This window comes from Bufo bufo, chromosome 6 (genome assembly GCF_905171765.1).
Source record: "Bufo bufo chromosome 6, aBufBuf1.1, whole genome shotgun sequence".
Taxonomy (NCBI): Eukaryota; Metazoa; Chordata; class Amphibia; order Anura; family Bufonidae; genus Bufo; species Bufo bufo.
Genome location: NC_053394.1, coordinates 121,439,497 through 121,511,585, shown reverse-complemented (window position 1 = coordinate 121,511,585; position 72,089 = coordinate 121,439,497). Strand labels below are relative to the sequence as shown.

Here is a 72,089-nt window from a genome sequence, read left to right as displayed (position 1 = left end):
TAAAAAAGCCTTCACAGTTCTGGAACAACATCCTATGGACAGATGAGACCAAGATCAACTTGTACCAGAGTGATGGGAAGAGAAGAGTATGGAGAAGGAAAGGAACTGCTCATGATCCTAAGCATACCACCTCATCAGTGAAGCATGGTGGTGGTAGTGTATGGCTGCCAATGGAACTGGTTCTCTTGTATTTATTGATGATGTGACTGCTGACAAAAGCAGCAGGATTAATTCTGAAGTGTTTCGGGCAATATTATCTGCTCATATTCAGCCAAATGCTTCAGAACTCATTGGACGGCGCTTCACAGTGCAGATGGACAATGACCCAAAGCATATTGCAAAAGCAACCAAAGAGTTTTTTAAGAGAAAGAAGTGGAATGTTATGCAATAGCCAAGTCAATCACCTGACCTGAATCGATTGAGCATGCATTTCACTTGCTGAAGACAGAACTGAAGGGAAAATGCCCCAAGAACAAGCAGAAACTGAAGACAGTTGCAGTAGAGGCCTGGCAGAGCATCACCAGGGATAAAACCCAGCGTCTGGTGATGTCTATGTGTTCCAGACTTCAGGCTGTAATTGACTGCAAAGGATTTGCAACCAAGTATTAAAAAGTGAAAGTTTGATTTATGATTATTATTATGTCCTATTACTTTTGGTCAAGTAACAAGTGGGAGGCACATATGCAAACTGTTGTAATTCCTGCACCGTTCACCTGATTTGGACGTAAATACCCTCAAATTACAGCTGACAGTCTGCAGGTAAAGCACATCTTGTTCGTTTCGTTTTATATCCATTGTGGTGGTGTATTGAGCCAAAAATTTTAAAATTGTGTCAATGTCCAAATATTTATGGACCTGACTGTATATTCTACTGTCTACCTGTTATAGATTCACGGAGGCCCTGTGGCTAGATTATACACCTCTGTACATATTGTGGGGGGTTAGCTCTTCTCCAGGGGTCATTCACACAAGTATCTTCACCAGACACCAAGTTTAAGGTCCAAACATAGCGATCCGGCCGTTACGCAAAAAGATAGGTCATGTTCTATCTTTTTGCGGAACGGAGGTACGGGACTCTGTAGTTCTTCCGTAGGGTTCCGTTCCGTGCTTTCGTTCCGGACCATTCCACATCTCCAGATTTGCAGACCCATTGAAGTGAATGGGTCCGCATTTGTATGGCGGAATGCACACGGAACAGTGCATTGCGGATCCGTGTATTGCGGATCCGCAAATACGGCCACGGAGTGCACACGTTCGTGTGCAATAAGCCTAAGACTGAGCTAAACCACGTATCATCGGGTGTTTTTTAGCACCGGCTAGCCAATCACTGTAATGCCAGTAACCAACATGGCTACGGCATTACAGTGAGTGGCAGTACTTATCTGCACGTTTATTGGCTACGTAGCAGTAGAACTGGTGTTCGGCCGAGCATGCTCGCTCAACACTAGTGTTGGGGGTTTTGGGGTACAAAGCAGGTTCCCTTGGTGCAGCTGTGGATGTTGGCGCAGTGTAGCAGTGCAGGAAACAATGATGAGCAGTTGTGCAGATTTGAACAAACTGCATTATGCTTTCACAGTGTCCTCTGTGGGATGTGGATATATTCTGTGCAGGTGATCAAGCTGCCAAATATGTCCAGGGCGAGATGCCTTTACATAACAGGACACTATGGCTGTAGAGTCTGCACTTCTCTATGTCTTTCTTTTGTAGATAGTGCAGGCCGGACCTGGGGCTGAAAGCCTGGGGGAAGGCCGGCAATAACTAGGTTTGGAGAGAGTGAAAGGGAAGGATAGCTAGTAAAGGGTTAACATGTGGGCAGGAGGGGGCAGCAATTTAGGGGAGGGGTTTAGATGTTATATAGGGGGAGTTGGAGCGGGAAAGGTGCCATCTTGAGGAGACAGCAAAAGGGTAGCAGCCATGAACCCGAGTACCTGTTGTTGTGGATATTTGTCCCGGGAGCGATGTCCGATGTAGAAGCACTGTTGGCACAGCTCCGGGCTGCGGTGGTGAGCAGAGGTACGGAGTGGTTGCAGGAGTCCATCCAAGGATTCCTGCAGGGGTCGGGGGATGCAGTTGCCACAGCTTCCCCCCGTTGCCGGGCCGTGGAGGACTAGGCCTCCGACGCGCCTTAGTCCTGACGAGACCCCGCAGGTCCGGCGCCAGATCAGTAGCCCCTCCAGGGACCCTCTGGCATGCGCTGTGGGTAGGAGCACAGTTGCCCGGCGGTCGCATGCCAGGAGGAATCCTACCGTCAGGCGGGACCCGGGGAGGGGGAGGCCGGACGTCTCCTCCTCAGCAGCAGACGGCAGTGCCCGGCGTGGAAGGGCGATTCGGTCAAGTCTGGGTGAACGGCAGGGTCAAGATGGTGGCCCTGTGCTGGAGGATAGAGTCGGGCAGCACATGGCTGGCCTGGAGGCGACATCAGCCCCTGCGATGGCGGCTCCTGGTGGCAAAGCTGCAGTACTGCAGGCTTGGAGAACTCCAATGGCAGGGGAGGGCACAGGCGGTGCTAAAGAACTATCCAGAGGAGATGTCTGCTCTGGTCAAGCTCCACTGCATCACGTTGCGGCTGGTGGAATCACAGAGTCCACGCAACTAGGTGAGACACATGGGGATTTCCCTTTAACGGTTTATTGCCTTGGGGGGAGGCTCCGGTAGTCGGGGGGGGGGCCCTGGGGCGGCTGTCGCGGGCGTGCTGGAAGAGTTGTTATTGGGTTTGCAGGATTTGGTTAGGGGGCTGGTAGGGACTGGGCCGGCGTCCGGGGCACAGTTGCCTGTGTGGGGTTTACCAGGGCTTGGACCAGCGGGTAATAGTGGGACAGTGGTGATGGGGGGGAGGCGGCCAGAAGCGCGGCTAGTGGATCGTCGGGGGCGGTGCTGCAAAGTTCGGCTGATAAGGAAGGGGAGAAGGAGTGGTCTAAGGATAAAGGGGAGCCTCCTCTGGATGACACAGCAAAGGACGAAGTTTATGTGTCCTTTGAGGGGCCTCTGGGGGCCCATTTGAAGCCAGAGTTAAAAGAAAAGATTTGGAAAGGGAAGTACGTTGATATATTCTCGTTACTCCCACTGGAAAGATTTAATTTGGATAGGGACCGGAGGGAGGATAAAAAGGAAGATGAGGATAATCGGCGGTACCGGCTGATTCCGCGGACGTTTTCTAATTGGTTGCAGACGTTTGTAATCCTGGCTAGCGTTATTGGCGGGAAGGCGCCTGAGAACTGTTCTGCGCTTTTTTGTTACCTGGATGCGGTTGGGGAGGCGTACCGGGTATACGGAAGGCCAAGGTTGGCTGCGATATGATGAGCACTTTCGGCAACGGAAGTCGGTCCGTACGAGCATCCATTGGGACCACAAAGACATTGGTTTGTGGATGTGGGTGATGGCTCCGGTTAGGGCAGGGCAGTCCTTTCAGGGAGAAGCCGGGGGTTCCGGGCAATCGGAGCGCTCGGCCGCCTCTCAAAAGGGGTTATGTTTCCAGTTCAATGAAGGGTGGCTGCAAATATGAGGACAGGTGCAAGTTTAAGCACGAATGTTCCTCATGTGGGGGGAATCAGGAAGCACAGAGGTGTTTCAAGGGAAGCAAGGGGAAGAGTTGGGTGGATGCACCTGGAAAAGGTCCGGACGCCAATTCGGGTGGCCGAGATGGTGCAGTTTCTAAATAGGTACCAGAATGCGGCGGCAGCAGAGTTCATTTTGGCGGGTTTTAGGGAAGGTTTTTGTATTCCGTATGTGGAGGGCAAGTTTTGGCAAGGGGGGGAGAATCTGAGGTCGGCGGTGAAGTTTCCGGGGGTAGTGTCTAAGAAGTTGCGGAAGGAAGTGGAGTTGGGTCACATGGCAGGTCCCTTTGGGGAGTTGCCGATGCCGGAGTTATGGGTATTACCGCTTGGTGTGGTACCAAAGAGGGAGCCTAACAAATTTCATCTAATCCATCACCTTTATTTTCCAAAGGGGGGTTCGCTTAATGACAGGATTGCGCCGGAGTTGTGTTTGGTGGTTTTCACATCGTTCAACGAAGCGGTTCGTTGGGTTAGGGAATATGGACGGGGGGGCTCTTTTAGCCAAGGTGGACATTGAGGCGGCATTTCGTCTTTTGCCTGTGCACCCTGAGTGTCAGCATTTGCTGGGTTGTTTTTGGGATAGTGGGTTTTTTGTTGATAGGCGCTTACCCAGGGGTTGTTCGGTTTCATGTGCTTACTTAGAGTTTTGCATGTTTTTGGAATGGGTGGCTCAGGAGTGGTCGGGCTGGGGTTCCATCATCCATTATTTGGATGATTTTTTGTTCATCGGGCCGCCAAACTCGAAGGGTTGTTCGGTTATGTTACACTCATTTGAGGCTATGGCACATCGTTTTGGGGTTCCCTTGGCGTTTTAAAAAATGGAGGGCCCTACTACCGCGTTAAGTTTTTTAGGGATAGTTATTGACACAGTGGCGATGGAGTGTAGGCTGCCTGAGGATAAGGTGGAGGATTTACGGCAGGTGGTGGCAGCGGCATGCGGGTGCAAAAAGATGCGGCTGCAGGAGGTTCGGTCGTTGTTAGGGAAGCTCAATTTCACGTGCCATATCAGGCCCATGGGGCGGATTTTTTGTAGAAGGTTGACTAGGGCAACAGCGGGAGTCCAGTCCCCTCATAATTTCGTGATGATTTAGAGGTGTGGGCGGCCTTTTTGGAGACGTATAATGGGCGTTAATTTGGGATGGCGGACGAGATGGTGGCAGCGGATCTCGACTTGTTTACAGACGCGGCGGGGGTATGGTTTCAGGGCTTATTTGCAAGGTCGGTGGTGCGTGGGGGAGTGGCCAGTGCAATAGAGAGATGAGGGTTGGGTGATGAATCTGGTGTTGTTAGAGCTCTTCCCCATTGTGTTGGCGGTGGCTATTTGGGGGGATTTTTTCCGGAATAAAAAAGTGTGCTTCCATTGCGACAATTTGGGGTGGTAGAGTCCATTAATCACCTTTTGGCCTCGTCACCGCCGGTTGTACGCTTGCTGCAGCGCCTGGTTTTGGTTTGTTTGTCTTGGATAGTCACGGCCCATGTTCCTGGGGTGGATAACTCAATTGCAGATGCTTTGTCTCATTTCCAGTGTGACCGGTTTCGGGGGCTGGCACCGGAGGCGGACATGGAAGGAACAGGCTTCCCTCAGGAACTGTGGAATCTGCCATTCGGTCGGTAGACGAGTTGGTGAGGGGGTCATTGGCGTCAGGTACCTGGGCGGTTTACTAGAAGGCATGGGATCTGTGAGATACATGGAAGCAGCGTTTTCAGGGGTGTGGGCTAGAGGAAGGGGTTTTGTTGTTAATGTTTGTGGGGCATTGCAGGGAGGAGGGATGGTCAATATCCAGGATGAACAAGTTTATGGCAGGGGTGGCGTTTGGTTGCAGGAGCCGGGACGTGCAAGATGTTACAAAATCATTTTGGGTTGTTTAGGCGCTAAAGGGTTGGAGGAGGTTGTTGTCCGGGGGGGATCAGCGCCGGCCGGTCTCCTTTGAGTTGTTAGTGGATCTGATTGTACAGTTGGGGCAAGTTTGTGGGTCGGTAGGGGAAGAGAGATTGTTTAGGTTGGCTTTTTCTCTATCATTTTTTGGGGCATTGCGTATTGGGGAATTGGTTAGCCCAAGCAGGTGCCGCGCTTGGGGTTTGCAAAGGGAGGACGTGGTCTTGTTTCACGATAGGATTGAGTTTTGTATCAGGAGGTCAAAAACTGACCAGTTTGTTAGGGGATGTAGAGTGGTTTTGTTTCTAGTGGAGGGATCGGTTGCGTGCCCTGTACGGTGTCTTGGGGAGTTTGGGGTGCGGGGTGTTGGGGTAGAGGGGCTGTTGTTGGTTCATGAGGACAGATTATTCTTGTCGCATTTTTAGTTCATAGACATTTTAAGCGGGTGTTTAATAAAGTTGGGTAGGGACCCATCGCTATTTGGGAGTCATTCATTCTGTATTGGGGCAGCTACTGAGGTGTCTCATAGGAATGTGGGGGATTATGTTATTCGTCGTATTGGGCAATGGGAGTCCATTCGGTTTTGGTCGTACGTCAGGCCGGCGTTGTTATGAGAGTAGTTGGCTTGGGGGGATGAGTCAGGTGGGGGGTATTCGGGGGCCTTCTATTGTTGACTTTGGGTTTTGTATTTACAGGTGGTGCGGCTTGTCTGGTTTGGTTATGGGCCACTCCTATGTATTTTGGGGGGCGTTGCGGGCGGATGTCAGGCCGGTTGGAAGGCAACTGAGTTTTTCAAGAGATGTAGCGGTGATTAGGTGGTTGGGGTTGAGGGGCATGCTGTGGAGTCGGGTGCTACCAGAATTCCACAGGTTTGCAAGATTGGATGCTTCCCCAGAGATCTTAGTGTTGCATGTGGGGGGTAACGATTTGTGTTTGCGCCCCCTGCCGGGAGCTCACAAAAGATATATTGTTTGATCTGCTTTGGCTGTGGGTGCAGTTTCCAGACGTAGTGACGGTTTGGCTGACATTGTGCCGAGGAAGCATTGGAGGGAGGCCAGGTCGGTGGAAAGACTAAACAAGGCACGGATAAAGGTTAATAGGGCGGTGGGCCGTTTTGTGGCGAGGAATGGCGGTGTTGTTGTGAGGCGCAGGGGAAGGGGCGTTTTGGAGATGTGATGGGGTGCACCTCAATGCAGTGGGCATTGATTTGAGGTACGCAGGGTTGCAGGATGGGATTGAGGTGGCTTTGCGGGTGTGGCGGGACACAAGGGTGTGAGGTGTTCCCCCCCTTGGGTCGTGGGCGGTGTGTTGTCCTTGGAATTTGTGGTTATGGTGGCTCTGGTGTGGTGGGGAGGGAGCCAAAGGAGGCTCTGGACTCCCCAGGGATTGGTTTAAGGAGTGGCGTATGGCGGGTATCTGCCCTCGTTGTTGCCCATGGTTACCGGTTCTGCCTCTGAGATGGCGTTTAACGGCTAGAGGTAATTTGAAGGAGGGGGCGGGGCAGTTAACTGTCAGGTTTGCGGGGCTCCAAGGACCCCCCCCCGTGATTTCAAGTCAGGTTTTAGGTTGGTAAGGTTCTGGAGCAGTCCTTCAGGTGGGAAGGCCTTGGGTAAGTTGTTATTTAATATTTATGTTATTTATGTTTAATAATAAAATGGCTGCTCTGGCCAATAAAATCCACCTATGTTGTTGTGTCTTATTGGGGAAATGGGGTATGGGCAGGGAGAACGAATTGACAATACACTAGTCATGCCTTTCTTTTTCAGCTTTTTTAGATGTTCTTTTTTAGCCTTGCTTGGTTGGTACCTGTTCCAGGACAGACTAAACTGTCAGCTCCCACATTTTGCACGTGCTTCCTTTGATGTCCAAGACTAGACTACCTTGTCTCTAAAATCTTCCCCTTTTCTATATAGATAGGGTGACACCAGCCCTATCTAGTGAAGGCTGTGAATATGGCCTATTAATACCACGTGCATGCAAAATACAGCCAATATATGTTATACAGGAAAATAAATGTGCTCTGCAGTTGTTTGTAAACATTCAGTTTTTTATCACTCGCGTGCAAAACTGATTAAATAGCACTGCATCCACGCAAAAAAAATAATTAACAACTGAACGCGATCGCAAACAAAACTGAATGAACTTGTTTGCGAAATTGCGCAGTTTTCACTGAACGCATCCGTAACACATCCGTAACTAATCCGGACACAATCGTTTGCAGAGGGCCTAATGGTCCCACTGCAGATGTGATTTTCACGCAGCTCCATTCACTTCTATGGGGCCAGCATTGCATGAAAATCGCTGAGTATGGCCTCATGCACATAAACGTTATTTCTTTCCGTGTCCGTTCCGTTTTTTTTTGCGAATAGGATGCAGACCCATTCATTTCAATGGGTCCGCAAAAAATGCATCCGTATGTCCGTTCCGTAGCCCCGCAAAAAAAATATAACATGTCCTATTCTTGCCCGTTTTGCGGACAAGGATAGGCATTGTTACAATGAATCCACAAAAAAAACGGAGGCCATACGAACATTATCCGTTTTTTTTTGCAGATCTGAAATTTGCGGACTGCAAAACACAAGTCATGCGTGAAAACAAATGCACATGTACACAGCCCCATTGAAATGAATGGGTCCGGAATACTCGCTCGTGTGAAAGGGGCCTTAACCTCATTGACTGTCCTCAAAAATAAGAGTAGAGACATGGGATATTTTAAAAAATATCCTAAATTTCCATTGTGAGAGGTATATAGCATATAGAAATAAAATAATTCGGAACAGGGAAAAAGCAATGTGCATTAATAATAAATGTAAAGGAGACAATAAACAAAAAAGAAAGCATTTAAACTTCTAAATAGCTACAAAGAAAAAAAAAAATGTAAAAACAGATAAAGAAAGCAAAGCTGTAGACAGAGAGACCCGTAGCTGAAGAGAGTAAAATTAGCTCTAAATGGTCACTAAAGCTTTGGCTGGTATAATCAAGCATAGTGTTGAGCGTGAATATTCGAATAGCGAATTTTAATCTCGAATATCGGCACTTCGCGAATATTTTGAATATAGTGCTATATATTCGTTATATCGAATATTCGTAATTTTTTTCCATCTGAACACATGATTCCTCTCTGCTTCTTGCTTGTGGGCCAATGACGTCATTGGCTCACAAGCAAGAAGCAGGGAGGAATCATGTGTTTACTTCAGATGGAAAAAAATGACGAATATTCGTCATTAGGAATATATAGCACTATATTGAATATAGTGCTATATATTAGTTTTTTAGAATATTTGTCATTTTTTTCCAACTGAAGTCATGATTCCTCCCTGCTTAAGTTGCTTCTGGGCCAATGACTCATTGGCCCACAAGCAAGAAGCAGGGAGGAATGATGTGTTCAGGTGTAAAAAATGACAAATATTATAAAAACTGATATATAGCACTATATTCTATTGACTGTCCTCAAAAATAAGAGTAGAGACATGGGATATTTTTAAAAATCTGTTTTTTACGTAAAAAAAAAAGAATGTAGAATATAATAAAAATAGAAATTTGCGAATATATGACGAATATTCTACAAAATATTTGCGAAATATCACAAATTCGAATATGACCCCTTCCGCTCTTCACTTCAAGCAGCCAATCACATGGCGGACGAGCTAACGCTCATTCATTGATCGTGCTGCCAATAATGAATAGAACTGAAAGAAGGAGGAACAAATCATTCCATCCTCATTCAGTTTGCATTAGCCTGGGTAATATAGCCTTAACTTTTCACACAACTTTGCATAAATCAATACTATACCGTAGGTGAGCAAAAGATACTTTGTAATATGTCTTATCAGTCATAAATATCTAGTTCTCATGTTATCAGCTATTTATCCCCCCTCCTTGTGAATTGCTATTCACTTTAAAATATGCTCTAAAACCATCCAAGGTGGGACAAGCTCTGCTGAAATATTAGATTACACGTCAATACAAGTCTATGTAAATCTGACATGTCACTTGTGTCAATTATGTGGTAATAACTTTGGAAAGCTTTTACTTATCTCAGAGATTCTGAGACTGTTTATTCCCCCCTCGCCTATGACAGCACCCTTGGATAGTGTCCGCCCCCTCCTCAGGACAGGAAACAGGAAACCACAACCACTTTAAAAGGAGGGATCAACCCCCTACACGCCAGTTCTGTTTTCTGTCCTAAGGGACAGGGTTGGATTTCCCAAGCCACGAGGATCTGAGGAGTTGCGGGCGCCCCGTGTATTGAATTATAAGGAGGGCTTACCCGGCAGTGTAAGACTTCTGAGGAACTTGCTGCAGAGCCTGAGCCTCTGACTCTTCCTCCCGCTCCTGTCCCTTCTCGGTTCGGGAGGTTCGCATGCCTCCCGGACGCGCGGACCTCTGCAGCCGTGTCTGCATGTTTGGCTGCCGGCATTTGCCGCACTTCCGGTTTTCGGCAGTAGGAAGAAGCGCAAAGCTGTAGACCGGAAGTGGGGGGAGCCGCCCGGCAGAGTTCAGCCAGCTCATACTGCTAGCCGGAGAAGAAGCTAGCAGTCCCCACTGAAACCACCAATGAATCTTTGGTACCATGGTGGGGTAAGAGGGTTGAATACCCCATAAACTCTAAGATTGCAGTTTCTTATGGGGCTATTTTTCTGTATTTAGGTCTCCAAGAAGAGTAGAAGGGTCTCCAGATCTAAGGATAGAGCGTGTGCTATTTGTAAGAAAAAGTTACCCTCGGGCTGGGGAAAGCCTGTCAGACCTGTGTAAGCAAGTTATTGGAGGATGAGGCCCCGTCTCTTATGACCAGTCTAAAACAGATGATCCGGGATGAAGTTAAGGAGTCAGTGAAGGAGTCGGTTAACAGCTGTAACGGTCGCGTACACACACACACAGGGGGGAGGGAAGTGACCACTGCGCTCCACCCTTACCCCTGGCCTTGCCTACTTGCCTCGCGAGTCCTAATGACAGGGGACAACTGGACGGCAATCCCTAACTTGGAGTAAGTGCAGGGATGACAGACAGACAAACAACAGGACGTGAACGGACCGAGTCAATACCAGGAAAGCTGCAAAGTACAAATGGAGCAAGCAGAGAATTGTCAGGAGAAGCCGGGGTCATAAATACCAGGAGAGCAGAGAAGTACAAGAGGAGTCCTAAGAGAGTAGTCAGGTGGGAGCCGAGGTCACAATACCAGGACGGAAGCGCAGTACAGGAGGAGCAGACAAAAGGATGGTCAGGGAACAGGATCAGGTAAGTATTCAGCAGTCCAACAAATAGCCAGGAACCTAGAAATTAACAGGCAACCTGTAGCCAGCAGGCTGCCTGTATTTATAGTGGGGAGTGAGGGTCATGTGACGTGGCCAGCGTCACATGACCGACAGACCAACCAGTCGAGCACCGAGTGATCAGCTCGGCGCTCAAGGCAGACTAGGAGCAGGGAGCCACCCAGCTAGTAAAGCCGCCCTGGGAATGAGGTCAAACACAGAACCTCATTCCAAAAGCTAAGCAACAGTTCTGCGGGCAATGGGGGACCGAGTGCACCTTCGGAACCCCGTGACAACAGCCTCTTAGAAGGTCCCCAGCACCTCTGCAGCTGCCTCTATCCCCCCCTCCAGCGATCACGAATTACTGTCAGGATTGGAGGAAGAGGGAGATAGACTGTCATCGGATGAATCCTTTGATGATCATGTAGCGGGAAGACCGCTTTTTCAGCCCAAGAATATTAACTCTCTGCTCAGGGTTGTCAGAGCCACCATGGGGTTAGACGATTATAAGGCGCCACAGTCTGTACGGGACTCCATGTTTGAGTGCCTGGGTCCAAGAAAAATGAAGGGCTTTGGTGTACATGAAAATATTGCTGCTGTTATCAATAGGGAATGGAGTAAACCAGATAGGAAATTTTATATTCCCTCTTCCCTAAAACGTAAATATCCATTTGATGAGGAAGTCTCTGCTTGTTGGGATAGGGCCCCAAAACTAGATGCCCCAGTCGCCAAGATTTCCAAAAAAGCGTCCCTTCCCTTTGAAGACACAGGCTCCCTAAAAAACCCCATGGATAGAAATTTATTTTAAAAAGAGCTGGGAAGCTACGGGGGGAGCTATTAGACCTGCCATTGCGGCCACTTCTGTGGCTAGATCCCTAAAAATTTGTATGAAAGATTTAGAGAATAATATAAAGGAAGGAACCCCTAGAGAGCAGCTGTTGTCTTAATTTCCCACTATTTTTAGTGCCATTGATTTTCTAGCCGATGCGTCGGCAGATTTGTTAACATTTTCTGCTAGAGCTTCCGCTCTATCTAATTCAGCACGTAGAGCCATTTGGTTGAAGGATTGGAAGGGAGATTCTACCTTCAAGCCAAAACTATGCACTATTCCATGTCTGGGAGAATTTTTGTTTGGCCCGGTCTTGGATGATTTGCTTGAGAAGTCCTCAGACAGAAAGAAGGGGTTCCCTTCCACTAGTCAGCAACCTCCTAAGAGACCCTTCCGTTCTCAGACAAATAGGGGTGGTTATAGGAGAAAGGAGGTGTCTAGGCAAACTTCAGGTACTACCAGAAGGTCCAAGGAATATCTTTTTTCCGGAGCAGAGGCATCAAAGAAGCAGCCACAATGATGCCAGGACCCCAGTAGGAGGTCGGCTTGCTCACCTCGCAGAACCGTGGCAAAAGATATCAAACAACACATGCATAATATCCATCCTAAGGGAGGGCTACAAGATAAAATTTCAGACGTTGCCGACAGAAAGGTTCATTATAACAGATTATCGTTCAAGTCCTCAGAAACAGGCAGCCATAGTTTCAGAGGTATCTTCCTTATTAGAAAAGAATGTTCTGTTGGAAGTCCCAGTGCAAGAAAGATCTAAAGGGTTTTATTCAACCCTCTTTTTTTGTAAAAAAAAAAGCCGAACGGCTCCTATTGTACAACAATAAATTTGAGACTTCTGAACCAGTTTCTAGTGTACGAGAGATTTCGTATGGAAACGATCAAGTCAGTGATTTTAAATCTGTTTCCAAATTGTTTTATGGGGTCCCTGGATCTCAGGGATGCCTACTACCATGTCCCTATACATCCCAGTCATCAAAAGTACCTAAGGGTAGCGGTTCAGTTGGAGGACAGGGTCCTGCACATGCAATTTTGGGTGCTCCCCTTCAGGTTGTCACAGGCCCCCAGGGTATTCTCAAAGATTATAGCAGAGATGATGGCCCATTTGAGGGGGAAGGATTTAGTCGTTATCCCATATCTGGACGACTTTCTCCTTCTCTCTCAGACATTCACACAGCTGGAGGAGCAGATTTCATGGTTCAGGGAGATATTGGACAGATTAGGATGGGATCTAAACATAGTGAAGTCCAGTTTAATTCCGAGTCAGGTGTGCATCTTTTTAGGGATGACCCTAGATTCCACATCACAGATGTGTTTGCTTCCCGTTCACAAAGCCTGTCTGATCAGATCCAGAGTGTTTTAGGGCTTATGACAGCTGTCATTCCGGGGGTGGAGTGGGCCCAGTTCCACTCGAGACCACTCCAACTGCAGATTCTGGAAGTCTGGGTGTAACGGTCACGTCCACACACACACAGGGGGAAGGATAGTGACCACTGCTCTCCACCCTCACCCCTGGCCCTGCCTACTTGCCTCACGAGTCCTGATGACAGGGGACAACTGGACGACAGTCCCTAACTTAGGATATGTGCAGGGAAGACAGACAAGACAAAATACGGAACATGAACGGACCGGGTCAGAACCAAGAGAGCTACGTAGTACAACGGATTAAGCAAAGAATGGTCAGGAGAAGCCGGGGTCAAATACCAGGAGAGTAGCGAAGTACAAGAGGAGTCCTAAGAGAGTAGTCAGGTGGGAGCCGAGGTCACAATACCAGGATGGATGCGCAGTACAGGAGGAGCAGGTAAAGGATCGTCAGGGAACAGGATCAGGTAAGTATTCAGTAGTCCAACAAATAGCCAGGAACCTAGAAATTAACAGGCAACCTGTGGCCAGCAGGCTGCCTGTATTTATAGTGGGGAGTGAGGGTCATGTGACGTGGCCAGCGTCACATGACCGACAGACCAACCAGTCGAGCACCGAGTGATCAGTTCGGCGCTCAAGGCAGACTAGGAGCAGGGAGCCACCCAGCTAGTAAAGCCGCCCTGGGAATGAGGTCAAACACAGATCCTCATTCCCAAAGCTAAGCAACAGGTCTGCGGGTAATGGGGGACCGAGTGCACCTAGAAACAGTATCTCCTGTACACCAAAGACACATTTCTCTTGCTTAGCGGATAGCTGGTTCTCCCTCAACACCTCTAATACTTGTTTGACATGAGACACATGAGATTCGAAATCAGGAGAGAATATCAAAATGTCGTCAAGATAGACAATAATAAATTTACCTAAGAACTCTCTAAGAATATCGTTCTTTAAGTTTTGGAACACAGCTGGGGCATTGCTGAGTCCAAAAGGCATCACCTGATATTCAAAGTGTCCTATTGGAGTATTGAACGCTGTCTTCCATTCGTCTCCCTCCTTGATTCGGATTAGATTGTATGCCCCTTTCAGGTCAATCTTGGAAAACCAGGTTGCCCCCAGAACCTGGTTAAATAAATCCGGAATCATTGGGAGAGTGTATCTATTTTGGACAGTGATCTTATTTAATCTCCGGTAATCAATACAAGGCCTAAGACCACCATCCTTCTTTTTAACAAAGAAAAACCCTGCTCCCATAGGAGAGACTGAAGGTCTAATATGCCCTTTAGCAAGGCTCTCCTTAATATAATCTTCCATAGCCTTGCGTTCGGGCCCTGAAAGATTATAAATTCGCCCTTTAGGAAATTCGGCACCCTCTATTAGCTCTATGGCGCAATCATAAGGTCTATGGGGGGGGGGGTAGAAACTCTGGAATAGGGGATGAGAATACATCAGAATATTCTTTAATAACTGAAGGTAATGTATTAGACCTTACTGAAACCCCAGCCTGGACCACGGACAAGCATGAGTCACACTTAGGTCCCCATTTCACCAACTCTCCTTTGAACCAATCAATTGTGGGGTTATGTAAACGGAGCCAAGGCAACCCTAGTACCACCTGAACCGGTAGGTTCTCCAAGACTAAAAGAGAACATCTCTCAGAGTGGCACACACCCAGGTCAGAGAAATTTCAGAGGTACATGACCTAACCGTACCACCAATCAGGGGAGTAGCATCAATAGCCATGACATGGATAGGTGTAGGTAAAGCAAACATTGGAATACCCAATTTACTAGCAAATTCTAAGTCAATAAAGCTGGCTGCTGAACCGGAATCAATAAAGGCCTTACCCGGCCACTTATTAACCCCCAGAGAAATTGTTATGGGTACCAAAAGCTTATATTTAGAAAAATCAGGGTGTACCTGGTCTTTAGGTTGTCTTGCCTTAGGAGACTTGTCAGAGAGGACCCTCTTAGGACACCTGTTGATCCAATGGCCAGGATCTCCACAGTAGAAGCACTCTCCGCGTCTGCGATGAAGATTACCCTGGGTCATGCCAACCTGCATGGGTTCCTCGGTGGAGACCTCAGTGTTGTCCCTGGAAAAGGCCTCTGGCTGGACCACCATCTGAGAACAGAACTGTCGTTCTTGTCGTCTCTCTCTAACTCGTCGGTCAAGTCGGACAACTAGGGTCATCATCTCCTCTAAGGTCTCTGGAACCTGATAACTGACTAATAGATCTTTTAAATTATCAGACAGACCAGACCTAAACTGACTCTTCAGGGCCGGTTCATTCCATCCTGAAGGGACACACCACCGTCTGAATTGGGTGCAATACTCATCCGCAGGGAGATGGCCCTGGCTGAACCAGTGTCCTAAGTGCCGTCTCGGCTACCAGGGCCCTGTCTGGTTCATCATAGAGGGTACCCAGGGCCTGAAAAAACCCCTCCACAGAAGTCAGACAACTGGCCCCAGGAGGTAACGAGAATGCCCAGTCCTGGGGATCACCCTGTAGTAGAAATGATAATCCCCACGCGTTGGCTCTCGGGACCGGAGGACACGGGCGCAAACGGAAGTAGAGTTTGCAACTCTCCTTAAAGGAGAGAAACCTCTTCCGGTCTCCAGAAAAGGGTTCTGGGAGCTTGATCTGGGGTTCAAAATGTGGACTGGAGGGCAGAGTGGAAGAACCTTGCCCTAACTCAAAAGAACGGAGTTTCTCTCCTAGCTCCTGCACCATCTGTGTCAAGTTAGAGACATGGTCAGTCAGGGTAATAAGAGGATTCATGATACAGTGGTTGTTGGGCCTGTTAATCTGTAACGGTCACGTCCACACACACACAGGGGGAAGGATAGTGACCACAGCGCTCCACCCTCACCCCTGGCCCTGCCTACTTGCCTCACAAGTCCTGATGACAGGGGACAACTGGACGACAGTCCCTAACTTAGGATATGTGCAGGGAAGACAGACAAGACAAAATACGGAACATGAACGGACCGGGTCAGAACCAAGAGAGCTACGCAGTACAACGGATTAAGCAAAGAATGGTCAGGAGAAGCCAGGGTCAAATACCAGGAGAGTAGCAAAGTACAAGAGGAGTCCTAAGAGAGTAGTCAGGTGGGAGCCGAGGTCACAATACCAGGATGGATGCGCAGTACAGGAGGAGCAGGCAAAGGATCGTCAGGGAACAGGATCAGGTAAGTATTTAGTAGTCCAACAAATAGCCAGGAACCGAGAAATTAACAGGCAACCTGTGGCCAGCAGGCTGCCTGTATTTATAGTGGGGAGTGAGGGTCATGTGACGTGGCCAGAGTCACATGACCGACAGACCAACCAGTCGAGCACCGAGTGATCAGCTCGGCGCTCAAGGCAGACTAGGAGCAGGGAGCCACCCAGCTAGTAAAGCCGCCCTGGGAATGAGGTCAAACACAGATCCTGATTCCCAAAGCTAAGCAACAGGTCTGCGGGTAATGGGGGACCGAGTGCACCTTCGGAATCCCGTGACACTGGGACAGGAGTCCTTTGTCTCTGGACTCAGAGATTCATTTATCACCCTAGACACTTTCCTCGCTGGAGTGGTGGATGAATCTATCGAACCTCCGGGGGTGAGTTCCGTGGCGGAGACAAGATGTCTTACTCCTGACCACGGATGCAAGTCCTTACGGTTGAGGGGCCCATATAGAATCCCTCTTCTTCAGGGGTCTTGTGATCCAGAGATTCAAACCCAATCTCACAATTTCAGGGAGCTATACGCCATCTGGATAGCTTTGAAGGAGAATCTCCAAGTAATAAGAGGCAGGAATGTAAAAATGCATTCAGACAACATGACTGCGGTGATATACATCAACAGACAGGGAGGTACCAGATCCCTGAGTCTAATGTCCCTCAGTCAAAAGATCTTTGTCTGGCAGAGGATTCTCTTTTGTCAATTTCTGCAGTACATCTGAGAGGAAGGGACAATGTGACAGCAGACCTTTTAAGCCGCCATCGTCTGCATCAATGAGAATGGTCTTTGGACCAGCAGATTTTCAACAATATAGTTGCCTTATGGGGTTTTCCAGTGACAGACCTCTTTGCTACCAAAATCAACAGGAAGGTAAAGAGGTTCTTCTCTCTTTTTCCAGAAGAGCATCCAACAGCGGTGGATGCTCTAGCTCAATCATGGAGAGAGAGACTTCTTTATGCTTTTTCCCCGTTAAAATTATTGCCAAGAGACCTGAAAAAGATAAGGGAGGAGAGTGCTCTAGTCATCATGATAGCTCCCTTCTCGCCCAGGAGGGTTTGGTTTTCCTGGCTCTGCAGAATGTCAGTTGCCTCCCCATGGGTTCTTCCAGTCTTCCTGGGACTTCTAGCTCAGGGTCCCATCCTTCACCCAGCGGTAGAGAATCTTCATTTGACTGCCTGGATTTTGAAAGGCAGATTTTAAGGAAGAAAGGGTTATCAGAGGAGGTAGTCAGCACTCTATTGGCAAGTCGTAAGAGAGTCACGTCCAAGATCTACTTACGTGTTTGGAGGGCCTTTTGTATTTTCGCAAATAAGCCAGTAAATGTACTGGAAGCGCCCGATTTACCTCTAGGTACTTTCTGCCCTAATGTCAGATCCCTTTGAACCCATTCAGGAGATCTCCATAAAGGTTTTAACATTAAAATTGGCCTTTTTACTAACTATTACATCAGCTAGGAGAGTGAGTAAGATTTCAGCCTATTCTATTGAAAAGCGGTATTTGAATATTTTGGAGGGTCGGGTGATAATTTCACCAGATCCTTCATTTTTACCAAAGGTGTCTTCTTCCTATCATTGTTCTCAGGACATCATCTTACCTTCATTCTGTGCCTCTCCAAAACATAGGAAGGAGTCAGAATTCCACTGTCTAGATGTTAGGAGGTGTCTATTGCAGTACCTGGAGATCACTCAACCTTTGAGATCGTCCTCTAAGCTTCTCATTTCCTTTCAGGGCAAAAGATAGGGTTTGGCCGCTTCCTCCCAGACTATAGCTAGATGGATAAGGCAGGCTATTCATTTAGCGAATTCCTCCAAGGGAGTTTCCCCGCCTGCGGGATTTGGAGCCCACTCTACCAAAGCGGTCTCCACGTCCTGGGCAGAAAGGGCCTCCACCTCCATAGAGCAAATTTGTAGAGCTACCACCTGGAGTTCTCCTCACACGTTTTTAGGCATTACAGGCTTCAGTTACCCTTTAATGAGTCTCGTATTTGGCCATAAGGTCCTTCAGGCAGTTGTCCCTCCCTAATCTGATCTCGCTTATAGATCCAAGGGTGCTGTCATAGGCGAAGGGGGAAATATGTGATTACACTTACCGGTAATCTTTTTTCCTTGAGCCTATGACAGCACCCGCTTAATTCCCTTCCCTATAAAAAAAAAAAATATATATATATATATATAAAAATATATATATATAAAAAAAATTAAGATTTATAAGTATAGAAAAGTTGTTATTGTTATGAGACGTTTGTGTTTCCTTAGTTCTTGGAATAGTACTGGCATGTAGGCGGTTGATCCCTCCTTTTAAAGTGGTTGCGGTTTCCTGTTTCCTGTCCTGAGGAGGGGGCGGACACTATTCAAGGGTGCTGTCATAGGCTCAAGGAAAAAGGATTACATTTATTTATAAAAAAATATATTGCAAATTTGGAAAAATGTGCTATTTTCTAAATTTGAATATCTCTGCTTTTAGGGCCTCTTGCACACAAACGTATTTATATTCCGTTTCCATTTTTTATGCAGACCGTATACCGAACCATTCATTTCAATGGGTCCACACAAAAAAAACTGAAGGTACTCCATGTGCATTCCGTTTCCGTATTTCCGTTCCGCAAAAAAAAAAGAACATGTCCTTTTATTGTCCGCATTACGGAGAAGGATAGTACTGTTCTATTAGGGGCCAGCTGTTCCGTTCCGCAAAATACGGAATGCACGCGGCTGTCATCCGTATCCTTTTTTTGCGGACCGCAAAATACATACGGTCTTGTGCAAGAGGCCTAAGACAGATAGTGACAAATTGTTACTAATTAGCATTCACCATATGTATTCTTTATGTGGGCATCATTTTGTAAGTGTAATTTTACTTTTTTAGGATGTTAAAAAGTTTCGAATTTTAGAAGCAATTTTTTAAATGTTCAACAAAATTTTTAAAACTGTCTTTTTGTAACGATCATTTCAGATACAAAGTCACTTTGAGAGGCTTACATGATAGAAACAACCCATAAATGACACCATTATATGCATATGTCATCATATGTCAGCAGGAGTCAACAACAGGTAGGTATTGTTAACATAATACTTTTTATTTTCAGTCAACGCGTTTCAGGGGAGGAGAGCCCCCTTCATCAGGACAATATACAGCATAAAACCGCATTCACATGTAGCATATATATATATATATATATATATATATATTTATTATTATTTTATCTATCTACTGAGACATATATATATATATATATATATATATTTTATATTTTTATAAAAAAAATCTTTTATACGTAACCAATATAACTACCAAACTCTATACCATTCCCTGGACCTTTTATTATCAATCATTTATTATCTACTATTTATTATTTTATTAATTTTTACATTTTCTATCTTTATTTATTATCCCACCAAAAATAACCACCATGCTCTACACTTCCTTCCCTTTTTTTGGGGGGGGAAAAGAAAAAGTCTTAACTTTAGACCAATCCATCTACAACCTTTCTAAAATATGGCCAAATTCAACCATTGTAGTTATATCCGTTTATAACCATTTTATTCTATTTATTTCCCTTTTTCTAAAATTAATTAGGTCCACACTATATATATAATTTTAAAGGGATCAGCAAGGGACTGAATAAGGGATCGAATACCAGATGACAGCTTTCCACGATTTCAAGATACACACTCACCCCCTGCCCTTTTCCCCTCCCCCTGCCCCACCTTCGTTTGGCCTCACGCGCCTTTTTTGAGTTCAAATAACTGCCACATGTGAATGCGGTTTTATGCTGTATATTGTCCCGATGAAGGGGGCTCTCCGACCCTGAAACGCGTTGACTGAAAATAAAAAGTATTGTGTTAACAATACCTACCTGTTGTTGACTCCTGCTGACAGCGCCATCAAAAAGTTTCATTCTATTTCTTCTTCTGCAAACGATACCTCTCCCCGACGATTGCTTCCAAGGTACGGGGCTGGAACCTTGGCAGCAGCGCAGGCACCCCGCATGCTGATCGGGCAAATCAGCACATGCTACGCATAGGTGTTGTGACTCATCACAACATCATCTGGTAAGAGTTTTCACTTACCCCTTTTTTTTTAATCATCTTACTACACCACACATGAGGCGCTGCCTCCTATCTCTCTTTTATCTTCACATGTGTCCGGAGCGGCGTTTGTTTTAACTGCAACCGGAGGACGTACAAGTCCGAGTTTTTACACTTGGAGGATCTGCAGCCATTTGTCTGGTGTTTTCATTTTATCTGATACGGAGAGAAAAAGCTCTGAACAAACAAAGAACAAAGATGGAATACTTTCCTCAGCGAGTACAGCAGCGTGAATCCCTGGTGTCCCGCTATACCACCAATAAATCAAATCTGACTTCCCAATCGGACACTTTAAACATGAATATAATAGATCATCCTCCTATTGACACTAACAGGATGCTTGAGCTTTTCAAAGAACTTGAGGATAATTGCAAGAGTGAATTACTGCACTCTATAGACATTATGTTCCTGAGAATATACTTGCAAGAAAATATATCACCCAGAGGTTTACGTATTAATATCCCTCCCACTTTCCCAGACGATCCAGCTTTCACTCATGAGTGGAACAGTCATCTGGATCAATGTGCAGCGGGTTTGATTAAAATCATCATGACAAAGAGAAAAAATTGCAGATAATTACACCAAAGATATAGAGAAAAATATCTTTTTCCTGCGTAGTTTTTCCCACCACCCTGATTTCTCTGTTATTAATCATAACCTCACCAACAGGCTCTACCTAAACGAACAAAACATTGTAGCTAATAAATCCAACAAATTACAGAGGGACCAAACAGATAAAGAAAAAAACAAATACAGAGTAACTAAGAATGTTGAGCATGATACCCATCACCAAGCTTGGAACGGGGATAAAGGGGGACAGACCCATATACCAGTTACAGCACATCAGCAAGGATCGGCACAGTATTCTAACACAAGATCGCGGTCCTTTATTAATAACCGCTATAAGAAGAATAACACGTCCTACCCACATAATGGAAAGGGTGAAACCAGAACGGATCCACGCCGATCCAATCACAGTGCCCACAAAACCTCTGCTGCATCACCTCACCCTGTGGCTGATCATGCCCCTTCCAGTAGTTCTCATCAAACCAACACTGGACACATTCCAGGTTCCCACCAGCGGCGATCCCTCCATAAGGAGCACATAGATGTCGATCATCCCCATCCTGTGACATCCAACTATTTTGTGCCGCCCAGCATCCCGCCGCCACTCCTGCCCACCCCAGCAGCCTCCCAGCCTACGCAGCCCATTCATTCAGAAAATAATGCCAACGATGACTTCATAGAGAAATTTAGGGCTCTAAAAAAACAAATATATTGAATATAAAAACCGATCCCGGTTTCCACCCATGGATCCCCTTTCCCATGAACCAGTCAGTTCCCCAGAGGCTTCTAATTATAGTCTCACTGCCGAGCCCTTGGTGCCCTTGCCGGCCCCCAATCTCCTTGCCACCAACCGCACCATCTCTCTTTCACCGATCCCTACCACCTTCACACCAGCACCCTCAATAGATAGTCCTCCCACGGACATCTTTCTACTGTGCAACCTTACCACACACGACACACCCCCATTGGCGACCAAAGCCAATAATCAGGTCATCATCATTGACAATTCACTATCCGGTTCCTCTGCGCTAGTACCTTTTTTAGGGCATGTCAAAACCACCCCACCTCCTGTCAGCCTTTCACAGCCACACCCCCATCCTTCAAACTCCCAAACAGTTACTCACCAGATCACCCTATACTTCAGACCAATCCCTGGAAAAAGAAAACTAGAACACGAGGCTGTAGGGGAGGTATCCAAAAAAGAAAATCGTCCAGGCACTAGGGACAACTAAACATAAATCCACCTCCACCATAAAAATCTTTAATCTCTCCTCCCATACACTCACTCCAACAGAAACCAAGGTGCTGGAGAAGGGTCTATCCTTCTGCCCCTTTAATACCATCAATCCCTTTGAGTTGTTTCTAGACATACAAAAATTCAGGCGAAACCTTACAATCAAAAGGCACTTTGATGTTGAAAATACCAAATTTCCCCCCAAAGGAGAAATAATAGAGCAACCAACAGGAACGGAACCATCCTCATTCATACATCAACATGTTAGACCAAAATCCAATATTTTTCCCCTCCAAAGTCAGGGACACCATATCCCCACTTTTTTTGATCTTATATCTTCCGAGATCAAAACAATGACCGCTATAACAACTAAGTCAAATAGAAAAGACAACCTTAGCTTACCAGAAAAAAATGCCCTAAAAAAACTCAGTGTAAATGAAAATATAATTATTCGCCCCGCAGATAAAGGGGGTGGGATAGTTATCCAAGACTTTGCAGACTATGAGAAGGAGGCATTAAATATCCTCAATGATACAACCTATTACGAAAAAGTATCAGAAAACCCCTTCCCAGGCATAACTAAAGATCTTATAAAAAGAATAAAAGACGCCCATGATAGAAATTATATAAACAAAAAAGAAAAAAACTTCCTAATACCAAGAGCCCCCTGCACCCCCTACTTCTATCACCTCCCGAAAATACATAAAAACGTCAAACACCCTCCCGGTAGACCAATTGTGTCAAACACAAAATGTGCCACAAGCAACCTCTCACACTATCTAGATCTTTTATTGCAACCTTATGTACGCACACTACCCAGTTATCTCCACGATTCCAGTCAGCTAATTCGGGAACTAAAAGACATCACGTGGAAAGATTCATACGCCTTCTTCACCCTGGACGTTGTAGCCCTTTATTCCAATATCCAACATAATTTGGGCATACAGTGTATAAAAACTGTCCTAGAGGGAGACTCCACACTGAAACCACCTCAAGTAGCCTTTCTCACAGACAGTTTATGCTTTATTTTAGAGAACAATTTCTTTATCTATAATAGCATTACATACCATCAATGCAGAGGTACCGCGATGGGGACGAAAGTGGCACCATCCTTCGCAAATCTTTTTATGGGGGAATTTGAAAAACTACACATCCAAAATACTATACCCCGGACCCAACAACTAGTGTACTACAAAAGGTACATCGATGATGTCTTTATCATATGGGACGGGGACGAAAACACTGCTTTACAATTTTGTAATAAAATAAACAATACAAGCTGGGGAATAAAATTTACCCCTAAATACAGTAGAAGTGAGATTGAATTTCTAGATATCATTATCTCCACCAAAAACAATCAACTGGCTACTCAAACATATTTTAAATCTATTGATACAAATAGTTACATTAACTTCTCAAGCTTTCATAACAAAAAATGGTTAGAAAACATTCCATATAGTCAATACAAATGGATCCGACGAAACTGTACCCTTGATAGTGACTTTAAAAATCAGGCAAAAATCCTCAAAAAACGATTTATTGAGAAAGGCTACCCGAGGAAACTTATAAAAAACGCCTATGGTAGAACCATCACTGATACACAGGAAACTTGCCTACAGCCCAAAAACAGACAAGGGACAAACACAGAAATGAATATGAACTTTGTCACACAGTTTAATACATCTAACAATAGTATACGTACAATTTTTTCAAAATACTGGTATATCTTACTTCAGGATCCATACCTTGCAAAACTCCTACCACTTAAGCCTAGAATGATTTACAGGAGAGCCCCAACATTTAAGAACCTCCTTGCCCCCAGCAAGCCGAAACAACATAATAAGAAAACCAGTTCTGTTGGCCCACTTCTACCATCTAAAAAACTAGGCAGCTATAAATGTGGAAAGAGTCGGTGTTTATGCTGCAAGACCATAACCAACAAATGTACACATTATTCGTCCAACAATAATGGGTCCACCTTCATGATAAAGCATCATCTGAAATGCCAATCCAGTTATGTAATCTACTTAATTGAGTGTAACTGCGGGCTTCAATATGTAGGGCGCACCAACCAGGAGTTACACTGTAGGCTAAACCAACATAGGTTCAACATTCAAAAACATTACCAAAAACATAGCCTTTCTAGATATTGTGCCTCCACATTAGAGAAACAAAAACATCCAATCAGAATCACACCAATTGATTTTATACCAGAAAACCTATATAACTGATTCAGTACTCTACAGCGACGAGAAGTTTACTGGATGTACCAATTAGATACCCTCGCGCCCCATGGGTCAAATGAAATTAATGAGACCATCTTTTAATGTAAACTTTTCTAAGGGACACCCAATATTTGTGTCGCCTGGTATTCAAGAATATGTAATGTGTCCCCCTTTCCCCCCCCCCCTTTTTGCAAGAGGCCCATGCAACAGAATAAGGTGACCTCATCGTTATATTCCTAATACCATTCTTATGTAACAAGCATCTGCAGTTTTACATTATTGCTTAAGAACACTCCGCTAGCTACATTTGCGAAACTTTGTCTATGATTTACAACCGATACAGCTTCACAAAATAACTATAACATTGTATCCACAGCCACTAACCTTGCATTGGAAATATGTTATTTTTTTGTGGTTGCTCTCCCATATCCTCCCCCACAAAAAATCAGCCATTCATAGAAATTACAGTACAATTGCACATGTATGAAGAGACATATGGGTGTACATGTATGCAAATGTATGTATATGTATGTGCACATACACATATGTATATACATATTATATATATTTTTTATTATTCTATCTATCTACTGAGACACATATATATATATATATATATATATATATATATATATTTTATATTTTATATTTTTATAAAAAAAATCTTTTATACGTAACCAATATAACTACCAAACTCTATACCATTCCCTGGACCTTTTATTATCAATCATTTATTATCTACTATTTATTATTTTATTAATTTTTTCATTTTCTATCTTTATTTATTATCCCACCAAAAATAACCACCATGCTCTACACTTCCTTCCCTTTTTTTTTTTTTTGGGAAAAGAAAAAGTCTTAACTTTAGACCAATCCATCTACAACCTTTCTAAAATATGGCCAAATTCAACCGTTGTAGTTATATCCGTTTATAACCATTTTATTCTATTTATTTCCCTTTTTCTAAAATTAATTAGGTCCACACTATATATATAATTTTAAAGGGATCAGCAAGGGACTGAATAAGGGATCGAATACCAGATGACAGCTTTCCACGATTTCAAGATACACACTCACCCCCTGCCCTTTTCCCCTCCCCCTGCCCCACCTTCGTTTGGCCTCACGCGCCTTTTTTGAGTTCAAATAACTGCCACATGTGAATGCGGTTTTAAGCTGTATATTGTCCCGATGAAGGGGGCTCTCCGCCCCTGAAACGCGTTGACTGAAAATAAAAAGTATTGTGTTAACAATACCTACCTGTTGTTGACTCCTGCTGACAGCGCCATCAAAAAGGTTCATTATATTTCTTCTTCTGCATACGATACCTCTCCCCGACGATTGCTTCCAAGGCACGGGGCTGGAACCTAGGCAGCAGCTGGGGCACCCCGCATGCTGATCGGGCAAATCAGCACAAGCTACGCATAGGTGTTGTGACTCATCACAACATCATCTGGTAAGAGTTTTCACTTACCCCTTTTTTTTTAATCATCTTACTACACCACACATGAGGCGCTGCCTCCTATCTCTCTTTTATCTTCACCATTATATGCACTACACCCCTCAAATTATTCAAAACTGACGTTATTAACCCTTTAGATGTTCCACAACAATTAGGCATTCCACAAGAAAGGAAAATGTAGGGTTATGTTTTAAAATGTCCCTTATTTTGCAGATTTTCCATTTTAATCTATTGTTCCTGTATCACAGCAAGGTTTCACAGCAAAACAAACCTCAATATTTATTACCCTGATTCTGCAGTTTACAGAAAAAATCCATATGTGATCAAAAACCACTATATGGGCACAACATAGGGCTCAGAAGGGAAGGCAGTTCTTTGCTTGGATGGTTTTTGGGTGCCATGTCACATTCGAAGAGACCCTGAGGTACTCTGACAGTGGAAACTACCAAAAAGTTACATCATTTTATAAACTACACCCCTCAAGGAATTTATCGAGGCATTTCATAGAAATTACAAACACTTGGCAGTGAAAAAGAAAAATTTCATTTCTTCCAATAAAATGTTGCATAAGCTCCAGTTTTTTTTTATTTTCACAAGGGGTAACAGAAGAAAAAGGACCCCAAAATATGCTTACCATTTTCTTCTGAATACAGCAACACCCCATATGTGGTTGAAAACAGTAGTTTGTGAACACTGCAGGGTTCAGAAGAGATAGGATAGAGGATAAGTCATTAATATGTTAACCTGGCAGTTGCTGCCAAGGCTGATAAGATGGAGTGCATCTAAAAGGGCATAGCTGCAAATGACAAGAACATAGTTGTATCAATTTACTAATTACTAGTCAGAATGCACATGGGCCCACTGGCAAAGAATGTAAAAAAGTTGCACATTTTCTCATAAGCCTGCTTGTGTAAAAATTTTAGGATTTTATTCCCCAGTTGCCACTTTTATAAAAAGATGTACAGTAGTGTTGATCGAGCACCAAAGTTCTTGGGTGCTCGGGTGATCGGGTCGAACACTTCGGGATGCTCGGGTGCTCTACCGAGCACAATGGAAGTTAATGGGAGAACCCGAGCATTAAACCAGGCACCCCCTGCTCTGAAGAGGGGAGGGTGTCTAGTTCATAAGAAAAGGTCAGAAATAGATGGAAACACCACCGAAATGGTTCGGGAACAGCATGGGGAGGATGTCTGGATGCATCTTGGACTCCCAGGTCGCTGCTGGGAACGATGTTGTCCGAGTAGTACGCCACTTTTACAGTCTGACAATAATACGTACAAAAATGAAGATAAAATCGATTTTAGAGGAAAAATTGTTAAGAAACATTATTTCCAGTATATTTACTTGTATATAAAGTGCAAGTGCTGCCAAAAATTTGAAGTAAGAGGCACTCCGATACAACCTGTATATCACATAATGGGGGGCATCATACACACCCATGAAAAATTATGATTGATGGCCTGCTGGTGACCCTCAAAAACATTAGGAGCAAGGGCCTGCTGGTGACCCTCTAAAACATTACGGGCCAGGGCCTGCTGCTGAGCTGACCATCTAAAACATTAGGGGTGAGGGTATGCTGCAGAGATGACTCTCTAAAACATTAGGGGCGAGTGCCTGCTGCTGATCTGAGCATCGGAAAAATTATGGGCAAGTGCCTGCTGCTTAGCTAACCATTAAAAAATTATGGGCGAGGGCCTGCTGGTGAACTGACCCCGTAAAACATTATGGGCGAGGGCCTGCTGGTGAGCTGACCCTCATAAACATTATATGCGAGGGCCTGCAGGTGAGTTGACCCTCTAAAAGATTGTAGGTGAGGTCCTGCTGGTGAGCTGACCCTCTAAAACATTAAATGCGAGGGCCTGCAGGTGAGCTGACCATCTAAAAGATTGTAGGTGAGGGCTTACTAGTGAGCAGCGGCTAATATAAAATTACAGGGAATGTCACAGGTATTTTGGATGTGGAAAAGTTACACAGGAGAAATACCACAGATAATGTCGCTGATGTCAGCAGAGGCTAATATTAAATTACAGGGAATGTCACAGGTATTTTGGATGTGGAAACGTTACACAGGAGATGTACTCCAGGTAATGTCACTGTCCGCAGCGGTCACCATCTATGGAAAAAGTACACTGGATGTAACTGATATTTTCTGGATGTGCACACGTTACACAGGAGATGTAGCGCAGATAATGTCGCTGTCTGCAGCGGCCTAACTATTGCTGATGTCAGCAGCGGCTAATACAAAATTACAGGGAATGTCACAGGTATTTTGGATGTGGAAAAGTTACACAGGAAAAATACCGCAGATAATATCGCTGATGTCAGCAGCGGCAAATATAAAATTACAGGGAATGTCACAGGTATTTTGGATTTGGAAACGTTACACAGGATATGCACCCCAGGTAATGTCACGGTCCGCAGCGGACACCGTCTATGGAAAAAGTACACTGGATGTCACTGATATTTTTGGGATGTGCACACGTTACACAGAAGATGTAGCCAGGGCCGGTGCTATAATAAGGCAGACCAAGCGCTTGCCTTAGGGCGCAGAGACGGAGGGGGGCGGAAAAATGAAACTTTTTTTTTTTTAGTATTCGCCCCTGCGTCTTATGGGGCGAATACTAATGAAGTGATTCCATTTTGGAAGTGCTTCATTAGTACCGGAGGACCGGGAAGCGGTGAAGGATCTTTACTCACCGCCTCCTGGTCCTCCGCTCGGCTGTCTGCTGTGCAGGGCTACGCACCATGTGACCTCATTGTGCGCAGCCTTCACAGCTGACAGCCCATCCGGTCCAGGATGTTCTCCTCCGGCTCCCATGACCTCTCCTCAGGACCGCAGCCCTCCCAGTCGACCAAAAAAAATCTTTTCCCCCGGGAGATCTTGGTCGCCAAGATCTCCTTGACAGAGAATATATCGGAGGTACCGGCGACAGGGGTGGGAGAAACAAGCTTGGGAGAAAAACGGTTAAAGACAGCAGGTTTAAGAAGGGAGACATGGAAGGAGTTATGGATTCGGAGGGAGGGAGGAAGATGGAGCTGATAAGAAACTTGATTGATACGACTCTTGATTTTATAGGGTCCCAAGAAATGAGGGCCCAACTTGTAACTTGGGACCCTAAATCGGATGTACCTTGGGACCCTAAATCGGATGTACACCTTGTCACCCGGACGAAATTCCGGTGGAGATCTGCGTCTCTTGTCAGCTTGAACCTTCATACGGGCGGAAGCCTTGAGGAGAGCAGTGTGGGTTTCTCGCCAGATGGAGGAAAAATCCTGTACAAGACTGTCAACGGCAGGTACAGAAGAAGGAGTGGGAGACTGCGGCAGAGGTGGAAGAGGATGACGGCCAAAAACTACAAAGAAAGGAGACTTGTTAGAGGCAGAGGATTGTTTGTAGTTGTAGGAGAACTCCGCCCAGGGAAGTAGATCAGCCCAGTCATCATGGCGTGAGGATACAAAGTGACGCAGATAGTCACCCAAAATCTGGTTCACCCGTTCTACTTGGCCGTTAGACTGAGGATGGTACGAAGAAGAAAAGTCCAATTTGATCCCGAGCTGAGCACATAGAGCCCTCCAAAATTTGGAGACGAATTGTACCCCACGATCCGAGATAATATGTTTGGGAAGGCCATGGAGAAGGAAGATGTGTTGGAAAAATTGTTTGGCCAACATGGGTGCAGAGGGTAGACTGGGCAGGGGTACAAAGTGAGCCATCTTGGAGAAGCGATCCACCACGACCCAAATAACGGACTTGCCATGGGAGGGGGGAAGATCTGTAATAAAGTCCATGGCGATGTGAGACCAGGGAACTTCAGGAACAGGTAGAGGCAAGAGGAGACCCGCTGGTTTCTGGCGAGGCGATTTATCCCGGGCGCAAATCGTACAGGCCGGACGAAGTCTGAGACATCTTTCTCCAGAGAAGACCACCAGTACCTTTGGGAGATTAGTTGGAGAGACTTTAGCACCCCTGGATGACCGGCAAAAGGGGAGGCGTGGCCCCACTTGAGAATTCGCAGCCGCTGACGTGGAGGTACGTAGGATTTGCCAGGAGGAAGAAGGCGCAGGTCCACGGGAGCGACTGTAATAAGGCGTTCTGGAGGGATAATATATCGAGGTGTTAACTCGTCGCCCACCACATCAGAGGAGCGAGACAGAGCATCTGCCCTAATGTTCTTACAAGCCGGACGGAAATGGATTTCAAAGTTAAAGCGGGCGAAGAACAGAGACCAACGAGCCTGACGGGGATTTAATCTCTGAGCAGACTGGAGATAAGCCAGGTTCTTGTGGTCCGTGAAGATGTACACAGGATGTGTGGCGCCCTCGAGTAAATGTCTCCATTCCTCCAGTGGCAATTTAATAGCCAGCAGTTCCCTGTCCCCAATGGAGTAATTTCTCTCTGCAGAAGAGAATGTTTTAGAAAAGAAGCCACAAGTTGAAGTCTTGCCCCGGGAAGACTTCTGGGTGAGGACAGCTCCGGCTCCCACCGAGGAGGCATCCACTTCAAGAGAGAAGGGCTTGGTGGAATCTGGTCTAGAGAGAACGGGTGCAGAGGCAAAGGCGGATTTCAGGGACTGGAAGGCTTCCTCGGCTTGGGAAGGCCAGGATTTGGGGTTAGCTCCTTTTCTAGTGAGGGCCACGATAGGAGCTACCAGAGTGGAAAAGTGAGGGATGAATTGCCTGTAGTAATTCGCAAAGCCCAGAAATCTTTGTATGGCTCGGAGACCAGAGGGACGTGGCCAATCCAGAACCGCCGAGAGTTTGGCTGGGTCCATTTGAAGTCCTTGGGCTGAGATAATGAATCCCAGGAAAGGCAGGGAGGTCCGTTCAAAAAGACATTTTTCAAGTTTAGCGTACAGGCGATTTCTCCTAAGACGAGTAAGAACTTGTTGCACATGGACCCGGTGTTGATCCAAATTGGAGGAAAAGATGAGGATATCATCCAGGTATACGACCACGCAGGTGTAAAGTAAGTCCCTGAAAATATCATTGACGAATTCCTGGAAGACAGCAGGTGCGTTGCAGAGGCCGAAGGGCATCACCAAATTTTCGAAATGGCCGTCCCTTGTGTTAAAGGCGGTCTTCCATTCGTCTCCCTCACGGATACGGATCAGATTATAGGCCCCTCGAAGGTCCAATTTAGTGAAGATCTTAGCCCCTCGGAGACGATCAAATAGCTCAGAGATTAGAGGCAGAGGGTAACGGTTCTTGATGATAATTTTATTAAGACCTCTGTAGTCAATGCAGGGGCGGAGGGAGCCGTCTTTTTTAGTCACAAAGAAAAAACCGGCCCCAGCAGGAGAAGAAGATTTTCTTATGAATCCTCTCTGTAGGTTCTCACGTATATAGTCGGACATGGCAAGAGTCTCAGGAGGTGAGAGAGGATAAATTCTGCCCCGAGGTGGAGTAGAACCGAGTATCAGGTCGATCGGGCAATCATAGGATCGGTGAAGAGGAAGAACCTCAGCTTGTTTCTTGCAGAAGACATCCGTGAAGGAATGGTATGGCTTGGGCAGCCCAGAAGGCGGAGAAACTTGCGGGTTCTGTTTGACCAGAGCAGGCTTGAGACAGCGGTCCGAACAGGAGGAGCCCCAACGCAGGATCTCACCGGTGGACCAATTCAGGACAGGGCTATGACGTTGAAGCCACGGCAGACCCAGGAGGAGTTCGGAGGAACAGAAGGGAAGGACAAAGAACTCTAAAGTCTCGGTATGAAATATTCCGATGTCCATCTGCAGAGGCTGGGTACGGAACTGCACGGTGGCTGAGAGTCTCTCACCGTTAACAGTAGAGATGAAAAACGGCTTGGGTAGATGGATTACAGGAATACGGTACTTGTCAACCAAGGAGGTGTGAATGAAGTTGCCAGCTGAACCGGAATCCAAGAAGGCGGCTGCGGAGAAAGAGGACTTGGAAGAGATGATCAACTGCACGGGTATGATGAGACGTGGAGAGGAAGAATCCACACCTAGCAACGCCTCTCCCACGCTTACTACGTGCAACCGTTTCCCGAACGCGGTGGACGGAGAGGACAATCTCTAAGGAAGTGCTCGGTACTGGCACAGTACAGACACAGGTTCTTGTTTCTGCGGCGGCTTCGTTCTTGCGGAGTCAAGCGTGATTGATCCACCTGCATGGCTTCCACGGCGGAAAACCCAGTAGCGGGTTGAGGTGAATGCGGAAAAACGGGAGCCAGACGAGGAAAGCGTCTAGGACGAGCTTTTTCCTTTTCAAGGAGGAGTTCCTCTTGTCTTTCGGCGAAACGTTTGTCTATCCTAGTGGCCAGCAAGATGAGGTCACTAAGAGTGGAAGGAAGCTCACGTGCAGCCAGAACGTCCTTTACTTCACTGTTAAGTCCTTTCTTGAAGGTGGCGCAAAGGGCTTCATTGTTCCAGTTCAGCTCAGAGGCCAGGGTGCGGAACTGAATGGCATAGTCACCCACGGAAGAACCTCCTTGGGTCAAATTTAGTAAGGCAGTTTCTGCGGAGGTAACCCGGGCAGGCTCCTCAAAAACATTCCGGAACTCTAGGCAGAAGCTCTGGACGGAAGCGGTGGCAGGATCTGCGCGGTCCCATAGTGGTGTAGCCCAGGCCAGGGCCTTCCCGGACAGTAAACTGAGAATAAAGGCTACCTTGGCTCGCTCAGAAGGAAACTGGTCAGACAGAAGCTCGAGGTGGAGAGAGCACTGCGACAAGAACCCACGGCACTGCTTAGCATCTCCGTCATATTTGTCTGGTAAGGACAAACGGATTCTGGAACCGGTGGTAACTGCAGGCGGAGGTGATGCAGCAGGAGCAGACGGAGGAGCTGGCTGTTGCAGAGAAGGCAGGAGCTGCTGCAACATAGCGGTCAACTGGGCCAGCGTTGACCCTGCTGGGCCACAATGGTGGTGAGGTCCTCCAGGCTTGGCAGGGGAACATCAGCGGGATTCATGGCCGGATCTTACTGTCACGAACCGGCAGGACAGGTAGTGAATCCTCTGGACCAGAGAGGCGATGGCGCGGGTTGTACTAGAGGACCGGTTCTAAGCAGTTACTGGTCTTCACCAGAGCCCGCCGCAAGGTCGTATCCCCTAGTAACAACTCGACCTCTCTGGCAGCTGATAAGGCGTGGTACACAGGGAGAAGGTAAGAGCGTAGTCGGACGTAGCAGCGGTCAGGGCAGGCGGCAAAGGTTCAAAGGCGAGTGGACGGTAGCAACGGGTACGGCAACAGGTAAGGCAAACTAACATCATAGGGAACGCTTTCTCTGAGGCACAAGGCACAAAGATCCGGCAGAAAGCTGTGGGAGGAGAAGGTATAAATGGGCAGTGCACAGGTGCAGCCTAATTAAGTCAGCACTGCCTCTCACAACCTTAACCCTTAATAACCCCTTTGGACCAGGCACCAATCACTGGTGCACTGGTCCTTTGAATCTAAGAGTCCCGGCGCGCGCGCGCGCCCTAGAGAGCGAGGACGCACACGCCGAGACGCTGGAGTGCTGCCTGGGGGCATACGCTGTGAGCGCTCCGAGGCCAGCAGGGGACCCGGAGCGCTCAGCGTAACACAATGTAATCATATTGACCAACAAAATAGAGTTAAAGGGGTTGTCCAGTCTTGGAGCCAACAACACTTGGGATCCTCTCCTGTACCCCTGAACATAAAAAAGCCACTCACCTGTCCATAGTACCGACTCTCAGCCACTTCCGGCCTCCACAGGACCAGAAAGAGGCTTGGTTCCATGACTGCTTCAATCAATCACAGGTTTCAGTGGTCACAGTGGTTTCAGTGGTCACAGCGCATTGGGCGTTATATGACTGCTGTGACAGAGATGCAAAGGAGCTCTTAGCAAACTCTGCCTCTAATGCCACCAGATGTAAGGTAGTTATCCTATAAGTCCCTTTAAATAGACCTTGAGACATGACTCGGATATTAAATAAGCCAAAAATCACAAGCAGAATTGCATTTTTTTCCCATTCCAACTGAGTTTCTACATTCATTATAGGTACCATAACTTGGTGTTATTAAAAAGCATATCTCATTCACAGCAAAAAGCAGCCTTCATGTGGCTAGGTTGACTGAAAAATAATGAGGATATGGCTCTTTTAAGGCACTGAGGAAAAAACACAACCCCAAAATTGGGTTGGTCCTTAAAGGGGTTGTCCGAGATTAGGGACCATTGTTTAATAGAATTGCACATACACACACTTTACATACACCCATGTCCTACCTTTTCAGCATGTTTCTAAGTACCCTTTTTACCCAAAACCTTTATGGCAGGAAGTAACAGATTTTTTTCAGTCAGTGACGTACCGGGTCCCTTGCAGAGGAGGAAAGCTTCCTCTTCCGCTGCTCCGGGAGCCCGGTGACGTCACTGACAGCCTAATTAATTATTCAAAAGTCTAGGAGGGGCAGTAACTCTCCTGGCCAAGATTGCGCTAAGCTCCGCCCCTCCAATCCGGTGCCGATATTGATGGCAGCGGCTCAGGAATGGAGCCGCTGCCATCAGCAGAGAGCGTTAGCTGTAACTGTAACAGCTAACACCCGGCATCCAGATCTATGTGGTTGAGAAGGAGGGAGCTCCCTCTCTCTACCATCGCGCCCCTGCTGCTGCTATTGCAACGGCGCGATCATTGCCATGGCAACCGGACGCCTAACAAAGGCGTCCTGGTTGCTATGGACCTAAGGCTTTGAATTTACAAATGGCGACAAGACTTTTTAGTCTTGTCGCCATTTGCGACTAGACCCGCCGCCGCAGCTCTGCTCAATACAGCGGCGGGGCCCAGGAGATGATCGTTCTCAGCAGCGCAGGAGGAGTCTCTCCCTCCCCCCTGTGTTGCTGCCCCCGCCGCTGCCAATAAGAAGAGACGGGAGGGGGGGGGGGGCGCACTGCGCCACCAATGAAGAAAAATGACCTGTAATACAAATACAGGAGGCGGGTGCCGGAATCAAATAGCCGGCACCCGACCTCTGTGACAGGGAGCTGCAATCAGCTGCAGTTGAGTTAACCCTTCAGGTGCGGTACCTGAGGGGTTAACTGCTGCTGATCGCAGCTCCCTGTCATAGAGGTCGGGTGCCGGCTATTTGATTCCAGCACCCGCCTCCTGTATTTGTATAAGAAACATTGGTGGCACAGTGCGCCCCCCCCCCATAATAATAAACGTTGGTGGCACAGTGCGCCCCCCCAGTATAATAAACGTTAGTGGCACAGTGCGCCCCCCCCAGTATAATAAACGTTGGTGGCACAGTGCGCCCCCCCCAGTATAATAAACGTTGGTGGCACAGTGCGCTCCCCCCCCCCCCAGTATAATAAACGTTGGTGGCACAGTGGGAAGTGCCAATGAGGGATAAAAAAAAATTAACTCACCTCCTCCAGTTGATTGCGTAGCTGCCGGTCTCCTGTTCTTTCTTCAGGACCTGTGGTGACGTCATTGACCTCATCACATGGTCCATTACCATGGTGATGGATCATGTGATGAGCACAGTGATGTCACCACAGGTCCTTTGACAGGTTCTAAAGAAAGACCAGGAGACAATCAATTGGAGGAGGTGAGTGAATTATTTTTTTATTTTTTAATCCTCATTGGCACTGCCCACTGCGCCACCAATGTTTATACTATTGAGGGGGGGCGCACTGCGCCACCAATGTTTATTCTATTGAGGGGGGGTGCACTGCGCCACCAATGTTTATTCTATTGAGGGGGGGTGCACTGCGCCACCAATGATTATTCTATTGAGGGGGGGCGCACTGCGCCACCAATGTTTATTATATTGAGGGGGGGGCGCACTGCGCCACCAATGTTTATCATTCTGGGTTGTTGGGGGGGCGCACTGCGCCACCAATGTTTATTATCTTGGGGGGGCGCACTGCACCACCAATGTTTATTATATTGAGGGAGGGCGCACTGCGCCACCAATGTTTATTCTATTGAGGGGGGAGCGCACTGCGCCACCAATGTTTATTCTATTGAGGGGGGTGCACTGCGCCACCAATGTTTATTCTATTGAGGGGGGTGCACTGCGCCACCAATGTTTATTCTATTGAGGGGGGGCGCACTGCGCCACCAATGTTTATTCTATTGAGGGGGGGTGCACTGCGCCACCAATGTTTATTCTATTGAGGGGGGGCGCATTGCGCCACCAATGTTTATTCTATTGAGGGGGGGGCGCACTGCGCCACCAATGTTTATTATATTGGGGGGGGCGCACTGCGCCACCAATATTTATCATACTGGGTTGTTGGGGGGGCGCACTGCGCCACCAATGTTTATTATATTAGGGGGGCGCACTGCGCCACCAATGTTTATTATATTGAGGGGGGGCCGCACTGCGCCACCAATGTTTATTATATTGAGGGAGGGTGCACTGCGCCACCAATGTTTATTATATTGAGGGGGGGCGCACTGCGCCACCAATGTTTATTCTATTGAGGGGGGGTGCACTGCGCCACCAATGATTATTCTATTGAGGGGGGGCGCACTGCGCCACCAATGTTTATTATATTGAGGGGGGGCGCACTGCGCCACCAATGTTTATCATTCTGGGTTGTTGGGGGGGCGCACTGCGCCACCAATGTTTATTATCTTGGGGGGGCGCACTGCACCACCAATGTTTATTATATTGAGGGAGGGCGCACTGCGCCACCAATGTTTATTCTATTGAGGGGGGAGCGCACTGCGCCACCAATGTTTATTCTATTGAGGGGGGGTGCACTGCGCCACCAATGTTTATTCTATTGAGGGGGGTGCACTGCGCCACCAATGTTTATTCTATTGAGGGGGGGCGCACTGCGCCACCAATGTTTATTCTATTGAGGGGGGGTGCACTGCGCCACCAATGTTTATTCTATTGAGGGGGGGCGCACTGCGCCACCAATGTTTATTCTATTGAGGGGGGGGGCACACTGCGCCACCAATGTTTATTATATTGGGGGGGGCGCACTGCGCCACCAATATTTATCATACTGGGTTGTTGGGGGGGCGCACTGCACCACCAATGTTTATTATATTGGGGGGGCGCACTGCGCCAACAATGTTTATTATATTGAGGGGGGGCCGCACTGCACCACCAATGTTTATTATATTGAGGGAGGGTGCACTGCGCCACCAATGTTTATTATATTGAGGGAGGGTGCACTGCGCCACCAATGTTTATTATATTGATGGGGGGGCGCACTGCGCCACCAATGTTTATTATATTGAGGGGGGGCGCACTGCGCCACCAATGTTTATTCTATTGAGGGGGGGTGCACTGCGCCACCAATGTTTATTCTATTGAGGGGGGGGCGCACTGCGCCACCAATGTTTATTCTATTGAGGGGGGGCGCACTGCACCACCAATGTTTATTCTATTGAGGGGGGGCGCACTGCGCCACCAATGTTTATTCTATTGAGGGGGGGCGCACTGCGCCACCAATGTTTATTATATTGAGGGGGGGCGCACTGCGCCACCAATGTTTATCATACTGGGTTGTTGGGGGGGCGCACTGCGCCACCAATGTTTATTATATTGGGGGGGCGCACTGCGCCACCAATGTTTATTATATTGAGGGGGGGCGCACTGCGCCACCAATGTTTATCATACTGGGTTGTTGGGGGGGCGCACTGCGCCACCAATGTTTATTATATTGGGGGGGCGCACTGCGCCACCAATGTTTATTATATTAAGGGGGGGCGCACTGCGCCACCAATGTTTATTATATTGACCTTCTACTAAGCCTTCTGTATTTAGAATGCTATTATTTTCCCTTATAACCATGTTATAAGGGAAAATAATACAGTGAATAGACTTTCATCCTAGCAACCATGCGTGAAAATCGCACCGCATACGCACTTGCTTGCGATTTTCACGCAGCCCCATTAACTTCTATGGGACCTGCGTTGCGTGAAAACACACAACATAGAGCATGCTGCGATTTTCACGCAACGCACAAGTGATGTGTGAAAATCCCCGCTCATGTGCACAGCCCCATAGAAATGGATGGGTCCGGATTCAGTGCGGGTGCATTCCGGTATTTTGAATGCCAGATCTGGCACTAATACATTCCTATGGGGAAAAATGCTGGATCCGGCATTCAGGCAAATCTTCAGTTTTTTTTGCCGGAGATAAAACCGTAGCATGCTACGGTTTTCTCTTTTGCCTGATCAGTCAAAATGACTGAACTGAAGACGTCCTGATTAGGGATGAGCGAACCCGAACTGTATAGTTCGGGTTCGTACCGAATTTTGAAGTGTCCGTGAAACGGACCCGAACCCGAACATTTTCGTAAAAGTCTGTGTTCGGGTTCGGTGTTCGGCGCTTTCTTGGCGCTTTTTGAAAGGCTGCAAAGCAGCCAATCAACAAGCGTCATACTACTTGCCCCAAGAGGCCATCACAGCCTTGCCTACTATTGGCATGGCTGTGATAGGCCAGTGCAGCATGTGACCCAGCCTCTATATAAGCTTGGGTCACGTTGCGCTGCACGTCACTCTGCTGATTGAAGCATAGGGAGAGGTTGCAGCTGCGACGTTAGGGCGAGATTAGGCAGATTAACTCCTCCAAAAGACTTCATTCTGTGATCGATCTGCAGCTGTGGATCATTGAAGTGCTAATATTGACTTGCTCACTTTTTTGAGGCTGCCCAGAGCGTTTTTAGATCACTTTTTTTCTGGGGTGATCGGCGGCCATTTTGTGGCTTGTGGTGCGCCAGCACAAGCTATCACCAAGTGTATTTAACCATCAATAGTGTGGTTATTTTTGTGCTATATCCTACATCAGCTGCAGGCTGAGCCTGTGTCACCGAAGTGCATTTAACCATCAACAGTCTGGTTATTTTTTGGCCATATACTACATCAGCTGCAGGCTGAGCCTGTGTCACCGAAGTGCATTTAACCATCAACAGTCTGATTATTTTTTGGCCATATACTACATCAGGGGCAAGTTGAGCCTCTCACCCAGCGCCTAAAAAATAGACCTGACATTTCTATTCAAGACACACGCTACCGTGCAGATAGAAGTCTGATTCTGTGATTAAACCTATACCTGTCACACAGCGCAAAAAAAAACAGGCCTCACATCTCTATTTAACCAAATCTGTACTGTTTTAGCTGGTCAAGTTATTTGTAGTGACCGTAAAAGCACATTTTTTTTTCTGGTTTGAAAAACTATTCCCAAATTTGCCATTCTCAAAATAACTAGTTTCTGGTATTTGAGGCCTACTTGAAATCTATCCCAAAAAGGATATCTTACATTGAAGGTGCTGATAGTGTCATTTAGAAAAACCTAAGACACATGCTACCGTGCAGATAGAAGTCTGATTCTGTGATTAAACCTATACCTGTCACACAGCTCAAAAAAAAAACAGGCCTCACATTTCTATTCAACCAAATCTGTACTGTTTTAGCTGGTCAAGTTATTTCTAGTGACCGTAAAAGCACATTTTTTTTTCTGGGTTGAAAAACTATTCCCAAATTTGCCATTCTCAAAATAACTAGTTTCTGGTATTTGAGGCCTACTTGAAATCTATCCCAAAAAGGATATCTTACATTGAAGGTACTGATAGTGTCATTCAGAAAAACCTAAGACACACGCTACCGTGCAGATAGAAGTCTGATTCTGTGATTAAACCTATACCTGTCACACAGCGCAAAAAAAAAAAAGGCCTCACATTTCTATTCAACCAAATCTGTACTGTTTTAGCTGGTCAAGTTATTTCTAGTGACCGTAAAAGCACATTTTTTTTTCTGGGTTGAAAAACTATTCCCAAATTTGCCATTCTCAAAATAACTAGTTTCTGGTATTTGAGGCCTACTTGAAATCTATCCCAAAAAGGATATCTTACATTGAAGGTACTGATAGTGTCATTCAGAAAAACCTAAGACACACGCTAGCGTGCTGATAGAAGTCTGATTCTGTGATTAAACCTATACCTGTCACACAGCGCAAAAAAAAACAGGCCTGACATTTCTATTCAACCAAATCTGTACTGTTTTAGCTGGTCAAGTTATTTCTAGTGACCGTAAACGCAGACTTTTTGTTCTGGGTTGAAAAACTATTCCCAAATTTGCCATTCTCAAAATTGTGGTGAACGGGAACAATGAGGAAAACATCTAATAAGGGACGCGGACGTGGACATGGTCGTGGTGGTGTTAGTGGACCCTCTGGTGCTGGGAGAGGACGTGGCCGTTCTGCCACAGCCACACGTCCTAGTGAACCAACTACCTCAGGTCCCAGTAGCCAGCAGAATTTACAGCGATATTTGGTGGGGCCCAATGCCGTTCTAAGGATGGTAAGGCCTGAGCAGGTACAGGCATTAGTCAATTGGGTGGCCGACAGTGGATCCAGCACGTTCACATTATCTCCCACCCAGTCTTCTGCAGAAAGCGCACAGATGGCGCATGAAAACCAAGCCCATCGGTCTGTCACATCACCCCCATGCATATCAGGGAAACTGTCTGAGCCTCAAGTTATGCAGCAGTCTCTTATGCTGTTTGAAGACTCTGCTGCCAGGGTTTCCCAAGGGCATCCACCTAGCCCTTCCCCAGGGGTGGAAGAGATAGAATGCACTAACGCACAACCACTTATTTTTCCTGATGATGAGGACATGGGAATACCACCTCAGCACGTCTCTGATGATGACGAAACACAGGTGCCAACTGCTGCGTCTTTCTGCAGTGTGCAGACTGAACAGAAGGTCAGGGATCAAGACTGGGTGGAAGACGATGCAGGGGACGATGAGGTCCTAGACCCCACATGGAATGAAGGTCGTGCCACTGACTTTCAGAGTTCGGAGGAAGAGGCAGTGGTGAGACCGAGCCAACAGCGTAGCAAAAGAGGGAGCAGTGGGCAAAATCAGAACACCCGCCGCCAAGAGACTCCGCCTGCTACTTACCGCCGCCATCTGGGACCGAGCACCCCAAAGGCAGCAGCTTCAAGGAGTTCCCTGGCATGGCACTTCTTCAAACAATGTTCTGACGACAAGACCCGAGTGGTTTGCACGCTGTGCCATCAGAGCCTGAAGCGAGGCATTAACGTTCTGAACCTTAGCACAACCTGCATGACCAGGCACCTGCATGCAAAGCATGAACTGCAGTGGAGTAAACACCTTAAAAACAAGGAACTCACTCAGGCTCCCCCTGCTACCTCTTCTGCTGCTGCCGCCTCGGCCTCTTCTGCTGCTGCCGCCGCCTCGGCCTCTTCTGCTGCTGCCGCCGCCTCGGCCTCTTCCTCTGCCTCTGGAGGAACGTTGGCACCTGCCGCCCAGCAAACATGGGATGTACCACTAACACCACCACCTGCGTCACCAAGCATCTCAACCATGTCACACGGCAGCGTTCAGCTCTCCATCTCACAAACATTTGAGAGAAAGCGTAAATTCCCACCTAGCCACCCTCGATCCCTGGCCCTGAATGCCAGCATTTCTAAACTACTGGCCTATGAAATGCTGTCATTTAGGCTGGTGGACACACACAGCTTCAAACAGCTCATGTCACTTGCTGTCCCACAGTATGTTGTTCCCAGCCGCCACTACTTCTCCAAGAGAGCCGTGCCTTCCCTGCGCAAACAAGTGTCCGATAAAATCAAGTGTGCACTGCGCAACGCCATCTGTGGCAAGGTCCACCTAAGCACAGATACGTGGACCAGTAAGCACGGCCAAGGACGCTATATCTCACTAACTGCACACTGGGTAAATGTAGTGGCGGCTGGGCCCCAGGCGGAGAGCTGTTTGGCGCACGTCCTTCCGCTGCCAAGGATCGCAGGGCAACATTCTTTGCCTCCTGTCTCCTCCTCCTCCTACTCAGCTTCCTCCTCCTCTTCTTCCACCTGCTCATCCAGTCAGCCACACACCTTCACCACCAACTTCAGCACAGCCCGGGGTAAACGTCAGCAGGCCATTCTGAAACTCATATGTTTGGGGGACAGGCCCCACACCGCACAGGAGTTGTGGCAGGGTATAGAACAACAGACCGACGAGTGGTTGCTGCCGGTGAGCCTCAAGCCCGGCCTGGTGGTGTGCGATAATGGGCGAAATCTCGTTGCAGCTCTGGGACTAGCCGGTTTGACGCACATCCCTTGCCTGGCGCATGTGCTGAATTTGGTGGTGCAGAAGTTCATTCGCAACTACCCCGACATGTCAGAGCTACTGCATAAAGTGCGGGCCGTCTGTTCGCGCTTCCGGCGTTCACACCCTGCCGCTGCTCGCCTGTCTGCGCTACAGCGTAACTTCGGCCTTCCTGCTCACCGCCTCATATGCGACGTACCCACCAGGTGGAACTCCACCTTGCATATGCTGGACAGACTGTGCGAGCAGCAGCAGGCCATAGTGGAGTTTCAGCTGCAGCACGCACGGGTCAGTCGCACTGTGGATCAGACACACTTCACCACCAATGACTGGGCCTCCATGCGAGACCTGTGTGCCCTGTTGCGTTGTTTCGAGTACTCCACCAACATGGCCAGTGGCGATGACGCCGTTATCAGCGTTACAATACCACTTCTATGTCTCCTTGAGAAAACACTTAGGGCTATGATGGAAGAGGAGGTGGCCCAGGAGGAAGAGGAGGAAGAGGGGTCATTTTTAGCACTTTAAGGCCAGTCTCTTCGAAGTGACTCAGAGGGAGGTTTTTTGCAACACCAGAGGCCAGGTACACTACTGGAGGACGAGGAGGACGAGGATGAGGAGGAGGTGGAGGAGGATGAAGATGAAGCATGTTCACAGCGGGGTGGCACCCAAAGCAGCTCGGGCCCATCACTGGTGCGTGGCTGGGGGGAAACACAGGACGATGACGATACGCCTCCCACAGAGGACAGCTTGTCCTTACCTCTGGGCAGCCTGGCACACATGAGCGACTACATGCTGCAGTGCCTGCGCAACGACAGCAGAGTTGCCCACATTTTAACGTGTGCGGACTACTGGGTTGCCACCCTGCTGGATCCCCGGTACAAAGACAATGTGCCCACCTTACTTCCTACACTGGAGCGTGATAGGAAGATGCGCGAGTACAAGCGCACGTTGGTAGACGCGCTACTGAGAGCATTCCCAAATGTCACAGGGGAACCAGTGGAAGCCCAAGGCGAAGGCAGAGGAGGAGCAAGAGGTCGCCAACGCAGCTGTGTCACGCCCAGCTTCTCTGAGGGCAGGGTTAGCATGGCAGAGATGTGGAAAAGTTTTGTCAACACGCCACAGCTAACTGCACCACCACCTGATACGGAACGTGTTAGCAGGAGGCAACATTTCACTAACATGGTGGAACAGTACCTGTGCACACCCCTCCACGTACTGACTGATGGTTCGGCCCCATTCAACTTCTGGGTCTCCAAATTGTCCACGTGGCCAGAGCTAGCCTTTTATGCCTTGGAGGTGCTGGCCTGCCTGGCGGCCAGCGTTTTGTCTGAACGTGTATTCAGCACGGCAGGGGGCGTCATTACAGACAAACGCAGCCGCCTGTCTACAGCCAATGTGGACAAGCAGACGTTCATAAAAAATGAACCAGGCATGGATCCCACAGGACCTGTCCATCCCTTGTGCAGATTAGATATTAACTACCTCCCCTTAACAATATATTATTCTACTCCAGGGCACTTCCTCATTCAATACTATTTTTAATTTCATTTTACCATTATATTGCGGGGCAACCCAAAGTTGAATGAACCTCTCCTCTGTCTGGGTGCCGCGGCCTAAATGTGTGACAGTGGCCTGTTCCAGTGGTGGGTGACGTGAAGCCTGATTCTCTGCTATGACATGAAGACTTATTCTGTGCTGACATGAAGCCAGATTCTCTGTTACGCGACCTCTCTCCTCTGCCTGGGTGCCTGGGCCTAAATATGTGACAGTGGCCTGTTCCAGTGGTGGGTGACGTGAAGCCTGATTCTCTGCTATGACATGAAGACAGATTCTGTGCTGACATCAGGCCAGATTCTCTGTTACGGGACCTCTCTCCTCTGCCTGGGTGCCTGGGCCTAAATGTGTGACAGTGGCCTGTTCCAGTGGTGGGTGACGTGAAGCCTGATTCTCTGCTATGACATGAAGACAGATTCTGTGCTGACATCAGGCCAGATTCTCTGTTACGGGACCTCTCGCCTCTGCCTGGGTGCCTGGGCCTAAATGTGTGACAGTGGCCTGTTCCAGTGGTGGGTGACGTGAAGCTTGATTCTCTGCTATGACATGAAGACAGATTCTGTGCTGACATAAGGCCAGATTCTCTGTTACGGGACCGCTCTCCTCTGTCTGGGTGCCGGGGCGTAAATGTGTGACAGTGGCCTGTTCCAGTGGTGGGTGACGTGAAGCCTGATTCTCTGCTATGACATGAAGACAGATTCTGTGCTGACATCAGGCCAGATTCTCTGTTACGGGACCTCTCTCCTCTGCCTGGGCCTAAATGTGTGACAGTTGCCTGTTCCAGTGGTGGGTGACGTGAAGCTTGATTCTCTGCTATGACATGAAGACAGATTCTGCGCTGACATAAGGCCAGATTCTCTGTTACGGGACCGCTCTCCTCTGTCTGGGTGCCGGGGCCTAAATGTGTGACAGTGGCCTGTTCCAGTGGTGGGTGACGTGAAGCCTGATTCTCTGCTATGACATGAAGACAGATTCTGTGCTGACATCAGGCCAGATTCTCTGTTACGGGACCTCTCTCCTCTGCCTGGGTGCCTGGGCCTAAATGTGTGACAGTGGCCTGTTCCAGTGGTGGGTGACGTGAAGCCTGATTCTCTGCTATGACATGAAGACAGATTCTGTGCTGACATAAGGCCAGATTCTCTGTTACGGGACCTCTCTCCTCTGCCTGGGTGCCTGGGCCTAAATGTGTGACAGTGGCCTGTTCCAGTGGTGGGTGACGTGAAGCTTGATTCTCTGCTATGACATGAAGACAGATTCTGCGCTGACATAAGGCCAGATTCTCTGTTACGGGACCGCTCTCCTCTGTCTGGGTGCCGGGGCCTAAATGTGTGACAGTGGCCTGTTCCAGTGGTGGGTGACGTGAAGCTTGATTCTCTGCTATGACATGAAGACAGATTCTGCGCTAACATAAGGCCAGATTCTCTGTTACGGGACCGCTCTCCTCTGTCTGGGTGCCTGGGCCTAAATGTGTGACAGTGGCCTGTTCCAGTGGTAGGTGACGTGAAGCCTGATTCTCTGCTATGACATGAAGACAGATTCTGCGCTGACATAAGGCCAGATTCTCTGTTACGGGACCTCTCTCCTCTGCCTGGGTGCCTGGGCCTAAATGTGTGACAGTGGCCTGTTCCAGTGGTGGGTGACGTGAAGCTTGATTCTCTGCTATGACATGAAGACAGATTCTGCGCTGACATAAGGCCAGATTCTCTGTTACGGGACCGCTCTCCTCTGTCTGGGTGCCGGGGCCTAAATGTGTGACAGTGGCCTGTTCCAGTGGTGGGTGACGTGAAGCTTGATTCTCTGCTATGACATGAAGACAGATTCTGCGCTGACATAAGGCCAGATTCTCTGTTACGGGACCGCTCTCCTCTGTCTGGGTGCCTGGGCCTAAATGTGTGACAGTGGCCTGTTCCAGTGGTGGGTGACGTGAAGCCTGATTCTCTGCTTTGACATGAAGACAGATTCTGTGCTGACATCAGGCCAGATTCTCTGTTACGGGACCTCTCTCCTCTGCCTGGGTGCCTGGGCCTAAATGTGTGACAGTGGCCTGTTCCAGTGGTGGGTGACGTGAAGCCTGATTCTCTGCTATGACATGAAGACAGATTCTGTGCTGACATAAGGCCAGATTCTCTGTTACGGGACCTCTCTCCTCTGCCTGGGTGCCTGGGCCTAAATGTGTGACAGTGGCCTGTTCCAGTGGTGGGTGACGTGAAGCTTGATTCTCTGCTATGACATGAAGACAGATTCTGCGCTGACATAAGGCCAGATTCTCTGTTACGGGACCGCTCTCCTCTGTCTGGGTGCCGGGGCCTAAATGTGTGACAGTGGCCTGTTCCAGTGGTGGGTGACGTGAAGCTTGATTCTCTGCTATGACATGAAGACAGATTCTGTGCTGACATAAGGCCAGATTCTCTGTTACGGGACCTCTCTCCTCTGCCTGGGTGCCTGGGCCTAAATGTGTGACAGTGGCCTGTTCCAGTGGTGGGTGACGTGAAGCCTGATTCTCTGCTATGACATGAAGACAGATTCTGAGCTGACATAAGGCCAGATTCTCTGTTACGGGACCGCTCTCCTCTGTCTGGGTGCCGGGGCCTAAATGTGTGACAGTGGCCTGTTCCAGTGGTGGGTGACGTGAAGCCTGATTCTCTGCTATGACATGAAGACTGATTCTGCGCTGACATAAGGCCAGATTCTCTGTTACGGGACCTCTCTCCTCTGCCTGGGTGCCTGGGCCTAAATGTGTGACAGTGGCCTGTTCCAGTGGTGGGTGACGTGAAGCCTGATTCTCTGCTATGACATGAAGACTGATTCTGTGCTGACATGAAGCCAGATTCTCTGCTATGGCATGAAGAGACTGATTCTGTGCTGACATGAAGCCAGATTCTTTGCTATGGCATGAAGAGACTGATTCTCTGCTGATGTGAAGCCAGATTCTCTGCTATGGGACCTCTGTCCAATTGATATTGGGTCATTTTTTATTTTTTATATTTTTTTAATTCATTTCCCTATCCACATTTGTTTACAGGGGATTTACCTACATGTTGCTGCCTTTTGCAGCCCTCTAGCTCTTTCCTGGGCTGTTTTACAGCCTTTTTAGTGCCGAAAAGTTCGGGTCCCCATTGACTTCAATGGGGTTCGGGTTCGGGACGAAGTTCGGTTCGGGTTCGGATCCCGAACCCGAACATTTCCGGGAAGTTCGGCCGAACTTCTCGAACCCGAACATCTAGGTGTTCGCTCAACTCTAGTCCTGATGCATCCTGAACGGATTACTCTCCATTCAGAATGCATGGGGCTATGACAGATCAGTTCTTTTCTGGTATAGAGCCCTTAGGACGGAACTCTATGCCGGAAAAGATAAACGCTAGTGAGAAAGTACTCTAAAATATTAAGTTTAAATCCCCCCTTTCCCAATTTTACATATAAAATATATAAACAATAAATAAATAAACATATTACATAGCGCTGTCCAAACTATGAAATTCTAAAAAAATATCTCCTATGCGGTGAGCATTCGCCATTTTTTAGTCACCTTATCACCCCAAAAAATAGGATAGGACTGTTCTATTATGAGCCGAATGTTTCATAAAATGCCAAATGCACGCGGCTTTTTTTGGTGTGTTTTTTTTTGCGCGGTATTGAGTATCGCAATACTTTTTTATGGTGACGAAAGCGAATCAAAATTTTGGTTTCAAAACAACCATACGCCGATCTGATCGGCGTAGCGTTGTCACGATACCAAAATTGTGATTCGGTTTCGATTTGGCGACTAAAAATTTCAGTTCAGGAGCCAATGGCTACTAGGTATTTTTTTTAGTCTGGAGCACTGTAATAGTGCAAAAGTAGCACTGACAATACAGTGCATTGAAATAGATGACTATTGCAATGCACTGTATGAAAGTGAAAGTATTAACAAAGGGAATGAAAAAAATGTAAAAGTGAAAAAAAGTGACATTAAAAAAAAGTGAAAATGAAAAAAAGGGAATGTGCAAATACGTGAACGTGCATACAAATTGAAACTGAAAAAAAAATGAATTAAAAATAAAATAAAAATTGTCTTTTATCCGTTCATTTATTACTTAAAAAAAATTAAATTAATAAAAAAACATACACATATTTGGTATTGCCTTGTCCGTAACAACCAGCTCCATAAATATGTCACATTACCCACCATGTCCGAAAAACACCTTAAAAAATATCATAAAAACAGTTTTAAAAAAAAAACTTTTTTTTTACCTAACATCACATAAAGTGCAACAACAAGCATTCAAAAAGGCGCATGTCCCCCAAAATAGTACTAATCAAACCGTCACCTCAACCGGCAAAAAATGAATCCCTAACTAAGACAATCGGTCAAAAAATAAAAAAACGGTGGCTCTCAGACTATGGACACACTAAAACAATATTTTTTTGTTTCAAAGCTGCTATAATTGTGTAAAGCTCTCAGTCATGTTTAGGGATCTATATGGGAGCGTGGCCCTTAGGCCCCCTTCACACGGGCGTTGCGGGAAAATGTGTGGGTGCGTTGCGGGAACACCCGCGATTTTTCCGCGCGAGTGCAAAACATTGTAATGCGTTTTGCACTCGAGTGAGAAAAATTGCGCGTGTTTGGTACCCAAACCCGAACTTCTTCACAGAAGTTCGGGCTTGGGATCGGTGTTCTGTAAATAGTATTATTTTCCCTTATAACATGGTTATAAGGGAAAATAACAGCATTCTGACTACAGAATGCATAGTAAAACAGCGCTGGAGGGGTTAAAAAAAAAAAAAAATCATTTAACTCACCTTAATCCACTTGCTCGCGTAGCCGGCATCTCCGTCTGTCTTTTTTTTTACTGTATAGGACCGGTGGTGAGCATTAACTATAGTTCAAGGACCTGGGATGACGTCACTCCGGTCATCACATGGTACGTCACATGATCTTTTACCATGGTGAATCACCATGGTAAAAGATCATGTGACGTACCATGTGATGACCGGAGTGACGTCATCCCAGGTCCTTGAACTATAGTTAATGCTCACCACAGGTCTTTCAACAAAGGAGACACAAGGAGATGCCGGGCTACGCGAGCAAGTGGATTAAGGTGAGTTAAATTTTTTTTTAGTTTTTTTTAACCCCTCCAGTGCTATTTTACTTTGCATTCTGTATTCAGAATGCTATTATTTTCCCTTATAACCATGTTATAAAGGAAAATAATAATGATCGGGTCTCCATCCCGATCGTCTCCTAGCAACCGTGCGTGAAATTCGCACCGCATCCGCACTTGCTTGCGGATGCTTGCGATTTTCACGCAACCCCATTCATTTCTATGGGGCCTGCGTTACGTGAAAAACGCACAAAGAGGAGCATGCTGCGATTTTCACGCAACGCAAAAGTGATGCGTGAAAATTCGTGTGAACAGCCCCATAGAAATTAATGGGTCGGTATTCAGTGCGGGTGCAATGCGTTCACCTCCCGCATCGCATCCGCGCGGAATACTCGCTCGTGTGAAAGGGGCCTTATAGTGTGACGCTGTCAGCGATGTTTATGGATAGATGTGGGAGCGTGACCCTTAGGCCTAGTTCACATGAACGTTTTTTTTGCGGGTGTACGGGCCGTTTTTTTGTGTTCCGTATACGGTCTGTATACGGAACCATTCATTTCAATGGTTACGCAAAAAAAACGGAATGTGTTCCGTATGCATTCCGTTTCCGTATTTCCGTTTTTCCGTTCCGTTGAAAGATAGAGCTTGTCCTATATTTGGCCGTAAATCACGGGTCGTGGCTCCATTCAAGTCAATGGGTCCGCAAAAAAAACGGAACACATACGGAAATGCATCCGTATGTCTTCCTTTTCCGTTCCGTTTTTTTCTGAACCATCTATTGAAAATGTTATGGCCAGCCCAATTTTTTCTATGTAATTACTGTATACTGTATATGCCATACGGAAAAACGGAACGGAAAAGCGGAAAGGAAACGGAAACACAACGGAACTCAAAAACGGAACAACGGATCCGTGAAAAACGGACCGCAAAAAACAATAAAAGCCATACGGTCGTGTGAACTAGGCCTTATAGTGTGACGCTGTCAGCGATGTTTATGGATAGATGTGGGAGTGTGGCCCTTATAGTGTGACGCTGTCAGCGATGTTTATGGATAGATGTGGGAGCGTGGCCCTTATAGTGTGACGCTGTCAATAGAAAATGGACACAATAGAAATGGATCCATCTCCCATTGACTTTTAATGGTGTTCAAGATGGATCCATATTGGCTAAGGTAAAGATAATACAAACTGATCCATTCTGAGCGGATGCAGCAATTTGTATTATCAGTGCGGATCCATGGAGGCGTGGATGATGTGGAGGAGGCTGAATATGTATGAGGGGGCGGATGCAGGGAGGTGATCTTACACTGTAGAAACCAGGAGCTGCTGAGCTGCACTGGGACACACAATGCACTGCAGCAGGAAGTAATGGCATACATAAACAGCTATGTAAACAGTCTGCTGGGGACTGTAGGAGCCATACAGCAGTGCAAAAGCTACCTAAAAACATCTTAGGAAGATAGATTTGGCTACTAACAGTGAGTAAGCAGTTTTAAAAAAAAATGTTTGATCCCGGACAACCCCCTTAAGGGGATTGTCTCACTTCAGCAAATGTAATTTACCATGTAGAGAAAGTTAATACAAGCCACTTACTAATGTATTGTTATTATCCATATTGTTTACTTTACTGTCTTGATTCATTTTTCCATCACATTATACATTGCTAGTTTCCATGGTTACAGACCACCCTGCAATCCAGCAGTGGTGGCCGTGTTTGTACTCTATAGGAAATACTGTGCCCCCACAGTAATAGTGCTCCCAAAAGTCCCACCAATAGTAGAAATTCTCTGCTAGAGCACACGTGGTAGTAATAATAGTGCTCCTACAGTGCCCCCAACATGTCCCCACTGTGACACAGAAGTAATAATGCTTCCATAGTGCCCATACTAGTAATCATGTTCCCCCTAGACCCTGTGGGGTCAGCTCAATAGTGGTAGGCACAGCAGTCAGAGACAGTGACACAATGGCACAGTTCACACAGGGATTTGCCTGTTTTCTTTATTCTTATCCACAAGCAAAATATAAGGCCTTTACATTCAAGCAAAGATACAAAATAAATTCCTGCTCGGCTGAGCACTAACTAAACATAAAACTACCCTTTCTATATGGGCGGCCTACTACCAGCCACACGACATAATTCAAAATAAACTCAGTGTCCTTTTTGTTGCTTTAGCAGACCTCAGCAGCAATGGTGAAAGCCAGTCAGTTCAACCAGTCCCCCACCCAGACATGCTCATAGTGCAAACCTTTATAGCCCAGAAATGAGCTGAGCTCCATCACCCGGTGGAGAGCTCTATATGAAACCTGTTCTGGACAGGAAGGGAATGAGGAGCCCCGCTACCAACCTGCATCCTCATTCCATTAAAATCCAGGCCCGACAACACCATTTACCAAAGTCCTCAGCAAACTATGTTTTGCTAAGGCAGACCCTCTTTTCCTGGATTTCTGATATCTCACCCAGGTTTCCTAGTTGAGATATCCACCTCCTGTAGCCTAGTACATGGTATATGAAAGAAACCTAGGCGAAATATAACGATTCTCTACAACTTTTCCAGTCACTGTCTCACAACCCCCAGTAGTAATAAAGCCCATCATAATGCCCCCCAGTAGTAATAATTCTCCTTATAATGTGACAGTGCAAATATAAAATACCCCTTGTTAGTGCCCCCGTAGATGACCCCATAGTACTCCTCTCTCCCCTTCCCCATAGTACCCACCATAATGTGCCCCAGTATAAAATGCCCTTATACAGAGCCCCCATATAAAATACTCCTTCTTTGTGGCCTCAGTAGATGCCCCCAATAATGTGCCAGTAAGAAGTGCCCCATAGTGCCACCCAATAATGTGCCAGTAAAAAGTGCCGCCAATAATGTGCCAGTAAGATGTGCACCCATAGATGCCCCCCAATAATGTGCCAGTAAGATGTGCCCCCATAGATGCCCCCCAATCATGTGCCAGTGAGAAGTGCCTCTCATAGATGGCCCCCCAATCATGTGCCAGTAAGAAATGCCCCGATAGATGACCCCCAATCATGTGCCAGTAACAAGTGCCCACCAATCGTGTGCCAGTAACAAGTGCCCCCCATAGGTGGCCCCCCAATCATGTGCCAGTAACCAGTATTGTACCATATAAAAAAAATAAACACTATCACTAGTGGGGTACCTCAGGGGTCAGTATTGGGCCCTATTCTCTTCAATATATTTATTAATGATCTTGTAGATGGCTTGCACAGTAAAATATCAATTTTCGCAGATGACACTAAACTGTGTAAAGTAATTAACACTGAAGAGGACAGTATACTACTACAGAGGGATCTGGATAGATTGGAGGCGTGGGCAGATAAGTGGCAGATGAGGTTTAACACTGACAAATGTAAAGTTATGCACATGGGAAGGAATAATGCAAGTCACCCGTACATACTAAATGGTAAAACACTCGGTAAAACACTCGGTAATACTGACATGGAAAAGGATCTAGGAATTTTAATAAACAGCAAACTAAGCTGCAAAAACCAGTGTCAGGCAGCTGCTGCCAAGGCCAATAAGATAATGGGTTGCATCAAAAGGGGCATAGATGCCCGTGATGAGAACATAGTCCTACCACTTTACAAATCACTAGTCAGACCACACATGGAGTACTGTGTACAGTTCTGGGCTCCTGTAAACAAGGCAGACATAGCAGAGCTGGAGAGGGTCCAAAGGAGGGCAACTAAAATAATAACTGGAATGGGGCACCTACAGTACAATGAAAGATTATCAAAATTAGGGTTATTCACTTTAGAAAAAAGATGACTGAGGGGAGATCTAATTACTATGTATAAATATATCAGGGGTCAGTACAGAGATCTATCCCATCATCTATTTATTCCCAGGACTGTGACTGTGACGAGGGGACATCCTCTGCGTCTGGAGGAAAGAAGGTTTGTACACAAACATAGAAGAGGATTCTTTACGGTAAGAGCAGTGAGACTATGGAACTCTCTGCCTGAGGAGGTGGTGATGGTGAGTACAATAAAGGAATTCAAGAGGGGCCTGGATGTATTTCTGGAGTGTAATAATATTACAGGCTATAGCTACTAGAGAAGGGTTGTTGATCCAGGGAGTTATTCTGATTACCTGATTGGAGTCGGGAAGGAATTTTTTATTCCCCTAAAGTGAAGAAAATTGTCTTCTACCTCACAGTTTTTTGTTTTTTTTTGCCTTCCTCTGGATCAACTTGCAGGATGACAGGCTGAATTGGATGGACAAATGTATTTTTTCGGCCTTATGTACTATGTTACTATGTTATACTTACCTCCATGGCAGCGATGCGATGCAGGACTCTTCCGGCCTGTGTCCAGCACTGTACGGCTCAGGCAGTGCAATGGCGTCATCGCGCCACCTGCACTGGCCTCTGATAGGCTGCAGGCACTAGATCTGCAACCTATCAGAGGAACGGGGAAGGGAGACGCCTCTCCCTCCCCTGCCCCGCAGCACATCCATCTGTATCACTCTCCTGAGGACAGCGATACAGATGACTATAGGGATGAGTGCTTCCACAATGGGAGCGCTCATCTCCCTGTGACCTTCCGCCGCCTCCCACTTTTGAGCAGTGCTGCGCCACCTGGGGCGATCAGATCACTTTGCCTAATTAGCGGTGCGGCCCTGCAGGCACCCCCTAAAATTTTGCGACCGGGGCAATGCCTCCCCCCCCACGCTATGCCACTGAATGTTCTCCCTTTGCGCTGTGGTTTTCATTGTAAGGTGGGTACCTTTCACAAATGGCCCATACATATAAAAGAAGAAAACCGCACTGCTGAAACTTGAGTTATGTTCACATACAGAGCAAACAAAACAAAGCGTATCCTTCCGATGTAATTCCTAAGTATATTGCTTTGGTTCTCACACAGGTCGATGCTCTAGTCTCCTATGAATGAATGTAGAGATGACCTGACATGGTGAAATACTGCCAACTGAGTTTAAATATCAAGATTTATTATATTCACAAGTTCCATAAAATAACTGTCATATAAAATGTGCACGTTTTTTCATCAAACGCCCAATAAAGCTAACATTATACTAAATCAACTTACCCATTCAGTAAATTGAAAGTACAATATTAAATGTATCAGGTAGAAAGTCCAAATTCTAGGCCTGTGCAACACAACTGAGATTAAATTATAGCCTTGAAACAATTGCATCTGGAGCCAGAAGATACAATTGGGGTCAAATGGCATGATAGAAATGGATGTATGATCAGAGCTGTGCATTCTGCAAAGCAATTTATCATGTGCTATGTGATCGTACAGTATTTACTCTGTGTGAGAGATGAACTCCATGTGTCAAGGTCAAAAAAGGTTTTCCGGGAGTGGAATATCAATGTCCTGTCTTCAGGATAGGTCATCAATATCCAATTGGTGGGGCCGAACTCGCTGCATCCCCAAAATGCCACTGTATTGCAGTGACGTCACGTTTATCAGTCACATGAACTGTGTGCAGCTAAGTCCCATTCAAATGAATGTGCCTGGGCTGCAATACCAAGCACAACCGCTATACAATGTATGGAGTTTTACTTTGTGAGCTCCAAGTAGGCTGCAACACTCACCAACGTGCTGTTGCCTCCTCAAGCACCTGATTGGTGGGGGTGCCAGAAGTTGGAGTCCCCTCTGATCAGATGTTAATGACATATCCTGAGGATAGGTCAAGTTTTTTGAAAGCCAAAACGTACATGTAGACATGAGCTCACAAGCAGACACATTGCCAGCCACGAGACCCCAGTGCCAGAAATGATGCCCACAATCACACCAGCACCAATTGCCAACAACAGTGTGCTAGCACCGTGGCAAGGTGGACCAAGGACAACATCTGCATAGGATTTATATATTCTCCTTGTTTCCTCCCACACTCCAAAGACATACCAATAGGGAACTTAGATTGTGAGCTCCATTGGAAAGCAATGCTAATGTCTATAAAGCACTGCAGAATATGTCAGCGCTATATAAATGGGTAACATTAATAGTGTTAGTGACAGAGCAGTATCCCTGAGTCGGGGGTACTTGCAAATTGGTTAATGTCTGTTAACAGCATGGTTTTTGTATGGATTCTATGGGGTTAATCAACTCTGAGGTAGCCACTAGCAGTGGGGGACATAAAGTAGCCCTGAAAAAAAATGTACAAGTGGCCAGCAATACTACAATGCAGCATAAAATACCGCCCTATCACCATACTGAGGATGGTGATACAGTTGAGTTCAGGAGGGCATCTGTGGCTGCTGGCCAGGTGCATAAATACCTGAGGATCCTAGCAGTAAAGAGGTTATCCAGGAATTGATAATGATGAGCTGTCCTCAGGATAGGTAATCATTATAACATCTGCGGGGGTCCGAGTCCTGACACCCTTGCTGATCAGCTATTTCAGGGAGCCGCCACGCTCAACAGGGTTCTGGTGAGCACATCCATCTCCTGGCAGCTTACCAAGCACAGCATCGTACATTATACAGTGTCTGTGCTTGGTATTGCAACTCAACACCATTCACTTCAATGGTGCTGAGTAGGGATGAGCGAACCCGAACTGTATAGTTCGGGTTCGTACCGAATTTTGGGGTGTCCGTGACACGGACCCGAACCCGAACATTTTCGTAAAAGTCCGGGTTCGGTGTTCGGCGCTTTCTTGGCGCTTTTTGAAAGGCTGCAAAGCAGCCAATCTACAAGCGTCATACTACTTGCCCCAAGAGGCCATCACAGCCATGCCTACTATTGGCATGGCTGTGATTGGCCAGTGCAGCATGTGACCCAGCCTCTATTTAAGCTGGAGTCACGTAGCGCCGCACGTCACTCTGCTCTGATCAGTGTAGGGATAGGATGCAGCTGCTGCTGTTAGGGCGAGATTAGGCAGGGATTTATTTACTGAAGTGATCGATATACATCTGTGTATCATACAACCTCTGCTATTCAATTGCTCACTGTTTTAAGGCTGCCCAGAGCGTTTTTCAGTCACTTTTTTCTGGGGTGATCGGCGGCCACTTTGTGTTTTGTGGTGCACCAGCACAAGCTGCCACCAAGTCCATTTTTAACCATCAATAGTGTGTTTTTTTTTTTTTTTTGCTATATCCTACATCAGGGGCTTGGCTGTGCTTGCTATTTTATTGAGGGGTAAAATACAATTGCCAAAATAGCAGTACCCTAAATCTGGTATTTCAGCTGTGGCTAGCCAATTGTAATACTGTCTGCTGTCTGCCGAAGCACAGTTTTTGTTCTGGGTTGAAATACAATTCCCAACTTAGCAATTCCCTAAATTAGTGGTTTCTGCTCTATCAGGCCAAGTTTAAATCTATCTATAAAAGGGTATATTAGATTGAAGGTGCGGATAGGGTCATCCTCAATAACTTCACACGCTACCGTGCATTTCCAAGTCTAATTCTGTCCGTAAAAGGGATACCTGTCATCCAGCGCCTAAATACTAGGCCTACAATTTATATTCAGCTAAATCTGTCGTTACTGCTGTGCCTGTATTAGTGTAATATGGTACCTAAATAGATAGCCAGATAGTGTTAGGTGCCTGTAAAAAAAGGCCTGAATTTGAATTCAATACATTGGGCCAAATAATTTTTTTCTTATTGTGGTGAACGGTAACAATGAGGAAAACATCTAGTAAGGGACGCGGACATGGTCGTGGTGGTGTTAGTGGACCCTCTGGTGCTGGGAGAGGACGTGGCCGTTCTGCCACAGCCACACGTTCTAGTAAACCAACTACCTCAGGTCCCAGTAGCAGCCAGAATTTACAGCGATATTTGGTGGGGCCCAATGCCGTTCTAAGGATGGTAAGGCCTGAGCAGGTACAGGCATTAGTCAATTGGGTGTCTGTGTAGAACGTTAGATATCCAAAGTCTACCTAATTTGCCTGTATCGCGGGACAGCCAGAGGCGTCTGCGCGTATCACAGAAGGGGAGGAGGCGGTCAGACTTAGCCAGTGAGTCGAAGGTCTGACTAGAGAGATATCTGAGCACTTGATACAAGTATAGGTTATGAAGGCCTCCACAGAGTGAGGCAAGATGGGAAACGATGAAAGTGTCCCGAAAGGGTTATTGTTCCCCTGAGCAGTATGTGGCGGACAAACGAGGAAAACGATTTGTTAAATGTTTAAGCAAGTTAGAAAAAATGTATAACATACCAAAAGGTGGCACACTGCCCTGTTACGTGGCAGACGTTGTTGAATGAGAGAAGAGGGAAGTTGGAGGACGAAAAGTTAATAAATACCATCCGTGTGTGGTTGGACTGTAGTAAGGAATTTGAAAAGACGGGGGAGAACTAAATTATGATGAAAGCAGCCAGAGATACTACTGTAAACCCGGTATATTAACTGGGCGAGAGCAGCCTCCACCCTATAATGGCGCCGTCAGACAGGAAAAAGGCTGGACTTGTAAAGTGTGCGGTCAACAGAATTCCGCCTCCAGTAATACGTGCCTAGCCTGTGGTGCTTTACCCCCACATAACCACACCTCTGTAGTTCCCCACCACATCTCATCAGTCCTCACTATAGCGCCATCTTTTCCACAGCCAACGCCCATGGCTGGACCTTTTAATCTCCTTTGGCCCGGATCCCCTCGTCACCCCTAGTGTCCCGGTAGTCTCTACGCTGTACCCGATGAAAAACCCAACCCGGATGGCACTTTTATGACTCCTCGTCAGATCACGACCCCAACACCCATAATGGTGGGAGGTCAGACAGAAGAGCCCGATCAAACGCAGTCTGACGAGGCGGTAGAATCTGTGTCAGCCACAAGGACTCCCACCGCTCCCCAATTGGCACCATGGAATGAGGGTAGTCCTGCTGCACAGAACCCAAACACCGCCCTCCAGTCTCAGATTACTGCATTGCAAAGAAACATGCAAGATCTAGAGAGGGGCAATTACAAAACCCTTAGGGAAGCCCTGGCACTAACACGTCCCCAGGGCCCGCCCAAATATGTGTCCTTCACCCCACAGCAGTTGTTCACCATAGTGAATCTCTTGCCAGATCCCGATACTCACCCATGCCATTTTACAGGAAACTATCTCAAGTGCACCAAACTTATGGATGTACATGGTCAGACCTGCAAAGCATCGTGGAGAACAAGACAGGCGAATACTCCTCACTGATAATGGACCACATTCCCATCCCTGAGCTGAGGGGTCAGAACTTTGACCCCTGAGATCATGAGTAGAGTTGAGCGAACCCGAACTGTAAAGTTCGGGTTCGTACCGAACTTTAGGTTTTTCGGCACCCAGACCTGAACCCGAACATTTACGTAAAAGTTCGGGTTCGGTGTTCGGCGATTTTTATGGCGCTTTTTGAAAGGTTGCAAAGCAGCCAATCAACAAGCGTCATACTACTTGCCACAAAAGGCCATCACAGCCATGCCTACTATTGGCATGACTGTGATTGGCCAACTGCAGCATGTGACCCAGCCTCTATTTAAGCTGGAGTCACGTAGCGCCGCCCGTCACTCTGCTCGGATTAGTGTAGGGATAGGCTGCAGTTGCTGTGAGGGAGAGATCAGGGAGAAATCTTATGAAGAACTGCTTCTTTACTCAGCGATCTACAGCAAATGTGTTTTCTGGGTGCAGTGCACAATTGTTTTAAGCCTGCCCTGAGCCATCTACTACTGAAAACGAACTTTTTTTCCTTCAGTTAGTCAATATCAATACATAATCGTCAGCCATTTTATGCAACGATAGTGCACCAGCACACGATATCTGCATGTCTGCAAGTCCAGAAATACTGCTTTGAGACACTGGGGTTAAAAAAAAACTTTTTTTCATATAGTGCACATCTAGGATTATCGCTGCAAAGTGACTGTGAAATTTAGGCCAGAAATACGGTTTTCTCATACTGGGGGATACTGGGGTGAAAAAAAACCCATCTGTTTCATATAGTGCACATCTAGGATTATAGGTGCATAAGTGAGTGTCACATTTAGGCCAGAAATAGAGCTTTGGCATACTGGGTGAAACAAACCCATCTGTTTCATATAGTGCACATCTAGGATTATAGGTGCATAAGGGACTGTTCATTTTAGGCCACAAATACGGCTTTTGCTTACGGGGGTTAAAAAACCCTCTGATATACTGCACATCTAGGATTAGACATGCATAAGTGACTGAAATTTAGGCCACAAATACGGCTTTTTGCTTACTGGGGTGAAGAAAAACATCTGTTTCTTATAGTGCACATCTAGGATTATAGGTGCATAAGTGAGTGTCACATTTAGGCCACAAATACGGCTTTTTGCTTACTGGGGTTAAAAAACCCTCTGATATACTGCACATCTGGGATTAAACATGCATAAGTGACTGTGAAATTTAGGCCACAAATACGGCTTTCTCATACTGGGGCATACTGGGGTGAAAAAAAAACATCTGTTTCATATAGTGCACATCTAGGATTATAGGTGCATAAGTGAGTGTCACATTTTGGCCAGAAAAACAGCTTTGGCATACTGGGTGAAACAAACCCCTCTGTTTCATATAGTGCACATCTAGGATTATAGGTGCATAAGGGACTGTTCATTTTAGGCCACAAATACGGCTATTGCTTACTGGGGTTAAAAAAAAACTCTGATATACTGCACATCTGGGATTAGACATGCATAAGTGACTGTGAAATTTAGGCCACAAATACGGCTTTTTCTTACTGGGGTTAAAAAACCCTCTGATATACTGCACATCTGGGATTAGACATGCATAAGTTACTGTGAAATTTAGGCCGCAAATACAGCTTTTTGCTTACTGTGGTTAAAAAAAAACTCTGATATACTGCACAACTGGGATTAGACGTGCATAAGTTACTGTAAAATTTAGGCCACAAATACCGCTGTCATATAGAGTTAAAAAAAAACAATTTTGTGCAATACCCTATATCAGGGTTTTTATTGGCGGTTAATTATTTTTAACAGACTTAACCACTTTTTACTTTGCTTTGTGAACGCTAACTATGAGGTAAACATCTAATACGGGACGCGGTCATGGTCGTGTTGGTGGAGCCTCTGGTGCAGGGAGAGGACGTGGCCGTTCTGCCACAGCTACACGTCCTACTGAACCTACTACCTCAGGTCCCAGTAGCCGCCAGAATCGACAGTGATATTTGGTCGGGCCTAATGCCGTTCTAAGGTTGGAAGGCCTGAGCAAGTACAGGCGCTAGTCGATTGGGTGGCCGACAGTGGATCCAGCACGTTCACATTATCTCCCACCCAGTCTTCTGCAGAAAGCGCACAGGTGGCGCCTGAAACCCATGCCCATCAGTCTGTCACATCACCCCCATGCATATCGGGGAACCTGTCTGAGCCTCAAGTCATGCAGCAGTCTCTTATGCTGTTTGAAGACTCTGCTGGCAGGGTTTCCCAAGGGCATCCACCTCGCCCTTCCCCAGGGGTGGAAGACATAGAATGCACTGACGCACAACCACTTATGTTTCCTGATGAGGACATGGGAATACAACCTCAGCACGTCTCTGATGATGACGAAACACAGGTGCCAACTGCTGCGTCTTTCTGCAGGGGGCAGACTGTACAGGAGGTCAGGGAGGAAGACTGGGTGGAAGACGATGCAGGGGACGATGAGGTCCTAGACCCCACATGGAATAAAGGTCGTGCCACTGACTTTCAGAGTTCGGAGGAAGAGGCAGTGGTGAGACCGAGCCAACAGCGTAGCAAAAGAGGGAGCAGGGTACAAAAGCAGAGCAGCCGTTGCCAAAACAGTTCGACTACTACTGGCCACCGTCACCAGGGACCGAGCACACCAAAGGCATCCTCAAGGAGTTCCCTGGCATGGCACTTCTTCACACAATGTGCTGACGACAAGACCCGAGTGGTTTGCACGCTGTGCCATCAGAGCCTGAAGCGAGGCATTAACGTTCTAAACATTAGCACAACCTGCATGACCAGGCATCTACATGCGAGACACGGGCTGCAGTGGAGTAAGCACCTTCAAAACCAAGAAAGGGCCCCTCCTGCTCCCTATTCTGCTGCTGCCTCGGCCTCTTCCTCCGCCTCTGGAGGAATTTTGGCACCTGCGGCTCAGCAAACAGAGGATGTGCCACCAATAACACCATCTCCGTCACCAAGCATCTCCATCATGTCGCACGGAAGCGTTCAGCTCTCTATCTCACAAACCTTGGAGAGAAAGCGTAAATTCCCACCTAGCCACCCTCGATCCCTGGCCCTGAATGCCAGCATTTCTAAACTACTTGCCTATGAAATGCTGTCATTCAGGCTGGTGGAGACAGACAGCTTCAAACAGCTCATGTCGCTTGCTGTCCCACAGTACGTCGTTCCCAGCCGCCACTACTTCTCCAGGAGAGCCGTGCCCTCCCTGCACAACCAAGTATCGGATAAAATCAAGTGTGCACTGCGCAACACCATCTGTGGCAAGGTCCACCTAACCACAGTTACGTGGACCAGTAAGCACGGCCAGGGACGCTATATCTCCCTAACTGCACACTGGGTAAATGTAGTGGCAGCTGGGCCCCAGGCGGAGAGCTGTTTGGTGCACGTCCTTCCGCCGCCAAGGATCGCAGGGCATCATTCTTTGCTTCCTGTTGCCTCCTCTTCCTACTCGGCTTCCTCCTCCTCTTCTACCACCTCCTCATCCGGTCAGCGACAGACCTTCACCACCAACTTCAGCACAGCCAGGGGTAAACGTCAGCAGGCCGTTCTGAAACTGATGTGTCTGGGGGACAGGCCCCACACCGTGCAGGAGTTGTGGCGGGGTATAGAACAACAGACCGACAAGTGGTTGCTGCCAGTGACACCACCGGCCTGGTGGTGTACGATAATGGGCAAAATCTTGATGCAGCTCTGGCACTAGCCGATTTGACGCACATTCCTTACCTAGCGCATGTGCTGAATTTAGTGGTGCAGAAATTAATTCACAACTATACCGACATGTCAGAGCTGCTGCATAAAGTGCGGGCCGTCTGTGCGCGCTTACGGCGTTCTCATCCTGCCGCCGCTCGGCTGTCTGCTCTAAAGCGTAACTTCGGCCTTCCCGCCACCATCAATTCAGGACACTCCATTACTGAATACACACTGGACTCTCTTTGTGGATGGCTCAAGGTACGCTGATGACAAGGGGAAGTTCCATACAGGCACGGCAGTCACTAGTGAGCATGAGGTGCTGTGTGCAAGACAATTGCACCCAGACCTGTCAGCACAGGAGGCTGAACTCATTGCTCTCACTGAAGCCTGCTCATGGCAAAAGACTCAACTGCCAACATTTACACTTACTCTAAATATGCCTTTGGAGTAGTTCATGACTTTGGAGTAATATGGAAGGGATTATATCACGTCCGCAGGAACCCCAATCAAGAATGCTTCAGCAGTAGCAGCTCTAATGGCAGCAGTACTCCTGCCCACCCAAGTGGCAGTGATTAAGGTAAAGGCTTATACTCAAGCCGAAACCCCTGAAGCCAGAGGAAATGCCCTAGCTGATCAAGCAGCAGTGAAAGAGGAAGAAGAACAGACCTCACAAGTCTTGATGGCAACAGAGTCCACAACAGACCTAACACAGAAATCAAAAGAGGTCTCCTGGGACCTGCTAGTCCAGTTACAGAAGCAGGCCACGCCACAAGAAAAATTGGATTGGCTGAAAGAGTCAGCCCAAGAAGAGAAACAATCTGGACTGTGGACCCAAGGAAAGAGAGTGTGTCTGCCCAAAGCTCTGTATCCTCTGATAGGTTCAATAGCTCATGGGCCCACCCCCCAATCTAAGACCATCATGAAAGGACTAATTGACAAAATATGGGTGGCCCCAGGGATAACCTCTGTCCTGGTGAGGCATACTCAGTCTTGCCTCATCTGTGCGCAGTGCAACCCGGGAAGAACTGAGCCTACACCAACCAAATGTCTTCCTAAAACCCAGTATCCATTCCAACTGATTCAAATTGACCATATCCAGATGCCAATGTGCCAAGGGTTTCAATATGTGCTAGTAGTGGTAGACTTGTTCTCTGGGTGGCCAGAAGCCTACCCCGTCCGAAATCAGACAGCCACAACAACTGCTAAGAAACTAATGCAGGAAACTGTTTGTAGGTTCGGAGTACCTGAGGTCATTAAAAGTGATCAGGGCCCAGTATTCACTGCTAGCTTAACCCAAGAAGTCTGGAAGATGGAAGGGTCACACTTAGCCTATCACACGCCCTACAGACCCCAAAGCAGCGACAAAGTCGAACGACTGAACGGGGTACTGAAGTCCAAGATGCTGAAGATGACTAGGGAGACAGGGCTCATTTGGATAAAATTCCTGCCAGTAGCACTATTTTCAGTTAGACACACCCCTAGGCCCCCACACAAACTGACCCCATATGAAATTTTGTTTGGGACAGGGCCTAGGATGGGGCAGTACTTCCCACAGCAATTGCAAATTACAAATGCATTATGAATCTGTTGGAAAATATGTGATTGCCCTGAATAAACAATTGTCTAACATACATGCACAAGTTCTCTCTTCCATTCCAGATCCAGACTCCCTTGAAGGGACCCACTCCTTGAAACCTGGAGAGTGGGTGGTGGTCAAGAAACACGTCAGAAACACCCTCGAACTGCGATACGAGGGGCCTTACCAGGTGTTGCTGACTACCCCGACCTCTGTGAAAGTCGGAGGGAGACCTACCTGGATCCATGCCTCACATTGTAAGAGAGTAAAGGCTGTCCGGACGACCCTGGAACAATAAGCCATGAGGGTCCACCTACTTATCATGACTTTGACTGTAGGCATATCAGCAGTGTTCACGCCACTGGGAGATAAATGGGACAATTCACTGATACAGCACCATCAAATTCTAGTCCAGGGGTTGACTAATACTTAGACTCTGAGAGATTGTTGGATCTGTACCCACAGTCCCGTGAGCTCAGCCAGTATGCCTTATTTTGCAATACCCATGGACCTTTCTGAACTGATTGACCTGTCTAACTCTACTATCTTTCTCACTAGCATATACCAAGTTAAATCCAGAAAAGATAAGGACAGGGAAGTGTCCTTACCTGTCGCAGGGTGGGCAGATGCCCCATGGCTCATGATAAGCAGATCAGGACCCACGATAGATTATAGCTCTACCCCCTGGCAAGAGGGACACTGGGCTAATGTCATATGTTTTCCTAGCTGGACACACTGCTATTGTCTCCAAGTACAAACCAAAGGTATGACATTTAGTCCACACATACACTCAGGTTGCAATGACTCAAAAACAGACAGCCATGTGCAGTGTATTGGTGTAGATGCTTTGAACGGAAAAGGCCTACCCTGTAACAACCATACTATACAGGACCTTATCACAGGTATATTAGCTAACAACATCGAAGGTCAGTTAAAAGGATATGAGCTGGCGAAAGGGATAAAATTAGCCAAATTAATTACCCAATTATTCAATAGCACAGCAGTGGCAGTTCCAGAAGACGTATACTTAGTTTGTGGACACAAAGAGTACAAATGGTTATCTAAGAATGTTACAGGACTGTGCACTATCACCAGGCTTACTCCTGTCAGCTTTATAGTACCACACTCTGAAAATGACATAAATGCTATTCCTAAACACACCTTGTAACGTAGGGCCAAAGATAACACACCCAGACCAAACGGTAAGCCACATGTTGTAGAAATGAGCATTTCCAATAAAAAAATTTGTAGCCTTTTCATATATCCCATGATAGTGCAGATGTGGGATCATTTGGTGGTGGCAACTGATTAGCTAGATGATCAAATATAGGAAGTGATGAGAATACCTCGAACATTGTGCAAAACCAGTTGATCATTGTCACCAACACACATTAGTTCTAGACCATGTTACAGCTAAAGATTTAGGTATGTGCAAGGTTGTGGGACCCGCTTGTTGCCATTACATAGACCCACAGGGTAATTTGCAAGTTAAGGTGGGTCTAGAGAAAATGTCGGATTTAAGGAATAAATGGCTGGACGCATATAAAGCTGATGAAGATACATGGTGGTCTGAGACCTTCTCCTTCCTTAACCCCTCCAACTGGTTTAAAAGTATTGGGGGTTGGCTCATGGGAATTGTCCAAGTAATCTTACAGGTAGCCCTAATACTATTGGTGATATATAGTAATTAAGCTTGTTCTTATTTGTGTGACCCGCCTTTCAAAGAGAATGAAGAAAGCTGAAGAGCAGCCTATCATGCTCATGTATAGTGATGAGGAAGAACAGAAGGAAACATTGTTAAACACAGCTCCCCCTCCTCACTATGATGCCTGGCTGAGATAGGGTGAGATGAATCCCAGGGTATTACCACAAGTCCGAGCAACCGGTAGCCTACCTAGAAGCGGTAGGCTGTCGCCACTGCGGGTGAAGAGGTTACAAATGATATGCCCAGGGGATTCGCTAGGCAAGGGAAAGTCTACAATCAAGTCTCCAAGGGGCGACTGTTATGGACAATTGATACAAAATGGATACTTCCTTGTTGAGAACTATACTGTAGTTAAAATGGCCGCCAGGCACCCAGCCAAAGCCTATAACAAGAATCTTGCTTTCTGCTTTATTATGTGCCTCAAGACGGTTTCTGTTCATCTCAAGCAAGCAGCTTCCCCCATCTGGAAGGGTGAGGGGGGAGCTTCCTCTTGCACACAGATGTGACAGAAAATACATAGCTTGCAGCATATCGTAAAAGACATATGCCACACTGCCTCCTCCTTATCTTCCTGTTACATTTCCTGTCAACATATAACTGTCTACAGCTTCGCAATAAACCAGAGATACAGTATGCTTTGACTCCCACCTGCGTGTGTCAGTGTCATTTCTCTCCAGGCCTGTAAACTTACTTCTATAATTTGGACCAGCACATCAACTTTACTGACCATTGATCAGATCCAAAACAGTTGGCAGCCCAACGTGGGGCTCGAGGATAGGATCCCCTGATCCAGCACCTCCTGGATTGGAGGGCAGTCAGTATGTGTTCTTGAAAAGTAGCAGAGTACGCAATAATATCGTCTAGGTATATCAGAGTGGCTTCAAAATTCAGGTCTCCCAGACATCTCTCCATCAGCCACTGGAAGCTGCCCGGGGCATTAGACAGCTCGAATGGCATCCTGTTGAATTCAAATAGTCCCATGGGGAGTATGAATGCTGTCTTCGCCCTGTCCTGCTCTGCCAGCGGTACCTGCCAGTACCCGCTTGCTAGATCCAGTGTAGAGAAGTATTTTGCCCATCCTAGAGCCATCAGAGACTCCTCGATGTGAGGCAGAGGGTATGAGTCTCGCGCGGCGCTTGCATTCAACCGCCGGTAATCCACACAAAATCGAATAGTGCCGTCCTTCTTCTTGACAAGCACCACTGGGGCTGCCCAAGGGCTCTGGCTACCCCGCACCACTCCGGAATCTATCATCTGTTTCAACAATGTCTTCACTTCCTGGTACACATTGGGCGGAATCTGCCGATATCTCTCCTGAATTTGAGGAGTGTCCCCCGGCGGTATCTTATGCGTGATAGAATCTGTGCAGCCAAAGTCATCAGCATTGTGGGCAAACGCAGTCTGATTCTTCCACAGCATGGTTTCAACTGCTCGCAAGCGGCCCAAACTGAGAGCCTTCACATCTATCTTCATTTGGTCCAAAATGGTTCTCCCATTCCATTCTGGGGTCGGCGCCTCTTCTGCGCTGGCAGTAACTGCCTCCAAACAGTCTCACCTACCGGAGCTAGAGTCACTTCTCTCCGACTCAGCACTTCTCCTCAATATAGGTACACACAAGCCAGTTCTGTTCCTGGTGTCAAGGAGACTTCTAGATATCCCAGATCCCCAGCTCTTATGGGTACTCGTCCATTCTGGACCACTGCCAGTGTCGGGGCCACAAGGGCATCTTGGCCTAGCTCCCCTAGGCCTTCTGATTCAATGATCACCTCCATACCATCAAGGTTGCAAAAGGTTCCCACGGGCAGTGTCAGTACAGTCTCCCGACCAGGAGGAAGGGTGAGGGTAGCTCTTCCTGGCACTCGGATAGTTCCCACAGACTGATGTGCTGGGACACTCTTCTGTGTCCCACAGAATCGGATCAACCGTTGAGATGCTTTCTGGGTGGGTTTGTACGGAGTGGCTTGCTTTCAATAACCCGCGCCCCGTTTAGTGAACATGATCTGGTCCAATTCTCACAGGATATTCATGCCCATTATCACTGATACATCCTCTTTGAACGTCTCGGGGACCAACAGGATACCTTTTCTTCTCACTTCTTGACCACATAGCCGAACATTCATCCACACGACTCCCGTGACGGGGATCTGTTGTTGATTATCCACTGTAACCCTGGACCAATGTCTCCCGCTCTGACTTGGCCAGCTCTTGAAAGTAATGGTTGAAGTATGACTCAGGCATAGTCATGACCTGTGACCCGGTATCCACTAACCAGTCGACAGGAATGCCTTCAAATTTGACTGTTACGATGGGACGCCCTGCTACCAGGTGTTTGGATCCGTGTTGGGTAACTTGGCTCTCCACCTCCCCCGCAATACACCTCACTACTGCGGGGGGGCTGGAAGTTTAACGGTGGTCCTGGGTGTTCAGCCGGATCACTCCGACACCCTCTGGTGAAGTGTCCGTAATTTCCACACCGCTAACACTGTGCCTCTTGACGGCCTTCTCTTTGTCTGAGTGTGGAGAGTGCCCTTAGGACTTGACTGACTGGCCTCAGGATATTGAGAGAAGGCCTCAGGATATTGGTGAGAAGGTAAATTCGGGTGAGGATAATCTGGTGTAGGTCGCCTGATAGGTTTGTTGTCGGGCCGGATAGGCAGCCTCAGGGGTATAGCATGATCCCATCCATTTTTCCAGGTGCATCAACTTTTCGTGCATAGCACCCAGGGAGCTCTGCAGGTCTTGTACCACCCCGACCAGGACCTCTTCATTCTTTGTAACTCCGAGGGGTGTGGCGGCCTGGGTCCGTATCACTCAGGAGGCATAACTTTCTTCTTTGCTTCGCGCCACAACCTCTGCCAATATTTTTCGAAAGGTTAGGGTAGGGTCCACCCTGACTCGTTCCCGCAGGGCCTGTTTCAGGGGAGTGCTGTAGAGTTCACAGGTCCCATGCCGGTTACTCCGTCTGCCTCTTTTTTCTGTACCTCGGCCAATACTTCCTGTAGCGTCATCGCATAATGTGAGACCCCTTCGTGTTCCTGCTGAATCCGGTAAAAGAACTTTGTCCGGAGGTGCCCAGCACTAGCTGTCTCACCGTATATTTCTTCCAGGAATCGCACAATCTCTTTCAACTTATTGCGCGTGGCTTCTGGTTGTAGGAACACAATTTTTTGGGCCTCACGCTCTAGAGCGGACAAAGCGATTTCTATTTGTAGTTCTGAGCTGACATTGACATAAGTCCTAGCAGTGCTCTGTAACCTTGTCTCCCAGTCCGACAGTGACATGTTCTGGCCATCAATTTTGGGCAGCAAGTTATACAGCGTGCCCATAGGGAGTGCCCTGACAGGGGTTCCACTATTGCCTGAGGTACTCACATTAACATCATGCACATTGCCTTCAGCCACCTCCATCTCTGTGACTGTACCCTGCTCGCAGCACCACTTGTAGTGGTCAGATGAGGAAAAGACCGCAGGGCAGGGTTCAAATACTGTACAGCAGACAAGGAGGCTGAAGCAGATACCGGCTTTATTAAAGAACAAAATATAACAGCCGTAATATTGGATTAACAGTATTGTGCCGATGCACCAGAGGAGCAATCGACAAATGACAGGAACAGTGTTAACAAGGAAGGATAACTGAGCTTTGCATCCACAAAAATGCGCTCCAAACAGCAAACACATAAAAATGCAGGCTACTCTCCTCTAATATTTTCCTGTCTGCCCCTGTTACTCAGGGCACATTTATACAATGCACTGCCTAAAGTTTCCTGCTCTATGCCCTACCACAGATTAGCACCAGTGCACACTCACAGTTCTGCAGGTAGCTGCTTGTGTTGGTCTGGCACGTGAAGTCAGGTGCAGTCTGGCTCCTGATCCAGTCGCTTGCTTGTCCCAGTGCGGGCTTTCTTCTCTCTCTCTAGAGTGCAGGTGCAGTAATCCACATAGTCCAGCTCTGACAGGAGTAACTCGTCCTGTCACAGGTCTCTGAATTAAACACTTTGCTCCTCTGGAACACACTTTGCAGTCTCTGTTGACCTGTCCCACAGCAGCTAGGAAAAAAATCACTTTATAGTCCCTGTAGCTCTGTCCCACAACAGTAGACTCTCTCTGTACACCTTGGAAAGGACGCAGCTTCCAGCTCTCTAAGCCCAGGAAACTTGAACTCCTCCTACATCCTCTGGAATCAACAACATTTCTTTCTTTCTTTCTTTAAAGACACAGTGGCCTCCTGTGGCTGGAGGAAGGCATTACAGTCTGTGTGAAATATCACTGGAGATGCACTTGATAATTCTAGGGGATGACCCTTACATGCCTCCTCACTTAAAGGTGTCCGTCCTCTGCTTTGCAATATAGTCCATAAGAAAGGAATGGTTAATACAACTTCTAAATGGCAGTACAACATTGTCTGTCTGTGTGAAATATTATCACTGGAGATACACTTGATAATTCTAGGGGCTGACCTTGCTGTTTTCTCACCCAGTATGTTAATACTGAGCATCGGTACATGGAGGAGGAGACGCCAGGGTTTCTCAATAGGCGTCTCCTTCTCCCTGGCTATGCCGAGAACCAATCACAGCGGAGAGCGTCACGGCCAGGGAGAAAAAAAAAAGCTCACCTTCTCCCTGGCTGTGACACTATTTACTGTGATTGGTTAGACCCCCAATGCTAATCAGACCTCAGCTGACAGCCCCAATAAGACCCCCAATGTTAATAATACCTCAGATCAGACCCTAATGTGAATAACCCCCAATCAGACCTCAGATAAGAGCACCAGTGTCTCATATCAGCCCCTAGTGCCTCATATCAGCCCCCCAGTGCCTTATATCAGCCCCCCAGTGCCTCATATCAGCCCCCCAGTGCCTCATATCAGCCCCCCAGTGCCCCTCTTCAGCCCCCCATTGCCCCTCTTCAGACCCCAGCAGCCTCATATCATCAGCCCCCCAGCAGCCTCATATCATCAGCCCCCCCAGCAGCCTCATATCATCAGCCCCCCAGCAGCCTCATATCATCAGCCCCCCCAGCAGCCTCATATCATCAGCCCCCCCAACAGCCTCATATCATCAGCCCCCCAGCAGCCTCATATCATCAGCCCCCCACAGCCTCATATCATCAGCCCCCCCATCAGCCTCATATCATCAGCCCCCCATCAGCCTCATATCATCAGCCCCCCATCAGCCTCATATCATCAGCCCCCCAGCAGCCTCATATCATCAGCCCCCCCCAGCAGCCTCATATCATCAGTCCCCCCAGCAGCCCCATATCATCAGCCCCCCCAGCAGCCTCATATCATCAGCCCCCCTCCCAGCAGCCTCATATCATCAGCCACCCCAGCAGCCTCATATCATCAGCCCCCTAGCAGCCTCATATCATCAGCCCCCCCCAGCAGCCTCATATCATCAGCCCCCCAGCAACCTCATATCATCAGCCCCCAAATAAAATAAAATAAAACACTTACGGCTCCTGCTCCAGGTGCTGCCGCTCTTCATAGCCTCCACTCAGTAATCCTCTTGTACAGTCTGCTGTGTGGGCACGCACAGTGTGAGGTCACAGTGCTGCCTCACACTGTGCGCAGCCTTCACAGTGGAGCGCCGAGGACCAGGAAGGAAGAGGTAAGTATAGCGCTTTCAGCCCTGACAGAACCTCAAGTCACCTATGCCCACCAGCATAAACATTCGGGGCACTGGACAAAACATCCGGAGCTCCAGCCCCGAATGTTTTGACCTAACGACGCCCCTGCTCCACAGCAAAGGCAGGTTTAAAACATTCCCTTCTAAGCTTTTGTACTCGAACACAGCAGTCGTTGGATCCCAAATAGAACCTGGATTCGTCAATAAAGATGATATGGTTCCACTCCCTAGCAGTCCAGGTTTCTCATTTACGACACTAAGTCAGCGGTGGCTGTCCGTCAATGGCATGAAACATAATGGGCACCGTGACACCAAAATTACTTTTGCTAAGCTCCTGGAAATGGTCCAAGTAGAGACAGGGTATGCAGTGAAGGTGCCACTTGTGTTTGGACGGTGGACAATGAAACTGTGGTCTTTTGGAGCCATCTGGAGCCTGTTTGCATGTGTACTGTATATGCCCTCACGTAACCACTGCTCCCAAAATCTCCTAACTGCTAGGTCAGTTGTCAAAATGACCTTCTTGCTTCTCTCAGTCCAATGATGTACCCCTCACAAAGTATGTCAGCTGGGAAAAATGTTTTTGAGTGCATCATGGAATCATGTCTAGCAGACGATCTCTCATCAATGGTAGCCTCTAAGAGCATTTTTAGAAAAGAAGCGGGGGAAGCACTTTATGCCATCTTGTGACAAAACCCTCTGTCTAATCGGACCACACCCGTAATCACTTATGTGCCTGAGACATAACTACTTTCCAAGTTTTGCAGCAATCCGACATTTCTCTCTGGGTGCAATATTATTCTTATTTTTATTTTTTTGCCAATGAGTGTATTTACTGATAGCAGTAGCAGAGCTGCATTTGACTTTATCCAAACTGTACCACATTAAAAGCCACATTATACAACTGCATTTTAAAAATCTTTGTGCTCTTTGTCTTAATTTATCTCATTGTAAACACTCTCCAATTTATTTCTTTCATAAAAAGCCTTTTGATGTGCTAGATTAAAGCCCTCCTGGGTAACTCTGACATGCGAAGTCCATTGTCTCGGTGCACTTAGCAACAATTATTCGGATCTCTTTAGAAAACATTTCTTCCCATGCTGTATATAAATGGATGAGTGGATATGCTACCATGCATGTAAGTATACAAATAGAAGTCATTACAGGAGTTCTCTGGCCCAAGTTCAAAACTTGGGCTTCACCTTAACCCGTGGATGGAAGATTATTACATTAAATCGGCACTGTGGATGGCACTTGGAGGCACTGTGGATGGACCTTGGGGGGTACAGTGGATGTCATTTGAGGGCATTGTGGATGTCACTGTATGGGGGCGCTGGGGAAGTCACTGTTAAAGGAGCACTGTGGATGTCACTATTAGGGGGGCACTGTGAATGTCACTGTTATGGGGAGCACTGTGAATGTCACTGTTATGGGGAGCACTGTGAATGTCACTGTTATAGGGGCGCTGTATGAGTTCTATGGCTTATGCAAAAGACCATGATCGGCCCAGGAATCATGGTCAATGTGGCAGCCACATTTTCCAGGCCGACCACAGCTTCCCTGACCCAAACTGACTGTATCATAGTAATTTATGATACAACCAGATTGGACCGCGGGCCAGTTGTCGTGCACTCACATCATCATGTGTATTTTCCCCACTATCAGATAAGAGACTGGCTGTATGACATAAATTACTATGATACAGTCAGTTCTGGTCAGGAGACTGGCGATCAGCCTTGGAGATGCGTCCAACACACGGATCGCGTATCTCATTCTGATCATGAACGTATCACATGGTGTACCACAAATAACAAGTCAAGATAAACACTTCAGCAGGCAAGATCAAAAAAGATAGGATTAGGCCTCATGTACATCATTGTATCCATTTTGCAGTCTGCAAGTTGTGGATCCGCTAAATAACGATACTGTCTGTGTATTTCATAATTTTTTTTGTACTCTTTGACTTCTATGGGCTTGAGGTCTGCATGTTCAAGACCAGAACAGGACATGTTCTATGTTTTTCAGAATTGACATACAGACGTGGAAAACACTTGGACGTTATC

At 47.1% G+C, this 72,089-nt stretch overlaps 1 long non-coding RNA gene across 1 annotated transcript; it reads right to left on the bottom strand.

Moving 5' to 3' along the window:
- Nucleotides 1-45,210: 45,210 nt before the first annotated feature.
- Nucleotides 45,211-61,951, bottom strand: LOC121003094. The gene is made up of 4 exons (XR_005779418.1): nucleotides 61,825-61,951; nucleotides 61,354-61,361; nucleotides 53,367-53,372; nucleotides 45,211-45,222 (listed from the first exon to the last, which is right to left on the bottom strand). It is a non-coding gene; the product is annotated as an uncharacterized LOC121003094 (long non-coding RNA).
- Between the last annotated feature and the right edge of the window lie 10,138 nt (nucleotides 61,952-72,089).